The 67455-nt window shown below is 62.5% G+C and overlaps 3 protein-coding genes and 1 non-coding gene across 5 annotated transcripts; 1 reads left to right on the top strand and 3 right to left on the bottom strand.

Moving 5' to 3' along the window:
* Positions 1-15978: 15978 nt before the first annotated feature.
* TRNAC-ACA (transfer RNA cysteine (anticodon ACA)) lies at positions 15979-16050 on the bottom strand. Its single transcript has one exon. It is a non-coding gene; the product is annotated as a tRNA-Cys (tRNA).
* Positions 16051-30789: 14739 nt separating this feature from the next.
* On the bottom strand, positions 30790-35363 carry ZBTB42 (zinc finger and BTB domain containing 42). 2 transcript variants are annotated; one of them, XM_061395539.1, is made up of 2 exons: positions 34040-35363; positions 30790-33511 (listed from the first exon to the last, which is right to left on the bottom strand). In XM_061395539.1, exon 2 carries the CDS (start codon positions 33492-33494, stop codon positions 32220-32222), a length of 1275 nt encoding a protein of 424 aa, XP_061251523.1. In that variant the 5' UTR covers positions 33495-33511; positions 34040-35363; the 3' UTR covers positions 30790-32219. The 2 variants fall into 2 exon arrangements, with proteins under 2 accessions (XP_061251523.1, XP_061251524.1); XM_061395540.1 differs by having other exon boundaries at positions 30790-33333; positions 34040-35357.
* Positions 35364-38966: 3603 nt separating this feature from the next.
* On the top strand, positions 38967-59512 carry AKT1 (AKT serine/threonine kinase 1). The gene is made up of 14 exons (XM_061395537.1): positions 38967-39098; positions 41761-41900; positions 51458-51586; positions 53924-54035; positions 54113-54260; positions 54595-54726; positions 54804-54869; positions 55914-55982; positions 56123-56248; positions 56477-56605; positions 56678-56892; positions 57204-57291; positions 58088-58190; positions 58562-59512. Exons 2-14 carry the CDS (start codon positions 41855-41857, stop codon positions 58639-58641), a joined length of 1443 nt encoding a protein of 480 aa, XP_061251521.1. The 5' UTR covers positions 38967-39098; positions 41761-41854; the 3' UTR covers positions 58642-59512.
* A 3281-nt stretch (positions 59513-62793) lies between these two features.
* SIVA1 (SIVA1 apoptosis inducing factor) lies at positions 62794-67115 on the bottom strand. The gene is made up of 4 exons (XM_061395541.1): positions 66930-67115; positions 64657-64851; positions 63854-64010; positions 62794-62984 (listed from the first exon to the last, which is right to left on the bottom strand). Exons 1-4 carry the CDS (start codon positions 67045-67047, stop codon positions 62924-62926), a joined length of 531 nt encoding a protein of 176 aa, XP_061251525.1. The 5' UTR covers positions 67048-67115; the 3' UTR covers positions 62794-62923.
* Positions 67116-67455: the final 340 nt, after the last annotated feature.

Below are 67455 nucleotides of genomic sequence, written 5' to 3'. Positions count from 1 at the left end.
ACTGTACAAAGCACAAAAAATTCTCTATCTGACCTACAAATCAGCTGTAAGTGAAACGCCTGCAAGTTTTTTTCCCAAAGCACGTGAAGGAGCTGGATACAGAAATCATGGGACTCATAATTTGGTTTCAAATATGAGGAGCTCACGGAGATGACTCAGGTGACCAGGAGTACTATTGGAGGGTCTCCTGTGTGAGGTCTATTTCCTAAGCCTTATGAAGACCAGATTTCATTTTTAACTGGGGTATGGTTGCATTTCCAGCTCCTGGGAATTCAGGACAGCTGCTTGTCTCTGGTCTGTTCTGCCCGCTAGGCTGTGGGCTTCTGGAGGCCCAGGGTTTTGTGCCAGTAGGAACATGGAGACCGTGGGTGTTTACAGGGATGTCTGTGTGATCCTGGAGTGGGTTGCCATTTCCTCCTCCAGGGGATCTTCCCGACCAAAGGTTGAATCTGCATCTCCTTCACTGCAGACAGATTCTTCACTACTACACAAGTGAAAATTACGGGAACTATTCGGTTAAGGTGTGGGCGGGTACTTAGGGTACATGATACCTCAACAAAGAGGTAACATGAAGAAACAGAATTTTTTTTTTTTTTTTAGCATACTGCTACTCCTGTAAGTTTTAAACACACACACAGGAAATAAACTTAAACACTTTTTTAACCACCATGCACCCTTTATCCTGGGGGCCGCCGAGGCCGGAGGGTTAAACAGTGGGAGGCACGGCGCTGGGACCCTAGAGGTGCCCTGCGGGAGATCACCGGCTTTCTGCGCGCTGGCCCGGCCCGGCACCCACCCGAGCCCTGGTCCCCAAGCTCTCCTCCGCCCGCTCGGCCCCCAGCCCGCTTCCCACTCCACCCATCCATGGCTGCAGGTGGAAGTGGTCCGCATGGTCCCCACCCCTGCTCCATGACCGACCCCTGGAGAAGCGATGGGCAGAGGGGACCCCCCGAGGGATTCCGACAGCACCTCCGGCCACCTGACACAGGACCTGGGGCAGCAGGAGGCGCAAGCGGGTCCAGAGACGCAGGGGGAGCGGCACCCCCAGGACCTGCCTCACGCCCCTTCCCTCCCCCCACCCCGTTGAGGCCCTCACCACCTGGGGCCTGGGGATCTGGGCAGCAGCCCATCCCCAGCTCTCAGCTCCCCCAAGACACTGAGCAGCCCTCCCGTTGCAAAGTCCCGCGTGCTCCCCCGCTTCTCCTGGGACCCTCCGGTTAAGCCCCCATTCACCCCACTCCTCTCTTGCCTCCTGCCACCCCAGGGCTGCTGCTGCCTATAGGTCAGGAGGGACTGAGCATCCAGGGCACCAGGCCTCAGTGGGTGTGGCCAGGGCCCCAGCCACCCTGGCCCTTCCCGGAGAGCTGAGCTCTGCCCTTCCATGCCCCTCTGAGCACTCCCCACCCCCGCGACCCCTCGCGGCCCAGCAAGGGAGGACCCCAGGCGTCCATCTCCTAACCCTGTGAGGACCCCTTCCCCCCGAGCAGGCGCAATTCTGGTCCCACCAGGGTCGGGTGTGTTTGAGGGGCTGCATTTGCCCACAGTTCGGGACTCTGGAGGCCATGAGGGTTTCTGTGGAGAAGCCCATTGTTTTTGTTCAGTCGCTAAGTTGTGCCCAGCTCTTTGCAACCCCATGGACTGTAGCCAGGCTCCTCTGTCCTTCACTATCATCCCGAGTTTGCTCAAACTCGTGTCCACTAAGTAGGTGACGCCATTTAACCATCTCATCCTCTGGGACCCCTTCTTTTGCTTCAGTCTTTCCCAGCATTTGGAGAAGGAAATGGCAACCCACTCCAGTATCCTTCCTGGAAAATTTCAAGGACCGAGGAGCCTGGCAGGCTACTGTGCATAGGGTCGCAAAGAGTCGGACACGACTGATCGACTTAACTTTAACTAACTTCCCAGCATCAGGGTCTTTTCCAATGAGTCAGCTCTTCGCATCAGGTGGCCAAAATATTGGAGCTTCAGCATCAGCTCTTCCAGTGACTACTCAGGGTGCATTTCCTTTAGGATCGACTCCTTTGATCTCCTTGCTGTCTAAGGCACTCTCAAGCATCAATTCTTCAGCGCTCAGCTTTTTTTATGGTCCAAATCTCATATCCATATACGACTACTGGAAAAACCATAGCTTTGACTAGACAGACCTTTGTCAACAAAGTGATGTCTCTGCTTTTTAATACACGTCTAGGTTTGCCATAACTCTTCTTCCAAGGAGCAAGCATCTTTTAATTTCGTAGCTGTAGCCACCATCCACAGTGATTTGGGAGCTCAAGAAAATAAAATGAGTCACTGTTTCCACTTTTCCCTCATCTATTTGCCATGAAGTGCTGGGACCGGATGCCATGATCTCAGTTTTTTGAATGTTGAGTTTAAGCCAGCTTTTCCACTCTCTTTCACCGTCATCAAGCGGTTCTTCGGTTCCTCTTCACTTTGTGCCAGTAGAGTGGTGTCGTCTGCATATCTGAGCTTATTGATAGTTCTCTCAGCAATCCTGATTCCAGCTTGTGATTCATTCAGCCTGGCATTTCTCATGATGCACTCTGCATGTAAGTTAAATAAGCAGGGAGACAATATCCAGCCTTGTCATATTCCTTTCCCAATTTTGAAACAGTTGTTTCATGTCCGGTTCTAACTGTTGCCTCCTGACCTGCATACAGGTTTCTCAGGAGGCAGGTAAGATGGTCTGGCATTCCAGTTTCTTTAAGCATTTTCCACAGTTTGTTGGGATCCCCACAGTCAAAGGCTTTAGTGTAGTCAATGAAGTATAAGTGTTATTCGCTTGCTTTCTCCATGATCCAAAGAATGTTAGCTAATTTGACGTCTGATTCTCTGCCTCTTTGAAACTCAGATTGTACAACTGGAAGTTCCCAGTTCATGTACTACTGAACTAGCTTGAAGGATTCTGAGTGCTACCGTATTCACATGTGAAACGAGGTAGTTTGAGCATTCTTTGGCATTGCCTTTCTTTGGGTTTGGAATGGAAACTGACCTTTTCCAGTCCTGTGGCCACTGCTGAGTTCTCCAAATTTTCTGGCATATTGAGTGCAGCACTTTCACAGCATCGTCTTCTAGGGTTTGAAACAGCACAGCTGGAATTCCATTATTTCCACCAGCTTTGTTCATAGTGATGCTTCCTAAGGCCCATTTGACTTCACACTCCAGGATGTCCGGCTTTAGGTGAGTGATCATACCATCGTGGTTATCTGGATCATGAAGATCTTTTTTGTATAGTTCTGTGTATTCTTGCCAGCTTTTCTTCATCTATTCTGCTTCTGTTAGGTCCTGACCATTTCTATTCATTATTGTCCCCACCCTTGCATGAAATGTTCCCTCAGTTCAGTTCAGTTCAGTTCAGTCACTCAGTCGTGTCCAATTCTTTGTGACCCCATGAATTGCAGCACGCCAGGCCTCCCTGTCCATCACCAACTCCCGGAGTTCAGTCAAGATCATGTGCATCGAGTTGGTGATGCCATCCAGCCATCTCATCCTCTGTCATCCCCTTCTCCTCCTGCCCCCAATCCCTCCCAGCATCAGGGTCTTTTCCAATGAGTCAACTCTTCACATCAGGCGGCCAAAGTATTGGAGTTTCAGCCTCAGCATCAGTCCTTCCAATGAACACCCAGGACTGGTCTCCTTTAGGATGGACTGGTTGGATCTCCTTGCAGTCCAAGAGACTCTCAAGAGTCTTCTCCAACACCACAGTTCAAAAGCATCAATTCTTCAGCCCTCAGCTTTCTTCACAGTCCAACTCTCACATCCATACACGACCACTGGAAAAACCATAGCCTTGACTAGACGGACCTTTCTTGGCAAAATAATATCTCTGCTTTTCAATATGCTATCTAGGTTGGTCATAACTTTCCTTCCAAGGAGTAAGCGTCTTTTAATTTCATGGCTGCAGTCACCATCTGCAGTGATTTTGGAGCCCCCCAAAATAAAGTCTGACACTATTTCCACTGTTTCCCCATCTATTTCCCATGAAGAGATGGGATCAGATGTCATGATCTTCTTTTTCTGAACGTTGAGCTTTAAGCCAACTTTTTCACTCTCTACTTTCACTTTCATCAAGAGGCTTTTTAGTTCCTCTTCACTTTCTGCCATAAGTGTGGTGTTGTCTGCATATCTGAGGTTATTGATATTTCTCCCGGCAATTTTGATTCCAGCTTGTGCTTCTTCCAGCCCAGCGTTTCTCATGATGTACTCTGCATATAAGTTAAATAAGCAGGGTGACAATATACAGCCTTGACGTACTCCTTTTCCTATTTGGAACCAGTCTGTTGTTCCATGTCCAGTTTCAACTGTTGCTTCCTGACCTGCATATAGGTTTCTCAAGAGGCAGGTCAGGTGGTGTGGCATTCCCATCTCTTGAAGAATTTTCCACAGTTTATTGTAATCCACACAGTCAAAGGCTTTGGCATAGTCAATAAAGCAGAAATAGATGTTTTTTTGGAACTCTCTTGCTTTTTCGATGATTCAGCGGATGTTGGCAATTTGATCTCTGAAATGTTCCCTAGATATCTCCAATTTTCTTGAAGAGATCTCTGGTCTTTCCCATTCCATTGCTTTCCTCTACTTCTTTGCACTGTTCATTGAAGAAGGCCTTCTCATCTCTACTTGCTCTTCTCTGGAACTCTGCGTTCAGTTGGGCATATCTTTCCATTTCTCCCTTGCCTTTCACTTCTCTTCTTTCCTCAGCTATCTGTAAAGCCTCTTCAGATAACCACTGTGACTTCTTGCATTTTTTTTCCTTTGGGAAGGTTTTGATTGCTGCCTCCTGTACAATGTTCTGAACCTCCGTCCATAGTTCTTCAGGCACTCTGTCTACCAGATCTAATCCCTTGAATCTATTTTTCACTTCCACTGTATAATCATAAGGGATTTGATCTAGGTCATACCTGAATGACCTAGTGATTTTCCCTACTTTCTTCAATTTAAGCCTGAATTTTGCAATAAGGAGCTCATGATCTGAGCCACAGTCAGCTCCAGGTCTTGTTTCTACAGTTTCTGACTATATAGAGCTTCTCCATCTTCAGCTGCAAAAAATATAATCTGATTTCGGTATTGACTATCTGATGATTTCCATGTGTAGAATCGTCTTTTGTGTTATTGGAAAAGGATGTTTGCTATGACCAGCGTGTTCTCTTGACAAAGCTCTGTTAGCCTTTGCCCTGCTTCATTTTGTTCGCCAAGGCCAAACTTGCCTGTTACTCCAGGTATCTCTTGACGTCCGACTTTTGTGTTCCAGTCCCCTATGATGAAAGGGACATCTTTTTTTGGTGTTAGTTCTAGAAGGTAGGTCATCATAGAACTGTTCAACTTCAGCTTCTTTGGCATCAGTGGTTGGGGCATGGACTTGGATTACTGTAATGTTGAATGGTTTGCCTTGGAAACGAACAGAGATCATTCTGTCGTTTTTGAGATTGCATCCAAGTACTGCATTTCGAACACTTTTGTTGACCATGATGACTACTCCATTTCTTCTGAGGGATTACTGCCAGCAGTAGTAGATATAATGGTCATCTGAGTTAAATTCACCCATTCCAGTCCATTTCAGTTCGCTGATTCCTAGAATGTCGACATTCACTCTTGCCATCTCTTGTTTGACCACTTCCAATTTGCCTTGATTCATGGACCTGACATTCCAGGTTCCTATGCAATATTGCTCTTTACAGCATCGGACCTTGCTTCTATCACCAGTCACATCCACAGCTGGGTATTGTTTTTGCTTTGGCTCCATCCCTTCATTCTTTCTGGAGTTATTTCTCCACTGATCTCCAGTAGCATATTGGGCATCTACTGAACCGGGGAGTTCCTCTTTCAGTATCCTATCATTTTGCCTTTTCATAATGTTCATGGGGTTCTCAAGGCAAGAATACTGAAGTGGTTTGCCATTCCCTTCTCCAGTGGACCACATTCTGGGCTGGAAGAAGCACAAGCTGGAATCAAGATTGCCGGGAGAAATATCAATAACCTCAGATATGCAGATGACACCACCCTTATGGCAGAAAGTGAAAAGGAACTAAAGAGCCTCTTGATGAAAGTCAAAGAGGAGAGTGAAAAAGTTGGCTTAAAACTCAACATTCAGAAAACGAAGATCATGGCATCTGGCCCCATCACTTCATGGGAAATAGATGGGGAAACTGTGGAAACAGTGTCAGACTTTCTTTTTGGGGCTCCAAAATCACTGCAGGTGGTGACTGAAGCCATGAAATTAAAAGATGCTTACTCCTTGGAAGAAAAGTTATGACCAACCTAGATAGCATATTGAAAAGCAGAGACATTACTTTGCCAACTAAGGTCCATCTAGTCAAGGCTATGGTTTTTCCTGTGGTCATGTATGGATGTGAGAGTTGGACTGTGAAGAAAGCTGAGAGCAGAAGAATTGATGCTTTTGAACTGTGGTGTTGGAGAAGACTCTTGAGAGTCCCTTGGACTGCAAGGAGATCCAACCAGTCTATTCTGAAGGAGATCAGCCCTGGGATTTCTTTGGAAGGAATGATGCTAAAGCTGAAACTCAGTACTTTGGCCACCTCATACGAAGAGTTGACTCATTGGAAAAGAGTCTGATGCTGGGAGGGATTGGGGGCAGGAGGAGAAAGGGACGACAGAGGATGAGATGGCTGGATGGCATCACTGACTCGATGGACGTGAGTCTGAGTGAACTCCGGGAGTTGGAGATGGACAGGGAGGCCTGGCGTGCTGCAATTCATGGGGTCGCAAAGAGTCGGACACAAGTGAGCGACTGAACTGAACTGAACTGGTCCATGGGCTTCTCCAGGTAAGAGCTCTGGAGTGGGTTTCCATTTCCTCTTCCAGTGGACCACGTTTTGTCAGAACTCTTCACTACAACCCGCCCACCTTGGTTTTTTTTTCCGGACGCCGTGGCTCATAGCTTCAGTGAGCGCGCAAGCCCCTTGCCCGGGGCAGGGCTGTGACTGCGAAGCGGACGAAGCCCGTTAGCCGCGGACGCGGCGCCGTTGCGGCTCGCTGCCGCCAGGGGGCGCGCTGGTCGCGGGCTGGGCTGCGCCACGGAGCGCGCGGGGGGCGCGGAGCGCGCGGGTGCGGGAAGAAAGGGCGCTCTCCACGCCGACACCCGGCTCGAGGCCGGCGTTCCCGGGCGAGGAGCGAGAGGACTAGGTGGGACGCGCCGCCCAAGCGTCCTAGTGCCCGCAGCCTCCAGATCCGGAGCCCTCCTGTGGAGACACCAAGGCTCTCCGTTTACTCCGCAGAACTAGTTGAGCGAGCTGCGGCCCACCCTAGGGGCGGTGCCCACTCCGGCCCGAGCGTCCTAAGCGCCGTCCTTGGCCTCTCAAGCCCCGGTGCCCAGCTCTCCCTTGCGCAGCCCCTGCTCTGCTCGCGCTACTGCAGTGCCCTCTTGGCTGACCTCTGCTCCCCCTGCCCTGCGCTGTGTGCTGTCCACGCGGCAGCCAGAGAGGGGCCAGAACCCAGGGCCCATCCTGTCACTCAGGGGATGGAATCCACTCAAACTGGAAATCCCTGCGGCCGCCAGGCCTGTGTGCCCCCACCCCCGCCCCGTCCGCCCTCCTCTTCTCCCTCATCCGCAGACTCTCTGCGCCCCCAACGCACCAGCAATGTCTGCCTGGATCAGCCTCTGCTCACAGAATCCCGGTCAGCCAGAAGCCCCGCCCCGCCCAGCCCACCGATATGCAGATCTGGCATCCACAGTTCAGTCGCTCAGTCGTGTCCGACTCCTTGCGACCCCATGAATCGCAGCACGCCAGGCCTCCCTGTCCATCACCAACTCCTGGAGTTCACTCAGACTCACGTCCATCAAGTCAGTGATGCCATCCAGCCATCTCATCCTCTGTCGTCCCCTTCTCCTCCTGCCCCCAATCCCCCCCAACTTCAGAGTCTTTTCCAATGAGTCAACTCTTCGCATGAGGTGGCCAAAGTACTGGAGTTTCAGCTTTAGCATCAGTCCTTCCAAAGAAATCCCAGGGCTGATCTCCTTCAGAATGGACTGGTTGGATCTCCTTGCAGTCCAAGGGACTCTCAAGAGTCTTCTCCAACACCACAGTTCAAAAGCATCAATTCTTCGGTGCTCAGCCTTCTTCACAGTCCAACTCTCACATCCATACATGACCACAGGAAAAACCATAGCCTTGACTAGACGGACCTTAGTTGGCAAAGTAATGTCTCTGCTTTTCAATATGCTCTGTAGGCTGGTCCACAGTATTTACTTTATTATTTGCTGATAGGGCCACGGAATTCTGCCACCTGCCCTCATGAGCCCCATCCACAAGGGCCCTGGGGCCTTCAATAATCATCTGGAGGGCCTAGGTGAGCTTCCCCGGCAGAGTCCAGACCAAACCCCAGCGCCTACCTGCGCCTCTTTCTGATCTGTGCCTCCCCTTGACCCCAACCTGGCTGAGAGAAAGCTGCCCCACCGTGCCTTCTCAACCCACACAGCAAGTGACTGAGTCAGGGTTTCACTAACATAGGCAGAGGGTAGAAGGGAGCAGCAGAGAAGGCAATGGCACCCCACTCCAGTACTCTTTCCTGGAGAATCCCAGGGACAGAGGAGCCTGGTGGGCTGCCGTCTATGGGATTGCACAGAGTTGGACACAACTGATGCGACTTAGCAGCAGCAGCAGAGGGGAACAGACGAGCAGCAGAGTAATCCACTGGAGGGTATGGTCCAGTTTCTGAGCCTCCCAGAGTTCTCAGGAAGCACCCCTGCTGATTCTCCATCCATCCAACCATCTTGCTGTCCAGTCATCCACCCCACACAGTCATTCATCCATCTATCCATCCATCCTTCTAACCAACCATCCATGCACCCTTCTATCCATCCATCCATCCAATCATCTTCCTGTCCATGCATCAATCCCAAACATCCATCCATCTACCCACCCACCCACCCAGCCAACTCTAATCCATCCAGCCATCCAGACATCTGTCCATGCCACTCATCCATCCATCGTCCATCCATCCAGTCATCCACCTGTACTCGTTTGTTTGGTTGTTTTGAGGCGTCTCAGCTCATTCGGGTGTAATGAGCTGTCTGTCAGTCCCTGTCCTCTGTCCAATCCCCCTTTCTCTCTCACAATCATATCTCAGGCTTAGGCAGGGGCCACAACGTTCAGGCATCAAAACACCCCAGACAGTTTGAAATGTGCATCTCATAGCCAGTTTCAGCCCTCCGCTTTCCCTCGCGAATCCCACTGCTGGCCACACCTGTGACTCCCAGGCTCTGAACTGGGGCGGGGGCGGGTCTGCTCACTCGCTCCAGCACTGGCACGAGAAGATCGCTGACCTCCCTCTCCTGGGCCTCGGCCTTCTTGTTTGGGGGCAAGAAGGTGAGGTGGGGAAGCAAGGAACACTGTAGCGGAGGCCTGTTCCTGCTCCCAGGCTCTGGCCAGGTTTCATCATCCCTGCAGTCTGATGCCTCTGCAGCAGTGGAGGCCATTCGTGGCTGTCCTGGGGCAGCGGGCAGCCTCAGCTGGACCCCTCCTCTGCTGAGCCCCCAGCAGCAGTCCCTGGCTGCAGCCCTTCTCCACGGTGGCGGCCCCTAGTCACAGCCTGCCCCCCTGAGGCTCTCCTCCCCAGCCTCCCCTCCCCCTCACAGGCCTCCACCCTGCCCTGTGCCCTGGGAGGCTGGCTCCCATGCCAGCTAGTTTCCAGCTGGGTCAGCCTGAGGCAGACACAAACAAGTGCCCAGGGCAGGGAGCTCCCTGGTAGTCTAGGTCACCTTTCTGAGCTCCTGCCCAGCCTTAGTGCCCAGCCTCTGGCGGCAGCCATGCCCCTCCGTGACCACGGCCACTGGGGAGTCCTGCTCCGTGGGCCCAGCTCCTCGTGGGTTCCAGAAACATTAGCTGTTACCCTCGTCCTTCCAGCTCGAAAGACGGTGAGTGTCCTGTTTGCAAGCCTCCAGTGCCCCTGCATCTCCCCTTTGGTCCCCAAGGCGGCTCCACCTCTCCATAAATAGCGCCTTTGGTAAAGAGTCTGTATCCAAAATGTCTGGGATGAACACGGCTCGCCGACATCAGTGCTGGCTACAGGAGTGTCCCCAGGAAACAGACCTGCCGATCGGTCTCAGGACTGATGAAAGCCCGAGCCCCGTGAAGAGGCCGAAACTCCATGGCACATGGCGACCTCCGCCACTCAGGCGGTCAGCAGAGATGGGTCAGCCGGAGCCACGGTCCAGAAGCCCTCCAATGGCGTCCCCGGGGGAACTGTCCCCTGCTCCCCTGCCTCACCACTGTGACTGCCACCCCACATGTCAGGGGGACCCCTGCAGGCAAGGTCCAGGAGGAGCTAACCGGACACCAGACGAGTCGCCAGAGCTCACCTGCTCACCTGGGCAGCAATCAGTCTGTCCGTGGAAGGATGAGACCCAGGGGGTGCGGCCGCGGAGGGCGGGATGTGAGGCTGGTGGAGCCGTGTACCCCCTGGTGGGTGCACGCAGACAGAGCTGGGGTTGGAGTGACGAGGGGAAGCCCTGACAGCTTGTTGGCTGTTGGCCGAAGCAGAATCAGGCTGGGGATTCAAGACCCTCACCCAGCTCCCCACTCCGAGCCAGGCCGTAGACCCCCAAGCTCCGTGATAGGGAGGGTCTGGGTACCCCCGAGGAAGGCTGCTGCTGTGGGGCCTCACGTGTCCACCACAGACCTTTCCCCAGGCCTGTCCCAGAGGACCGGGGTCACCAACCACGTGAGCTGGGGAAGAACAGGCACGTGTCCTGGGGGTGGCCACATGCTGGCCAGCCTCCACGTGCCGCCGTGTCAGAGGGCAGGCTTTGGGAGCTCAAGTGATGGAAGAGTCTGGCCTGAGTCCGTTTCAGGGTGAGGCCAATGGGCCGCGGTCACTCCTCCGACTCCTGGGTGTGCTGAGCTCAGGCAGGCACGGCACAGGAGTGATGGGCTCCTGCTCTTGGGAAGGAGAGCGGAGAAGCCACCTTAGGGAGACTCAGGTCTTCTCTCAATACTCCAGACCCCAGCTGTCCCCTCCAGGCTTCGGCGGACTCCCTCTGGGTGTCCTACCATTCAACTTGGTCCTGGTACTGTCTGCCCAAAATGGCACAGACCCCGCAGGTTGAGGGCTCAGTTTGCAAGACGGCCCCATCCCCTGTGTACCAAGCGCAAGTCCAGCGTGTCACCCATGCTTCTGACTCCGAGGCTTCTATGTCAGGGGCCCCATGATGCTCTCTTCAGGTTCAATAATTTGTAGATTGCCTCACAAAGCTGAGGGGGATGTTTCCTTACATTTACTAATTTCCAGTAGTCATGTGAGAGTTGGACCACAAAGAAGGAGGCTGAGCTCCAAAGAACTCATGCCTTGGCATTGTGGTTCTGGAGAAGACTCTTGAGAGTCCCTTGAACTGCCAAAAGATCAAACCAGTCCATCCTAAATCAGTCCTGAATGTTCACTGGAAGGACTGATGCTGAAGCTGAAGGTCCAATATTTTGGCCACTTGATGCCAAGAGCCAACCCACTGGAAAAGGACCTGATCCTGGGAAAGATTGACGGCTGGAGGAGAAGGGGGTGACGAGATGGTTGGATGGCATCACTGACTCGATGGAAATGCGTTTGAGCAAGCTCCAGGAGTTGGAGATGGACAGGGAGGCCTGGTGTGCAGCAGTCCATGGGGTCACAAAGAGTCGGACACAACTGAGTGACTGAACTGAACTGGACCCTCCCAGCGCCTGGATGTCTCCCCAACCCAGAAACTCATGTTGTTAGAGAGTTCTCCTAGAGCTTGATCTGCAGCACCCGCCTTGGCTTCCCAGGAGCTCAGTGGGCAGGGCTGGGCACTCCAGTCCTCTACCACAGGGCCTTTCTGGTGCCCAACTCCATCCTGAGGCCATCCAGGGGCCCCAACCCAGACCACTCGAGCATAAATCCAGGTGTTATCAAAAAAGGCCTCCTTGTGAAGAAGAAAAGACACTCCCTATCATTCAGAAAATTCCAAGGATTTTAGGAGCTCTGTGTCAGGGATGGGGACAAAAACCAAATTCATTTTTTATTACATCATGGGGAGGAAGGGCCAAGCAGAACACCCAAGGGTAAGGCCTCCAACCTTGCTAAAACTATCCCCAAGGGGATTGAAATTAACGTCATCATGAAAGACTTGAAAACACAGAGGTGATGATTCTCTGGACTCAGCCCTGCCGACACCTCGATATCAGACTTCTGCCCTCCAGAACCGAGAGAGAATAAACACTGTTCCTGAGTCTGTGGTGATCGGCTACAGCAGCGACAGGAAACTAACACATTCCCTTGTCCCGTGAGTTTATTTTGCCTGTGTGTCCACAGGTTAGGTGTGAAGACCAATGGGAGGTTGTGAAAAGTTTAATCAGATTGTGATAAGACATCTACAGCTTTCCTGGACGCTGTGCGTTTGTGGCGCAAACACCACGTCCTCTGCGCCCAGTGCGCAGCTGGTCGCCCGCCTGGCGTTTCGCTTCCCCCTCAATTCTGACTAATCTGAAAAAATCAGAAGCCTTCTGCTTTCCCTTGGCAGGCCTATCAGTATACCCTGCCTCCGCCACAGCCTGGCTCCCGGGGAACTTGGTCACTTGACAGCCGGCAGCTGATACACTGCTCTGCGCCCCTGCGTTGACTGTATCATGCTTATCAGACCCAGTTATTGGGAAGCGGTAAGGGAGCCAGATGCCACGGGGAGACGTGCGCAGAGGGTGGGAGGTGAGCCTCACGCAAGTTCAGGTGGTGAGACTTCCAGGGTCCCGTGATCTGGACCGTGGCGGTCAGCCCTCGCCCCAGAGAGAAAAATGAGTTGCCGTAACTTGTGCTGCCCACTCGAAAAATGGGGCGCCGTGCTTGGTGAGTCATTTTGGAACTTTTTTTTTCGGCCGTGCCCAGTGGCATGCAGGACCTCAGTTTCCCAAGCTGTGCCCCCGCCGTGGAACTGTGGAGCCCTCCCAGACTGCCGGGTAACTCCCGTGGTGGGCCATCTTGGATTTTGGAGGCAACACGCACTACCTGACCACGGTTCCCAACACATTTACTGAGTGGCGTGAGGGCTTCCAGGCTTGAGTGGGGCCGGATCGAGAGGAGTGAGAGCTGTTGCTTGGGGCCAGGCGGGGGCCAGGCCACCCTGCCATTTGGGACCCACGACCCATTGGGGCTGGTGCTGCTGAGATGCCGGAGAAGAGAGGGTTCTGGGGGGAGCCTCTGGCAGCCCTAACAGGGGAACTGCTGGACCCCGAGGTGGCGGGTATGACATCGTGGCCTTGGTAGCGACAGGCAGCTCCTGGCTGAGCTGCTGGCCCCGGGAGATGAGACCACGGGTTAGGAGGTGACCCTGAGCCACCCTGGTGCCCTACTGATCCTCCGTCCATACAAACAGAGAGTTAAACCCACCCATGTACCCCTGTCTCTGACTGAGGACAGCAGACATGAGGCCGGGCCCCGCTGGGTCCAGGGGCCTTGAATGTCTGCCGGACGCGGAGGCCGCTGCTGCAGCTGCTCCATCCAGATGTGGGTAAGCCTCACGTGGTGACCTTGGATGGGTGAACAGAGGAGAATGGGACGAGCTGGCACGGGGTGTCAGTGGGCAGCTGGCCCCATGGTGCACAGCCCTGCTTGGGGAGGCCCCGGAGGACCACGGCCAAGCCACCCTCGGAGTGGTCACAAGGACCGCCTGGAGTGTGACCGCCTGGTTCACGAGGTGTGGCCCCCAGGGGGAGCGGGGGTGGCCCACAGGGCGGCGGCTGGGGCATGGAGAGCTGGGCAGCGGTCTTCTAAGGAGGCTCTTGAAACGGGCAGAGCGTGACGACACCTGTGTCCCGCGGAGATGTTCCCAGAAGCCTCTGCTGCCCAGGGGATGCTTTGCAATCAGGTGGACAGGAAGGCCCCGTGCGCAGAGTCCAACACTCCTCACCAGGACCCCGCGGCCCTCGCCCAGGGTGCTCCCAGCAGCAGGCACGGTGGCCACAGGCTCCGCACTGGGCCGGACCCCTAGACCCCTCCAGCCGCTGCACTGCTGGGCGCCCCTCACCCTGCCCTGCCCCCCTCCCCTGCCCGCACCTCTGTGAACAGGCCCCTCATGCCGCCTCTGTGTCTGAATCCACAGGGTAAGCTGTTTTCTGCAGCACCCCCTCTCCCCGGCTCTCCCGTGGACCAAGCCTGTCTCTCATCCGTGGGTGCCTGCTGCTCTAAGAGGCCTCTAGCCCTTGGAAATACCAGGAGGGTGGGCACTGTATCCCACGTGCGGCCACCTTCAGGGAGGATAAACCCAACCCCTGTGGATGGAGCTCTAGAATGACGAGGCGGGGAGGAGGGGTGGTCCAGGAGGGGGCACTCCCTCGGCCTGAGCATTGGCGGCTCTCCCCACCCATCCTCTCTGGGCTGGGGCAGGACAGGCCGGATGGTGGGGTATTGCGGGAGGCTGGCGGCCCTGGCTGGCAAAGCCCTCAACAGAATTTGCTTTGGAAGCACAAGAAAGGGCATCTGGGCCCCTGCTGAAGCTCTCTCTCTTGGGGGGGGTGGGCGCCTCGCCACTGAGCAGACCCCCCAACTCGTGTCTGGTACGTGTCCATCTGCCTGCTCTCCCCTCACCCTGACACTCACGGTTGTTTGAGGGATGGGCTGTTGTACGCATGTTCTGAGGCTGCTGCAGCAAAGATCTGCAGACCGGGGGTCCTAAAACCACAGGAGCTTATTCTCTCAGGCTCCGGAGGCCAGAAGTCCAGCATCCAGGTGTGGACACACCGTGCTCCCTCTGGAGGTCTGGGGGACTGGCCTCCAGCTTCCAGATGTCATCAGTCTGGCCTTCCAGGGCTCGAAGCCGCAGCCCCTCGAAGTCTGTTCCTGCAGTCACGCAGCCTTCTCCCCTGGGGGTCTGTCTCCACGCTTCCCTCTTATGAGAACACCAGCGTCCTGGACCGAGGCCCAACCCAAGGACCTCTTGGTGACTTGATGACACGGTCCCAATCGCAGGTATGGGATGAGGACACAGCATCTGGGGAGACACATCCGGCCCCTAACAGCTGTGGATGAAGGGATCCACTCTAGCTTGTTTACGCACGTGTGGATTTATAAGGAGCTGTGAGAGGGCTCGCAGATCTGGCTCAGCTTCCAGGAACAGTGCCCAGAATCCCTGCCAGGACTGGTCTGGCTACGGGCTCTGCTACCCCCACCACGCCCGAGCCGTTGTGGCAGCAGGAGGTGGACACCACCCCCGGCCCCAGAAACAAGTTGCCTCTGCCAGGACCAGTCCAGCAAAACCGCTGCCACAGCGGCCCACTGGGGTCCTGGTGCCGCTGCCCCCTCCTGGGTCAAGTTGGACATCGGCCCCTAGTGGGGAGGGGAGGCTGGGCAACGCAATCCTTCTGGATTCCAAGCTGGAGGGACAGGATTCACAATGTGGGAACCACCCAGCTGCAGAGATGCTATCCAAAAGACGCTGGGAGGCCGCGACGCCTGGCGCCCGCCGCAGTCGCGCCTCCGGCCTCCTCTCCCTTTCTGTCTTCTGCTACAGACGCTGGAAAGACTTCGTGCCCACTCCCCCAGCTCTGCTGTAGTAGGTCACGGGGGACGTGGTTCTGACAACTGAGATGTCACTGAAGACTACTGGGGAGCTTCTGGGGAGTTCATTTCTGTGATAAAAGAGGTAGACATCCCTTTCACTATCCTTTCCCCTCTTTTTCTAGCCTGGAACATGGATGTGATGTCTGGAGCTGTGGCAACCCTCTGTGAGCACGACGGAAGCCAAACATGATTGCAGAGATGCTGGTCTGACATGACTGGGCTGCTGAGCAGACGTGCCTGCCTCCAGGACTCTTGTTATGGGAGAAAAATAAACCCCTGTTGGTCCAAACCACTGCACTTTTCATAATTACTGCTACTTGAAACCAAGTGAAAGAGAAGTGAAGTCGCTCAGTCATGTCCGACTCATTGTGACCCCATGGACTGTAGCCTACCAGCCTTCTCCGTCCATGGGATTTTCCAGGCAAGAGTACTGGAGTGGGCTGCCATTTCCTTGTCCAGGGGATCTTCCCCACCCAGGGATCGAACCCAGGTCTCCTGCATTGTAGGCAGACGCTTTACCGTCTGAGCCACCAGGGAACTTGAAACCGAGAGTGCTTCTAACGGATACACCAGCCATGCATTCATCCAACTGTCCATTCATGTATCTGAAAATCAGTAAGGCAAAGCTCACTCAAATGGAGCTAAGAGGCCAGAAGGAGGCGCTCTTACACACCTACCGCTCAGTACAGGTACCACAGCAACACGATTCAGACAGGAAGACGGTCCCTACATCCCCAGCAGGAAGTGACATTGTTTTATTATCAGGAGGAGGAAGAAAGATTTTTTCCTTGCCTGGCAACAGCTCACTCAATAAGAGACAGTCACAATTTGGCCAATGAAAACCCACTATAGTCTGATCTCCTAGTTTCATCAACAGACTTTGTGTTTATAACAGCCCCTCCCAACTTCCTTTCTCCTCTATAAAAGAGTTTCCTCTCTTTGGCTTTGCCACAATTTCATATGGTTTGCCATAGTTGCAAGTCTAGAATTTCAATCCTTTACGGCTCCAGAATAAACTTGCTTTGCTGGTAAAAATAACTATTTCATTATTTTTGGTTAACAGGTCCAACTGTCCATCCATCTCCCTAGTGTCAACTACAAACGGGCACTTGCCAAGAGCATTTGCCAGTGACTTAACAACAAGGGCATTTGCCATCTGGAAGTGGCAGCCCACTCCAGTACTCTCGCCTGGAAAATCCCATGGACGGAGGAGCCTGGTAGGCTACAGTCCATGGAGTCGCAGAGTCAGACACGACTGAACGACTTCAGTTTCTGTGGAGATTGAACCCTGTGCGGCTGCACATCCCCACCCCCTCGAGGAGAATTCAGGGTGGAGAGAGGCACTCTGTGCTCCAGGGAAACTGGTGGAACAGGTCTTTAGATAGTTAGATATTTTCAGTAACTGATTCCATGATCCCAATCCTTGCACTTCTTCTTATCTAGAAAATCACTAAATCCCTTCATGGTGACATCAGCTCCTCGTGACTAGCAGAAAACCTTTGTAAAGTAAGCACTTGATTGCGCTGAACTCCCCCTTTGCTGAAGTCTTATACACTGACCTTCCTCCCACTGCCTCTTTGGAGCAGTCTCTCAGAGCTATCTCCCGGAGAGGTGCTGTCTCCTGGACTGCAGTCTACATTTTGCCCCAAAAAAACTTAACTCGCAACTCTCACCTTCTGTCTTTCTGGTCAACACTGACTTTTACAGGGAAAGTGTGCACGGATTTACAGTGGTTTTAAGGAAATGAGGGACGTTTTAAATTTATTTGCAGACTTGGAATAAAGAAGAGGAGGCACGGAAACCAATTGGAAGACAGAAGTGGGGATGGATATGGAGTTATTCCAGTCCTCTGTAGCAAGTTGTTTACTGTTAGAAGTAGGATTAGGGAAATGCACAGTTTTGAAGGCTTCCTAGATTTGTACAAAACCAAGCTGTCCAGTGGGGATACCACTTACACTATAGTCCTCTAAAGTAGTGGAGCTTTTCTCCTAGAATTCACTTATCTTAGGCTTTGGAGATGGGTCGGAATCCCCTCCATCCCCCTGCTGCCCCCAACGTCCCTCTGCGCCCTGGAGAGACACCCACCCGTGGAGCCCCCTGCTGTCTGACCCCTTCACCCTCTTCTACCCAACCTCCTTGGTGAGCTCAGGGGTGAGCCTGGTTTCGGACAAAACCAAGATGTCTCCCCAAAGCCCAGTCCAGTCAGGCAACGGAAGGGTTTCTAATTAGAGAGACTTGAACCTGGAAGACACGCTGACTGCCTTGCTGAGGGTCAGTTCCGAGCCGCCCTGGCCTTGTGCCCCAGGGCTGAGCAAGGACCATCAGGACTGAAACTGTTTACCTTAGGCGGACTCAAACCCAGCCAAAACCCAGTCTGGGACTCTAACCCACCGACTCATTGGACATGAGTTTGAGCAGGCTCTGGGAGATGGTGAAAGACAGGGAAGCCTGGCGTGCTGCAGTCTGTGGGGTCGCAAAGAATCGGACATGACTAAACAACAGCGACCCACGTGGCTGGGACTCAAACCCAGCCAAAACCCACAGTGTCTGGTTTTGAGACCTAATGAACCTCAGGTGTTTGATGTTTAATCACAGAAAGAATTCAGTGTGAGACAAAGTGATAAGAAGTGGATTTCTTCAGTGAGAAACACACTCCGCAGAACGTGGGCCATCGTAGAAGGCGAGTCTAGCAGCCACCAAGTGTGGCCTGGTTAGCTTTTACGCGCTGGGTAGTTTCACAGGTTAATGAGTGCGAGGATTATTCCAACTACTTTGGGGAAGGGGTGGAGACTTCCAGGAGTTGGGCCACCAACCGCTTTTTGGTCTTTTGATGGTGCCTTGGAAAGGGATCTTCCCTGTAGCTCAGACAGTAAAGATTCTGCTCGCCATGCAGGAGACCTGGGTTTGATCCCTGAGTCAGGAAGCTCCCCTGGAGAGGGGAATGGCAACCCACTCCAGCATCCTTGCCTGAAGAATCCCACGGACAGAGGATCCTGGCTGACTACAGTTCGTGGGGCCTCCAAGAGTCAGATGCGGGTCAGCGACTAGCACTACGATGGAACTGTCACGGCGCCTCTGGGGGTGTCAGCTGTACGTGCTCAGTCGCGTCCGACTCTCTGCAACCCATGGACTGTAGCCCGCCAGGCTCCTCTGTTCATGGGATTCTCCAGGCCAGAATACTGGAGTGGGTTGCCATTCCCTCCTCCAGAGGATCTTCCCGACTCAGGGATCAAACCCAGGCCTCCCGCATTGCAGGCAGATTCTTTACCCTCTGAGCCACCAGGGAAGCCTGGTGTGTCATTCAGCGTGCTGAGCGAGGATGAATGTCCAGTCAAAGTTGACTCGTCTGCCATCGTGGGCCCGTTTGACTCTAACAGGTTTATGCTGTACCCTTGGGCTGCATCAGTCTTTCAGGGGTTGTGGCCTCCTGTTTCGAGGACCCTACGGCCGCTCCTCATTGGCAGGGTTGGAGCTGCGCAGGGGAAACAGGAGGGCCCCACAGGGAGTGTGAAACCTGAAGAAAGCAGGTTGGGCGCCCTCCGTGGGCAGGTTTCCCCGTTTCCTTCAGTCACCCGGGACCCGGGCGAGGCCCTGCCCCTCTCGGCCTCGCGTCTCTGCCCGCTTTCCCGCAGGGTGGCCGCGGCGCGCCGGCCGATGTCATCTCCCACGTCTCCTCGGTCTCGCCTCCAACGTGAAGCGATCCCGCACGCACTGATGGGCACGGGGGCAGGGCCGGCCGCCGCCCAGCCCGCAGGCGCCGCACTCCAGCGAACCGCCGAGCCTTCGCTCCCGCAGCCGCGCACACCGAGCGTGCAGGACGTGCTGGGCGCGGCGGGGGCCCCGCGCGCAGGCCGCACACCGCGGCGCCGGGCAGCGTCCGCCAGCAACGCGTCACCCGGCGCCCAGCGAGCGGGGCCGGAACCCGAAGCCGCGCGGCTCGCGTTTCCGGGGGGCGGGGGGAGGTGACTTCCCGGAGCGACCGGCGCGTAGTCCCACGTGACGTGCGAGCGCGCGCGAGGCGGAGCGGGGGCGCGCATGCGCGACCCGCGCCCGGCGCTTCCGGCGGAGCTGCGGGCGGGAGCTGAGCGCAGTGGATTCGCGGTGGCCGCCAGGCCCACTTCCCGCGCCGGCTGTGCTGCGCTGTCCTTTTGGGCGAGCGGCCGCCCGGCTTTCGGCTTCTGTCGCCGCCCGTCTGGCTGCAGAGCCTCCTGGGGAGGGGGCGCGAGAAGTTGTCTCCTGTCAGCCTCCGCGGGCGGCACAGGAGGACGGGCAGGGCGTTGGTCACAGAGGCCCGGGCCCGGCGCCCGCCCCGTGAGCCGCTGCAGGGACCACCTTCCCCGCCAGGGACAGCCCCTGCCGGCGCGCCTGGGCCCTGGGCTGGGCCGTGGCGCCGGGCCTCAGAGAGGAAGGGCTCGGACGATGCTGGGAGATGAGACCCGGGATGGCGGAGATGGGCGAGGGCGCCCGGACCAGGGCCCCGGCTGTGGAGGTGGACAGAGCCCCGGTGTGCTCTGCACGCAGCTCCAGAATCCGCTGTGGGCCGCGGGGGGCAGGCGTGACTTCCAGGCGGCGGCTTGATCAGCAGGCTCCCCGAAGCTCTCCTGTAGTGGGGGCGGACGGTGTGTGTTGGCGGGGAAGTCCGGGTTTCACTTTGTGTTCCTGGAAGGCACTCAGGAGATGTGTGGGTGTCACCTGTGTGACCGGAAGGGAGCTGGCGACAGGCAGCATCGCGTTAGGAGGCCCCAGCAAGACCCTCCACCTCGGGGGCAAGGAGGAAAGGCCCTAGGGAGGTGGCACTGGGGCCTGGGGGCCGAGGAGAGGGGCGGAGAGAAGCCAGTGAGGTAGAAAGAAAACTAGGAGATGCTGAGGAGCAGGCTTTCAGAGGGTGGTCAGCTGAGAAGTCAGAGCAGGGCGACAGGGCTTGGCGACCTGCAATGTTGGTGGCCTGTTGAGAGAGAAACTTATTGGAGAGGATTGCAGAATAAAGAGAACTCTTCCCCTTGAACTAGAGGAGCTGATGCTCGAGTTGGCATGTAGATGGACAAGCGAAAGAACCCCCCGCCAAAGGAACCCAGAAAAAAAGGGAGCAGCTCTCCCAGCCAGAGATCAAAACACGTCTCAAGGCCTACTGAGTCCAGCGCAGAACTGGGCGGCAGGGACTTGGGGGAGCAGTGGAAGGGAACAGGCCTGGACGCACGTGGGACTTCGGGGCCCACTCTCCAGTCAGCGAAGGTGCAGGCGGACACTTTAATAGTGTTGCTCATCGGAGTAATGAGAATGTCAGGTCCTCAGTGTGACCACGTACCAGTTAAAACGAAAGCATCGAACAAAGATACGAAAGAAGTGAAACTAAGTGTGCTAGAAAGAACCGGGTGAACCGTCAGCACTGGAGTGGAGATACCCCTGGGGAAGTGGGCGGGGCTGGGAGTGAGCGCCCGGGGGAGGGGACCGCGCCCCTGCAACAGGAGAAACGTAACGGACGGGGGGAAACCTCCTGTAAGTCCCAGAGGCTGCTGCCATGCCCGGCTGCCAAGGTGGCGGGGAAGCAGGTGCGGGGGGCGAGGGGAGGGGCCGCCCCCAGGAGGCATTTTGACCCCTGACTGGATCCCGGGCGCTTTCCCCCACTGCGGATGTACACCAAATACCTCCTGTGCAGAAGGACGCTCGATCAAGGTTAACTAGCCAAGGCGCTGCTTATAACAGCAAAAGTGGTAACCAGCCAGGTGTCCCTCTAGGGGACCAAATACGTGTCAGGACAGTCACACCAGGGAACACTGCAGCCCTCAACAACGGGGTCAGGAAATTTTCTATGTGCTGACGGGAGAGGGTCTCCACGGTCCGTTTTTTTTTAAGTGAAAAAAAAAAGCAACATGCAGAACATCGTGTATGGTATGCCACATTTTGGGGTGATGATGGGGGAGAGAATATTTGCCTGTATTTATAAAAGGAAACATTAGAGAATACACTAGAAGTGAATCATGGCGGAGGTAAAGACAGGGTGTGGATGTGAGAGTTGTACCATAAAGAAAGCTGAGCATCAAGTAATTGATGCTTTCAAACTGCGGTGTTGGAGAAGACTCTTGAGAGTCCCTTGGACCACAAGGAGATCAAACCAGTCAATCCTAAAGGAAATCAGTCCTGAATATTCATTGGAAGGACTGATGCTGAAGCTCCAGTACTTTGGCCACCTAATGTGAAAGTGAAACTTGCTCAGTCGTGTCTGACTTTGTGACCCCATGGATTATACAGCCCATAGAATTCTCCAGGCCAGAATACTGGAGTGGGTAGTTGTTTCCTTCTCCAGGGGATCTTCCCAACCCAGAGATCAGAACCCAGGTCTCCTGCATTGCAGGCGGATTCTTTACCAGCTGAGCCACCAGGGAAGCCCACGAATACTGGAGTGAGTAGCCGATCCCTTCTCCAGCAGATCTTCCTTACCCAGGAATCGAACCGGGGTCTCCTGCATTGCAGACGGATTCTTTACCAGCTGAACTGAGCTGACTTACTGGAAAAGATAGTGATGCTAGGAAGGATTGAGGGCAGGAGGAGAAGGGGGTGACAGAGGATGAGATGGTTGGATGGCATCAGCGACTCAATGGACATGAGTTTGAGCAAACTGGGAGATAGCGAAGGACAGGGAAGCCTGATGTGCTGCAGTCCATGGGGTCACAAAGAGTCAGACACGGCTTAGCAACCGAACAGCAACAAAGATGGGGTACAGAGCGGGCAGGGAATTTACATCCGGGGAGCACTCCAATGTGTGTCTTTTAATGATAAAGAATGAAACACAGTAGTTCGGGGGAAAAGGAAATAGAAGGTACACAGAACTAACCAGTCATGAAAAGTGGAAGGAGGTGTGGGATAAAGAAGTTTACGTTTTAATTAATGTTTGATCTGGGAACAAATGATTGGTAAGGTGATTAAAAATTTAAAAAGGTCCTCCACTTCCCACATGTGCAAAGTCACTTCAGTCGTGTCTAACTCTTTCTACCCGGTGGACTGTAGCCCACCAAGCTCCTCTGTCCATGGGATTCTCCAGGCAAGAATACTGGAGTGGGTTGCTGTTTTCTTCCCCAGGGGATCTTCCTGACCCAGGGATGGAACCCATATCTCTCACGTCTCTTGCATTGGCAGGCGGGCTCTTTACCACTAGGGCCCCCTGGGAGGACCCCCTGACTTCCCACACCAGACACCAACTTTCAGCCACGTGAGTGATCCAAACTCCCAAGTTAGCTATTTGAGTATCCTTCCAGAGATTTTATACACGCCCCGGCGATGCCCCCGTGCACAGAAGGTGCCCTGTAGTTACTCGGAGAGGGTGGCCCAGCGCCTCTCCGCACTTCCTAGGTTCACCTCTCGGTGCGGAGATCACCCTGACCCACACGGGGCACCTCCACTCCGCAGCTGTGACGTATTCTGTCCACTGTGCAGGCCATGGTGTCACTAACTGGGTCCCTGCCCCTGGACATCGAAGCCTTTTACAGCAGCTTGCTGCACGAACGAGGTTCTGAGGAAGACTCGCACGTCAGTCACCTGGCACTCGTGTGCACTTATCTGTAGGGCAGACTCCTAGAACGCCTGGGTCCAGCCAGGCTGTCAGCTTTGCCAGGCTGATGCAGAATGTACCTGTGTACTGCGTTTTTTCTTTTTTCCCCCCCTAAACATCTGTTTCATGAAGTCTCAGATACAGCGGTGCAGTGAACTCCCTGCCCCATCATGGGTCTCAGTGACCCGTCCTTCCACCGTTCTCTTCGTGTCCAGACCCCCAACTGCCCTTGTTTTCCCACAACTGTCTTGCAGTCTTAACAGCACGTGCGCGGAAAGACACACACAAAAAATTGTAAATCTTGACAAATGGCTGCACCTGCATGGCACACCCCTACATGAAGCTGGAAATGCCTGTCACCGCACGTGCCCGGTGTCCTGCCCGGCCTGCCCTCCTCTGCCCAGCTGCCCTCCTGCGGCTTCCCCCGGACAGCTCTGCCTGCCCTGGAGCTCCTGGCAGGCATCGCGCACCCCATCCGCCTCCTCCCCTGGGAATGCTGACGTCCACCCACGGCGCGCCTTGCTCGCCGGTTCCCTTTGGGTCTGTTTCACCGTGTGGTGTGAGTGTGCAGCGGTCACATTCACGGACGTTCAGGCCATATCTAGTTTCCACGTAATATGGGAAAGCCACTGTGAACATTTTTTTAAGGCTTTTAAAATTTTTAATACTTTGGCTGTGCCTCGAGGGATGTGGACTCTAGGTTGCCGAACTAGGGATTGAAGCCACGCGCTCTGCAGTGGAAGTGCCGAGTCCCATCCCCTGGCCTGCCAGGGAAGCCCCAGTGTGAACATCTGAGTCAGGCGCCTTTGTACACTCGTGCGTCAGCTCTCCTGGGCCACGCTCTGGAGCGGCATCGCTTCCTCCAATGGTGGGCGCATGTTGACCTTGGTAAGAAGCTCAGTCCGTCTTCTGTGCAGTGTGGGGGTGCTCTGGTTGCTCCACGTCTCCACCCACACTCGGTGGTGTCGGTCACCGACTTTCAGGACAGGGTGTGGTGACGGCTCACTGTGGTTTTGTGAGTTTCACGCTCTTGCACGAGCTTCTCAGCCATTTATGTGTGTGTCTTCCCTTGGGACGTATCTGGTGTCCCTGCAGCCACAAACACACACGTCTGGCTGGTTGCAGTGTTTGTTGTTCAAAGCTAGGCTCCTGCCCAGGCTCTGCTTCACTCCCTCTCCGGTGCCTTCCGACTGTTACTCTAAACACACCTTTTTTTTTTTTTTTTGGCCCAGAATTTCTCACTACTTTCCATGGGGGTAGGGGACGGCATATTAAGAAGTAGACACATCACTTTGCCAACAAAGATCTGTCTAGTCCAAACTGTGGTTTTTCCAGTAGTCATGTATGGATGTGAGAGTTGGGCTACAAAGAAAGCTGAGTGCCGAAGAATTGCTGCTTTTGAGCTGCAGTGTTGGAGAAGACTCTTGAGAGTCCCTTGGACTGCAAGGAGATCCAACCAATCAATTCTAAAGGAAATCAGTCCTGAATATTCATCGGAAGGACCAATGCTGAAGCTGAAACTCTAATGCTTTGGCCACCTGATGTGAAGAACTGAGTCATTGGTAAAGACCCTGATGCCGGGAAAGATTGAAGGCAGGAGGAGAAGGGGACCACAGAGGATGAGATGGTTGGATGGCATCGCCGACTCAATGGACATGAGTTGAGTAAGCTCCAGGCGTTGGTGATGGACAGGGAGGCCTGGGGTGCTGCAGTCCACAGGGTCAGAGTCAGACACGACTGAGCACTGGACTGAGGGGCAGTCTAGTCATGCTGCCCCAGTGCTGCAGACTGTGAGGTTCGCTGGCATCTCTCTCTGTTATGAAACGGGAGGCGGTCAGGTAGATGCTCACGAGTCCTGGAGCCATCAGCCCTGCCTTTTTGAAGGACTCCACAGTGAAGGGAACACTTACAGCTGCCCAGGTTCCAGTTTTACCCTGGGCTTTGATCAAAAAAAAGGGCCAGTGGCTCAAGGCCTGGGCAGGGGCAGTGAACAGAGAGGGGGGCAGGGGCAGGCGTGGTGAGGAGGTGACACGTTTGGTGGGTTCATACCTGCAAGGCTGAATTATTACTGCAGCCGGATCAGGCCAGGGGTGAGGGAAGGAGTCCGGGAGCAGATGCCCTTACTGGTGGTGATGGAGGCGGGGGTGGGGCTGAGGGGGCAGGGAAGAGGCCTGGGAGCCCAGGGCGGGGTGCTGGCTGCATTTCCTGCACAAGGTTGAGTCTTGGGGGCCTTGGCACCTGGAGGGGGAGATGGAGGGGGGAGGTGGGCCGAGAGCCCAGAGGCGTGAGGAAGGGAGGGGCTTTACCTGGACGCCTGCGCCCCGAGCGGGCTGGGGTCTTGTGAGGAGTGATGGGGAAACAGGCGCCTCCATTCCCGGCCGGCTGGTGGGGGCTGACAGGAGAAAAGGTCCGTCTGCGCCCCCTGCGAGGAAATGGAACCCGTGCGGGCACCTGGGGCGGGGGAGTTTAAGGGCTGTGGCCCCTGGGGAGGGTGTGGGCAGAACAGGGTTTGGCCTGTGGGCTCCTGGGGAGGGCAGCGTGCCCAGAGCTGTGGCTCTGAGTGCCTTGCAGCCCGCGGCCTGCGGGCTGAAGGGCAAAACGGAAACACCAACAAACTTCACCTCCAAGAAGACTGCGGTGGCTCGTCTGGATCCAGACAGGGCCAGGCTGGGGTCTGAGCCTCCCTGCTCCTAGGCCAGGGTCCGCCAGCCTCCATGCCCCTCTGAAACACCAAAGGTACGGGCTGGACTGTGCCCCCAAATTCAGATCGTGCAGACCCTGACCCCAGAGCTCAAGCGTCACTGCTTCTGGAGACGGCGTCTCTGAAGAGGTGATGAGCGTGAACTGGGGTCCCAGGGTGGGCCCTCGTCCAGTCTGACTGGAGACCCTCTAAGAGGAGGTGAGGACAGAGACAGGCGCAGAGGGGCCCCCACGTGAGGACACGGCATCTGCACCCCACGGAGACAGGCCTCATGGGGAGCCGGCCCTGTGCTCCTGGATCCGGGGTCCCAGGCTCCAGGGGTGAGTGGCGATGCCCGTGGTCCAGGCCCCCCGCAGTGCTGTGTGAGGGCAGTGCCAGCCAACCAGCAGTACCAGTACAGACAGACGCCAGGCTGCGGTTCACGATTCACAGTGAGAAATACAGGGAATCCCAGGCAGTCCAGGGGCTAGGACTGCGGTCTCACTGCCCGGAGCCCGAGTTCAGTCCCTGGTCAGGGAACTGAGATCTCACAAGCCACATGGCAGGCACAACCAAAAAAACACACATACATACTTGGTCTTCGTTCCTGTCTCTGGCACAGAGCCCCCGAAACCCTCAGCGTTTCCTGCGTGAAGAAACCCATCAAGCTGTCACCTGTTTCCTGTGAAGGAGGTGACTGGAGGCCCCTGAGGGTGGGGACAGCTGCCAGGAGGACCACCAGGCGTGGCAGCCCCGCCCCCTGACCTCTCGGGGGCGGGGAGCCAGCAACGGACTTGATCACCCACGGTCAGTGACCTAATCAATGCACCCAGGCACAAAGCCTCCAGGAAGCCCCCACAGGACGGGGTTCGGGGCGTCCCGGCTGGTCAGCCCATGGAGGTTCAGGGCGAGTGGTTCAACCAGAGGGGGCTTGGAAGCTCATACCTGCTCCTACAGCTCGCCCCAGGAACCCTCTGGCTGATCCTGAATTATATCCTTTTTCTTTATAAGCCAAGGATGTAATAAACTGTTTTCCTGGGGTCAGGGGAGCCTCTGCTCCATAACCCAAGTGTTAGCGGTACAGGTGACAACCCGGGCTTGGGACTAGCATCAGAATTGGGGGCAGGACTGTCTTGTGGGACTGAGCCCTTAAACGTGGGTCTGAGCTTTGTCAGAATGGGATTGAGTTGTACCACCCAGCTGGTACTGGAGCACTGCTTGTTGGAGGGGTGGGAACACCTTCCCCCCAAGACACACACGCACGCACACGCACGTGCACACACACGCACACCCGCACAACGCACGTTCATGCACGCGTGCGCATGGGCACACGCGCTCACACTGGAATTGGCTCCAGAACCTAGTTTTTGAGGCCCCACCTGTCTGCTGAAGAAGGCAAGGAAATGGGCTTTCTCTGCACACAGATTTCTGTCCCAACTGGTGAAAATGAACCCATTTGAATCCCAGCTCAGGGAGGCGAGCTCTGGTTGCCCCAGAGCCAGACTTCTCTACGGGGCTACCTGCTGGCCCAGCTGGAGCTGGGGCCGGGCAGCCTGGACATCGAGTCAGAGCAGTGGGTTTCCTCTCTGAACTGTCCCCGCCGGGTCCTGGCCCTCCAACCAGCCATCCCTGGACTCCTCCGCGGCTGCTGGGGTTTGCCCACCACCTCCCACCCTCCACAGCCCCCCAGGGCTGGGTAGGGGCGGCTGCAGGAGGGAGGAGGCAGGCCGGGGGCATGGTGGCCCAGGAGGCCTGGGACCCGAAAGTGACGCTCCTCCAAGTGCCGGCAGGCCCCACACCCCCCGCCACGGCCAGCACCCTGGGGACGCGCTCCCCTGCTCTGGGGAGCCCCGGGGCCAAGCCCTGCGCCTTCCTCCCTGTTGGCATCGTCAGCTGCAGTGCCGCTGGCATGCCCGCTGGCCGTGCCCAGGCTCCCCTCAGCAGCTGTCTGCCACGGTGCCTGTTCCCCCGTGAGGGCTCAGAGGCAGGAGAGGATGGGACCTGGGGGCAGGTGCTGGGAGGCCAGGTGGCCGGGCCGGGTGCGGAGGGTGCAGACATCTGTTCTTCTGAGCAGGTGGGGGGAGGTGATGGGCCGGGGGCAGCACAGGAGGGGCACAGATAGCCATGCCGCTGGGGGGTTGCACCGTCTCCGCCCCTCCTCGGCTTGTGGCTGCTCAGCACCAGGCCCTCAGCTTGGAAACTGGGCTCGATGGGCGGTCCTGTGGGGCCCTGCCTTAAGGGTGGGTGGAGGTGACCTTGGATGCGGAGCAGGGGGCGTGGAGGGGAGGCACTGTGACGATGCCAGTGACGGTGGCCGGGCGGGCTCGGGGCTGTGGAAAAGCGTGAGCAGTGTCGGGCCAGGGGACCCGGCAGAGGCTGGACAACCCACCCACCCAGGCTGGGATGGAGCCGGTGGGCCAGAAGCCTGTGCATCTGTCCTGAGGATCTGAAGGTGGACCTTACTCACCAGCGGGAACGAGTGCTGGGAGCGGCGAGGCCCGGGGCAGGGAGATAGCTGAGCCCGGGGGGGGGGGGGGGGCGGGCGCAGAGGAAGCTGGGGAGGCTGGCTGGACCTGTCCTAGGCGCTCCCTGTCTCAAAGCTGGCAGCTTCCCTGGGGCACCCTGGGCACCACACATCTGCACCCACTCACACATGGCCCCTCACACTGCCACCTCTGCAGGGCGGCCTGCGGCCTGGGGCACCTGTGCCATGCGCTCCTGGAGGGTCCTGAGTGCCCACCCCGCTGGTGGTCGTGCGGACGTCTCTTGGCCCAGAGTCCTGCCCTTGACACTGCCTCTAGTGCCACTGCGCCAAGGGGGAGGGGCTGCGCCCAGCACCAGCAGGGCAGCATCAGCTGAGGTTTGTAGGAGCGCCTGGGTCTGCCACCCACTGGCTCTGCGACTGCAGGCCAGCCAGGCCCCTCCCTTCATGTGCTTTAGGCTAGATGCTCCCCCCAGGCATGGGGGCAGCAGCTTCAATGATGGGCACGGGGGCAGAGTGTGAGCTCAGCTGGGCAGAGCCGGGCTGGCAGGAGGGGTCCCGGAAGCCCATCCTGGTCAGCATCCCCCTCCAGGTACCTTCTGACTGCCCTCTTGCCCTGCCCGGGTTGGCACAGCAACAGCCTCCTCTGGGTTCTGAGAAGGCCTGGGCTGAGTCACAGGCCCAGCTGGGAACAGGGCAGGGCCTCCCTGCAGGACAGTGGCTCCAGTCCAGGAGGAAGGCTCCTTGAGAAGCAGGCTGGGCTGGGCAGGGGAGGTGCAGGTGCCACCTCCCAGAAGCAAGGACACGTGCACTCAGGGTCCGGGCTGGGAAGGCCTCGAAGGCCTAGGACCCAGTCCTCCCGGCACCAGTTCACCCGGCCAGCCTCTGGGGTCCTCTCAGCAAGCGAGGCCCCCGGACCCACCCCCTCCAGGGTCCGTCTCAGCTCTTCCTGCTGGGTGTTACGGCCAGGGACACACATCAGGCTGTGTGCCCCAGGCCCGGCAATGGGGCTCAGGGAAGCCAGTTTCAGGCCCCTGTGTGGGGAGGGGGCTGGAATGCCCATGCAGACTGCCCATCAGCCCTGCCATCAGCTGGAGCTGGCTCAGGGGTCCTAGAAACCCCAGCGGTCAAGCCTGTCCAGCCTGACTCGCCCGACCCGGTCCCACTCAGCCGTCCCGAGATCAAGCTGGGTGCCACAGGGTGGAGGTGGGGGTGGCGGGCGCGAGACCCCCGCCCAGCCCTGCTCGCCTCGTGAGGGTCGGTCCCGCCCAGGGGGAGGCAGGGGTGTACAAACAGGGTGTGGAGGGAGGGGAGAGGCACAGGGTGAGCGGGGGCAGATGGGGACCGCCTCTGGAGCAGGGGCCGAGACCCAGACCCAGAGGGCTGAGGGCCTCAGGAGGCAGCCTGCACCAGGTGAGGCCACGAGCCGCCTCACCAGGTCCCAGCCTGCAGCCTGCTCCCCAGGATTCGGGGTGGGGGCGAGGTCACAATCTGGGGAAAGAGGGTCCATCACCGGTACACAGCATGCTGCAGCCCCCTGCGCCCAGGAGACACGGCAGGTGGCACCCAGGACAGGGCTCCCAGAGTGCCCACTGCACACCCGGGTCCTCCCGAAGACCAGCGGCACTTCCGACTCCCACTCGCACTGGTGTCCCCAGGAACAACCACGGCCATCTCCACCTGGGGTGGGCTTTATTACCACTGAGACGACGACGTGCACGGGGAGGAGACCGTCACAGCAGGCGGGCACATGCCGGAAGTCCTCCCGCTGAGCGCCAACGACTGTCCTCTGGGCACACGGAGGACCCCCCCCCCACCCAGGGGCAGCGGCGCCCGAGGGGCGGGAGGCTGGGCCATCTAGGAGGGCCCCACACAGCAGGCACCCCCAGTAAGGTCTCTCTACCCACGCCTCCGTGACACAATCCCACACGGTTAGTGTCTTAAATACATGTGTGTGTGTGTATGTATATATATATATATATTTTTTTTTATCTGAACTGTGTCAGTTGTTAAACATAAAACTGACCACTTCTCTGTACATCAACTTCACAGTAACTGTTTGCAGAAGACAATGAATCCAGTGTTGATAACTCAGGACAGGCTGGCTTCCTGCCCCAGGAAAATAAATTTCTTCCCCAGTGGAAACCCCGTGGGGAAAACCAAGGCTGAGGCTTCATCTCCCCACTGCCCGCTGGGGGTGGGGGCTCGGATGCTGGTCCGGCTCGGGCCCCGCCTTTGCTGGACACAGATGCCCACACAGGCAGACTCTCTGTCTCACACCGCACACACACTCACACACACACACACTCACACATGGAAATCCGATCATGGAGCACATTACCCATGCGTGCGGTCCCACCAGCCCTTCGAGAGGTGCAGGGCCGGGAGCCAGGACAATCAGAAGCAGGGTCCCCTTTCCCCGGTTCTCTCTCTGGTCCGCAGGCCAGCTTGCCCACACACCAGGAGGGCTGAGGGCCTGCTGGGGGATGGCCCCCGCCTGCCCACCTGCTGCAAAAGCCAACAGTCTTCTCACTCCAGATCAGGCAAACGAATAAATACGACATCAAGTGTTGTCAGGAGCCGAGCAATAATTTAAAACTTGAACTCGGACCTCAGCACCACTTCCGGTCACAGCAGAAAGAGCCCACGCTCTGGGGAAACCAGGAGTCTGGGCGGCTCTGCCGCCTTCAAGACCCCCAGAACCTGGGGCGGCCCCACCTCTGCCCACCCACTGGGACCCAGCAGCGAGACCCGCCCAGGGAGCAGGCAGACGAGGCGGAGTGCCTCCACCAAGCACAAAATCAGCAGCCTTCTGTGTTTTAGGAGCATCAGCCTCTGCAAGCGGTGTGTGGGGTCCTGTGGCCGCTGCCTGGAGGCCACATGCCTTCCCCCCACCCTGCCCCGAGCAATGCCTGCTTTCACCCAGACCCCCCCCACTCCCCGTAGGGAAAGAAAACTCTGCCCACCCGGCTCTGATCCAAACTGCAGCCTTTGGTCCCCCTACAGCACTCTGGCAATGACCAGTAGCTCCAGGGAGACCACGATCAGGTGGAGAGATGACTTTCAGGGTCAGGCCTACCACTGACCAGGAATACTCCAGGCGGGGGGCTGCATTCCCAGCCCCCCTCGGCACCCCCCTGGGGAGGCCAGGAGGCACACTGGTCCCTGTGCTCAGGCAGGGGAGTGGTACAGCCCAGCAACCACACACCAACATCTGGCAACCTCCAGAAGCTCCTGTATCTAGAGAAATGTTTCCAAACCCCACTCTCCGCCCTGCGTTGCGGTGTGGGCAGGACCAGAGCTCTGGAGGACCTGCCTCCCTCCCCAGCGCCCGCAACTCTGCAGCCCTCTGCCCCCAGCTGGTTCTGCTGCTGCCATCCGGGTTCCTGCTGGGGCCGCACCCCTGGGACACCAGCTGTGCCCTGAGGGCCCTGCTGGCGCTCACTGTGCCCAGGGGCGCCCCGCAGGGGTTCCCACTGCCACCCGTCAGGAGTGGTCTGTTCCGTCCGAGCTCCCGTTGGGACTCACACTGACAGCATCTGTGAATGGGCATCCTTCACCAAGCGCAGTGCCAGGCTCACAGGGTGCCCCCAAGCCTGCCCGTGGGGTGGTCAGGAAAGCCTGGGAGGAGGGTCAGCTGGCCTCCTCTCGCTGGGGAGGCTGGGCCCTTTGGGCCCTTCGGACCCTTCGGACACTCCTTGGGACAGGCTGCAGAGAGGAGCTCACAGACTGGACGGAGTTCAGTGTCTGGTCAGGGCCCGTCCAGGGACAAGAGTGAGCTGGCACGGAGGGCCAAGTCTGGAGGAGGGCTGTCCAAGTCTGGGGCCATTTTCCCAGGGCAGCAGGGTTCCTTCTGCTGGGCCGGCCCAGCCCTGGGGGCTTCTCCTGCTGAGCTCCGGGCGTCATGTCCCTCGGCCCCTCCGCGGCCCTCACACCCCCTCGGCCCCTCCGGCGGCCCTCACGCCCCCTCGACCCCTCCGTCGGCCCCTCCGCGGCCCTCACACCAGCAGGGACTTGACCAGGCCACAGTGGAACTTGCGGACGTGGCGGTAGAGGTCCCCCGACTGCGTGAAGCGGCGCTCGCACCAGCGGCAAGCGTGCGGCTTCTCGCGTGTGTGCACCACGGCGTGGCGGCTCAGGTTGTGCGAATACTGGAAGCTCTTGCCGCACTGCACACACGTGTAGGGCTTCTCGCCCGAGTGCGTGCGCTCGTGTCTCTTCAGCGTGTACGTGCAAGAGAAGGTCTTCCTGCAGAGTGGGCACGTGGGTGCCGCCCCGTCGGGTGAGAGCCGCGCGCGGCCGCCGTCCCGCTCGCGGAAGTGGGCGCTGAGGTGCGGCTGCAGCACATGGGCGCCGGGGAACAGCTTGCCGCACAGCGGGCAGAGGCAGAGGCGCCCGCTCGGCCGCAACGCGGCCTCCAGCTCCCCCCGCTCCGCCTCGGGCCCCGGCGCCCCGCTGCCCACCCCGCGGACCGGCAGCGGCCCCAAGCCCCCGACCAGGGGCTCCGCCGCGGGAACACCGGGGGGCCGCAGGGGGCTGTGGGCGCTCCGAGGGCTGCTGCTGCCGTCCTCCCGCTCGAACTCCGAGTCTGGCTCCTCCTTCACCACCGGCTGGGCCCCGGGCTGCTTCTGGCGGCAGGGGGTGGTCTGAAGGGCGCAGGGTGGGCGGACGGGCGGCCGCCTCGGGCCGGGCTTCAGCGACAGGTCCAGGGCCCCGTCTGATTCTCCAGGCGTCTGCCAGGGGAGAGGTCCCGGTGCGGGCGGAGGGCGGGTGGCCTTTGGCCCAGCGGGAGGGAGCCTGGCCTTCAGAGAGGCTGGACAGGGCGCGGGGGCCCAGGCAGACAGAGGGCCCGGAGGCCGAACCGGTGGCTCTGCCCCAGGGGCGGGCGTCTCCGGGGGCAGCGCGCGCTCCTTCTCGCGGAGCCTGTTCTTGCAGACCTTGACGATGTCGTACATGTGCAGGTAGCTGGCGGCGGCCAGGACGTCCTCGACCGGCAGGCTGCGCAGGTCCAAGCGGCCCTCATACATGAAGTCCAGCAGACGGCCGAAGGCAGGAGCCGTAACGATGTCGCCGTTGAGCCGCACCGTGTCGCGGCTGCCCGAGGGCTGGTCCCTGTAGAAGAGATGGAAGTAGACGCTGCACGCGGCCAGCACAGCGCGGTGGGCCGGGAAGCGCGCGTCGCCCACGAGCACGGTGCAGTCGCACAGGAAGCCCAGCTCGCGCTGCTGCCTCAGGCGGCCCAGCAGCCGCCCGCCGTGCTCCGGGAACTCCATGCCGCCGCGGTCATCACCTGGGCACAAACGGGACGCCCGTGAGCGCGCCTGGAGACGCCGCGGCCGCCACTCGCCCCCCAGGCGCCCGACCAGCCCTTCCCGAGTGCGGGCAGCGCGGGGAGAGGGGCGCGGGGCGCCGCGCGCGACTGCCCGCCCGGAGCAGCCCTGGGCACCTGCCCCGAGCAGGAAAAACTCGATCGAAAGTAAACAGGAGCTGCTCCGCCGCGGGGGCGGGTCCCGGGGCGCCAGCGGAGGGGGCCGGAGCCGCGCGAACCTGCGCGCGTCTGCGCCCGGGGCGCCCCTCCCCGCGCGGGCGCCCCTGAACTTCACTCTGGGGCGGCCGCCGGCCGCGTCCCCCGACGCCCGAGTCGCCGCGCCGCCGCCGCCGCCCCTGGTCCGCGCCTCCGCGCCGCCTCCAGCTGCCGCTCGGCCCGCCAGATGCTGCCGCCGCCGCCGCCGCGGGGCCCCATTTAAGGCAGCGCGACCGCGGGGAGCGGGCCGGCAGGCGGGGCGGGCAATGCCCGGCGCCCGCCCCCCGCGCTCACCTCCGCCACCCCGAGCTCCTCTCCGGCCGCTTCCCGCGCCGCGCGCCCTCCCCGGTGCCGCCCCGGCGCGTGCGGAGCTGCGGGCAGCGCGCCCCGGCGGGGAGGGCGCGGGGACGGGGAGGGCGCCGGGCGGGGCGCGCTCCAACTTGGCTGGCCCGGCAGCACTCGCCGCTTGCCCCGCCCCGGAGAGAGCGAAACTCGGGGCGGGGGCTGGAGGGGGCGGGCCGAGGCGACTTCCCGGAGCGGCGGAACCGCTGAGGTCACCCACGCCGCCCCTTCCCTGTCCGCCCCGCCCGGCCGGGCCCCGCGCGCCGCCATCTGGGGCGCTGGGGTGGGAGGGGACGCGGGACGCGGCGGGGGAGGGGGCTCTCTCGCGATACTTGCCGCTTCATCCTCGGGGTCCCCCCCATGGGGTCCCAACTGCGCCCGTCTGTTAAGAGACCCCTTCCGAGGACCAGCTCCTCTCCCAGCCGGCGCCAGCGCCAGTCTCCCGAAGGCGCAGCCGGGACGCGCCGCCACCTCGGGGGGTGCCCGCCCTGGGATGGAGGAGGGGGCGGGGGGAGTCGTATATATTCAGAAGATGACACCCCCTTTCGTTGAAAGCCTCGTATTGAATTTAATTTAGCTGGGCCCCTTTTCCAGACGCTTGGGCGGGTTCTCAGCCTTGGTATTCCAAAACTGGGCACTCTCATCCTCTCAGCAGACCCAGCGCAGCCTCTGATGGGAGCCAGGTGCACGGAGCTCTGAGCCTTGGGGACCGGGCCGGTCCCAGAAGGCATGATGGGGTGAGGGGACTATCGCGGTGATGGAGAGAGAGGGAACTGCACCCAAAGCCCAGAGCCCGGCCGGGGGCTGGGAGGGGGGAGCGGGGAGTGCTCAGGGAGAGGTGACGCCTTGAAGGAGTTGAGCTGGCCTTTCAGGCGCAAGGCCACGTGAAGGTGTGAGGGACACCTAGGTCCTGGGTTAAGGAAGGAGCCTGAGAAAAACAGAGCAATGAGCTTGGAGAGGCTGGGCCCCCCGGGGCGGGGGTGACTGTTGGCTGGCAGTCTTTTCCCAGCTGCCTTTACAGAGCAGGATGGAGGCGCTGTGGACCGCTGCTCAGCTATCCCAGCCGCCCTGTTGGTTTAGTGAGGCACTCTGATTATCACACTGGTTTTGGTTCCGAAGGCGCCAGGGCCACACAGCAGGCAGTCAGTTGTTGAACCAGGATCCAAGTCCGGCAGCGTCTCCTGCATTCTCACCTGCACAGCCCAGAACCCCGGGAGATAGAGGGTGGGCAGGGGTGGGGTTCAGCGCAGTAGAAAGGAGGCCTTGACTAGAAGCAGGGGTGGTGTCGGGGGTGCTGGATTACAAAGGCAGGACCCCCGCCAGCCAGCCCCCCAGCCATGCTCTTGGGAGGCCAGGACCCCTGGGCGGGGGGGTTCCTGGCTGTGAGATGAGGGTAGGGGTGGGGCTCCAGGGGTCCTATTTAAACTCTGGTGGGCTGGGGGCCTGAAGAGTGACCAGAGGCCCTGGGGCCCACCACAGTTAGGACTTAAAGTCCGGGGGAAGGAAAGACACATTCTTATACTAAAATCTATTACTTGTTTATCTGAAATTCAGATTTCACCAGGCAGCTTGCATTTTTATTTCCTAAATTCAGCGGTCTTTGGCTTGGTACCCTGGACTTGCACTGTGCTCAGAGCCAGCAAGACTGCCCTGGCTCCCAAGGCCCAGGCACTCTGGGGACCCCTTCCTGAGGAGGTCAGCCCCTTCCTTCACTTCCACGCCCCGCCCCCACCCCAGCTTGGGCAGCTGATTTCAAGTCAGGTCAGAGTGAACCCAGAGGGGACTGCCTCTCGGAGTCTTGCTCAGAGCCCTGCCTCTACCCCCTTCCAACCTTGGGCATGACCCTTAACCTCTCCAGACCTTAATATTCTCATCTGCAAACGGGGGAGATTAACTGGAGGGCCCAGCACACGGCAAGACCCTGGGGCCTTTCGTGAGTCCTCAGGTTCCACACAAGTCTCCCCAAGAGCCTTTCCTGGCTCCTCCCCAGTCCTGTCTCTGCTCCAGCAGCACCCCCTGGGAGTGGGCCTTCTTGATCACTCCCACTCAGGTGTCCCCAGTCCCACGATCTCCTCTTGGGGCCTTCGCCTTCTCCAAGGAGCTCCCGTGTCACGTGACCCTGCCACCCCGCGCTCTCCACCGGATCCTTGCTGCTGAGACTTGGCCTGGCACAAGGCAGGGGGTTTAGTCGTGTCTCTTGAGTGAAAGCAGGGTGGAGGTGTCTGTCCAATGCCCACAGGTGCCCCATCCTGATCCTGAGTGCTCTGACGTGCCCACCTGCCCAGCCCAGGCACACAGCTCCCCAGCCAGGCCGGGGGAGAAGGCCCTGGGGTGGGCAGAGTGTCCTGGCCTGCCCTGCCTGGCTGGTGGGACAAAGGGCTCCTTGGGGCCCAGATGGAGGTCGTAGGGCACGGAGGGGGTCCACGTAGCAGCAGGCGATGCGGCCAGTGAGAGGCTGGGGGTGTGCTGGGTAGGAGTGGCTAAGGGAGGAGGGACATCACTCAGGGGAGGGGACAGGGGGAGAGGCCCCTGCGTTTTCCTGGTCCGAAGGTCTCCAGTCTTCCTGGAGTCACATCCTCCTTCGGGCCCGGGAGGGGCCACACCAGGCCACCTGAGAGGGCACCGGCAGCCAGCAGGCCCGGCCTGTGTGTCCCCGCTGTGGCTGGCGAGGCCTGAGGCACAGGGATGGCAGGAGGCTGTCGCAACGGTGGGGGCCGAACGTCACTGGACACGGCCAGCCAGGCGGCCATCTGGCCCGGGAGCTGCCTTGAGGCCCCGCCCTGCAGCTGCTGCGGAAACCAGGCAGCCCAGGCCTCGGGCCCCCGAGTCCTGCCCGAGGGCCGGCAGCTGCAGAGGTGACAGGGCATCAGGACCCTGAGCTCTAGGAGGGGCAGGTGGCCACCCTCCCCGGAGGCCGGTGCAGCAGTTTTTGTGGCCAACATCTGCCTCGGGGGCTCCTGAGCGGCCCCAGCCTCAGCCAGGGCAGCAACATTCAGCTTGGGGGGCAGTGGGCAGGAGGTGTTCTAGAGGAGAGGGGCTCTGCTTACCCTCCGGAGGCCAGAGGAGGGCGCTGGGCCTGCCCGCAGAGGCTCCAGCCGTAGGGCCAGCTCCCAGCTATGCTGCAGGGCATGGCTGTGGGGCTCACCGCGTGGACACAGACCAGGCCGAGGAGGCTTGACCACCACAGAGACACTCCTGGCCAAGACACTGTCTGTCTTCTGATGGCGAGGGCGGCTGCGAGTCACCAGAGGACCCAGGAGAGGGCGCCCTCCCGGGCCCCCAGTGCCTGCCTCAAGGCCACCAGGGCTTCCCTGCCTTCTCCTTGGCATTGCCAGCCCAGGATGGGGGGGCGGGTGCAGAGGAAAGCCCTCCTGGGAGAATGGTGGGTGGGGGTGGGGGGGATGGTCCCAGAGAGGGCCCAAGGGGAGGGTTTGGGGGGGGTGAGTGCTTGTCAGGCGCCCCAGCAGCCCAGACCGGTCAGGCCTCCCCCCTGGCCCCTGCAGACAGGGGCCTGGGGGTGGACATTCAGCGCTGGGGCAGCTCGCTGGGGTGGGAGGGTGGGGGTGTCGAGGGCAGAGGCTCAGAGGTTTGCATCCTCTCCCGAAGGAGCAAGTGTCCCTGGTCCTTCTCTTTCAGACCCAAGAGGAAGGGACAGCTGCGGACGCTGCCCTGGCTGCTCAGCTGCTTCTACCTCTGACCCAGATGAAGTGTCTATACCCCACCCCTCCCAACCAGGCTAAAACTCTGACTCTGGAGGAAGAACAAAAATGTCCTCCTCCCCCAAATACACACCAACGCCAGGAAGGTAGCCCAAGTCTTTCTTTCTCGAAGGGATTGCCGTCAACTTGGAGGCCTGGGGGGTGGGGGGAGGGGCAGCTGTTGGAAAAGGTTGTGCTCAGCGGGCCCAGGGAGGGGTCGGGTGGGGGCTTGTCTGCAGCGCCATGCTGGCCCCTTCGCTGGCCCCTGGCGCCCCATGAGTGCCTGGGACCCCCGGGGACATCAGGGAGGACCCCGGGCTGCCTCCAGCTGTCACGGCCCTTTCCTGGAGCCTGTCCTCCTGCACCCCCTCTGGGGGTCTGTACCGACTCCGGGGGGGGTCCCTCCAGGCCAGGCTTGCTGAATGGCGCCCCTCCCCTGGGCCTTGGTCCCCACGTGAGGTCCCTGTTTGCTTTTGTAGTTGTCAGATGTGTGTGTGTTCCTTCTGGGGAGGGGAGCTTCTGGAAGACCCCCACCAGGAATGAGGGCCCAGCCCAGGGCCAGACCCAAGCAAGCCCTCAGCCCACGGACAGATGACTGCCCACCTTCCAGCCAGTCTCCTGCACGGCACCCCACCCGCAAGGGGCCTGCGCTAGGCAAAGGGCCTTGGACTGGGTCTGTTAGGCCCACCGTGGCCCCTGGAGCCAACAGCTCCCCAGCTTGGGGCATATTCTAAAAGTCAGACTAACCCACACTCCAGCCCTGCTCCCGCCGGAGGGAGTCAGAAGCAGGCGGCTCAGCCCACGCAGGCCCTGTTAACAGGGTCGGGGCCGGACTGGTCCGAGAAGTGCGGGCTGGCCGGACAAGACGGGGAAACCGAGGCCAGGGAGGCCGCGGCCCGGAGACAGGCCCCGGGGAGGGGCGGGAGCGGCCGGGCTCCGCCGGCGGCCGGCCCGGCCCCAGGGCCTCTCGCCGCGCGCTCCCGCTCCCCGCGGAGGGGCGCCCCGGGCGGCGGAGGCGGATGTGGGCGGGCGGCGGGGGGGGGCGGGCGCGGGGCGGGGAGAGGGCGGGCCGGCGGGGCCGAGCGCGGCGGGCGGGCGGCCGGCCCAGCGCAGCCGCGCAGCCAGCGCATCCCGAGGAGCGAGCCGGCGGCCGCGCACGAGCTCCGGGCCCGGCGGCGCGCGAGGCCCGCCCGAGCAGCGCCCGCCGCGGCCTCCAGCCCGGCCCCGGCCGGCCGGCCCGCGGGGATGCGGAGCAGCGGGCGCCGGAGGCCGCGGCCCGGCTAGGCCCGCGCTCTCGCCGGACGCGGCGCCCGGTGAGTCCCCGCCCGCCCGCCGCCCGCCGCCCGCCGCCCGCCGCCGGGGCCCGGATTTCCTCCCCGCGGCCGGGCCGCTTTGTTCGCGGCCGCCGGGCCGGGGCGCGGGCCGCGCGCGGCCAGAATGGAGGCGCGGGAGCAGGAAGTGGCCGAGCGCGGCCTGGGCGGGGAGGGCGCGGGCCGAGCGGGCGGCGGGGCGGCGGGCCTCCGGCCCCGGCCTCCCGCATGACCTTGGGGAAGCGGCCCCGGCGGGCGAGGCCCGGGCCGGGGCGGAGGGGTGCGGCCCGCGCCGGGGGCCGGGGCCGGGGGTCCGTGGCGGCAGAGGGCTCCCCGGGCTCCGGCCAGCGGGATCCCGGCGCTCACTGGGTGCTCGGGGGCCCGGGGAAAAGACTTGACCCGGCTCTCGTTCAAGTTTGTGGGTGGGCCCTTGGAAAGGACTTCATTTTCCCATGGACAAAAAGTTGTCCGTGGTGGCTGGGTGCCCAGGCCCTCCCACAAAGGACTACAGCCTTCCTGGGCCCTGAGACGGTTCCGGAGCTGGGTGGGTTCGCGAGTGCTGCCCACCCATCCCAGAGGCTGGGGCTCCTGCCACAGGCCGGGGGGGTCCCGGGGCAGCTGGTGAACTTGGTGGGTGGGATTGGGGTGGACAGAGCTGGGGTTGTGGGCTTGTGTTCTGTGGCCAGAGAAGCCCCCCGACGTTCACCCCTGGCCCCCTGCCACCTTGCTCAGGCCACTCCTAGGTGCCCCGGGCCTCTGGTTCACGTGAAGAGTGGGGTGCATTGGTGGGGCTTGTTCCCTGCCCCGCAGCTGAACGTCTAGTTCATAAGCGGGTGTTTTGGAGGCCAAGGGAGGGGCCTTTCGAAGCAGAGAGTATTATTTTTGGAAGGTCGTGACTTGAACAGCCATAGCAGTACTTCACCTTCGTGGTGAAGGCGCTTGCAGGACCGAAGCCGGGGAAGCAGAGGTCCCCTCGAGCCGCCCGCCCTGTGGGAGGCAGCCCAGGCCCGGCTCCGCGTGCACCTTTCTGTGGACAGGCACACCGTCCTGTGTGTGTGTGCAGATATATTTTTACACGCGGGCTCTCGACAGCTGTTTGGCCCTGTCAGCAGCAGACCCGCTCGGCCCGTGGGGGTGGGGGCCCCCCCTGTGCACAGGTCTTTGAGTCCAGCCCTCTGCCTCCAGGCCACGCCCACTCGCGTGCCACTAGAGCCCCCTGTGCGCGCCAGGCTGGCTGAGTCCCGGCCCTGGTGGTCTCTTCTCCAGTCTCACTTGCCACGCCTGCCCGTGGGCCTGCCGAGGGGGGTCAAAGAGCGGCTTCCTTTATATCAGACGCAAACCAGAGAGTGGGTCCTCCTACCCTTCTAGGTTTAGCCCAAGATGGACAGTGCACAGCGGCTTTCTCCAGGAGCCCAGTAGGGTGGGCTGTGGGAGATGCATATAGGAAGAGTGTATATGTACGTATATCCCATGTTGGAGATACCTAGGGGTGTCTGCCCAGCTTGAGGGCCCAGAGAGGTCTTTCCAGGCCTACCCTCCTGGGTGCCCGACTAGAAGGGGAGAGGACTGCTTGTGGGGAGGATGCTGTTTCCCAGGATGCTCAGAACCAGTGATGTGGGCGCTGGGTTTTGAGGGGTGCCTAGGAGTTCGTCCAACAGGGGAGCAGAGGGGTGGGCCACACAGGATCAATGGCCAAAGTGTCTGCTCACGAGGAGGCTGCTGGTGGGCCTCCGAAGGGCGGGTGCCGGGCCTCTGTGTTTGTACAGTCCCCCCATTCCTGATTTGTTGCCTTCTGAATGCTGTAATTATGGGTCTATAACCACCCTGGACTGGGTGCTTCTCACAGACAGGACTCGTCTGAACCTCTCTTTGTCCCCAGTGCCCAGTGCTGAGCCTGGCAAAACCAGAGATGCCTGGTCCATGTTGGCCGAATGAATGAACTGGATTCAGGCCGGTGGGGGCGCTGAGGTTTAGGAGGGGCCTGGGGTTTCTCTGGGGTGGGTGTGTGAGGGGTTTCATGTCACCCTGGAGGGCTCCGGCTTGTCTGCAGCAGCCGCCTGCACTGGCCCTGCCTTCTCCACGCTGGAATTCCTCTAACCCACACTGGGACGGAGAGGAGGAGGCCTGGGTCCTTCTCGGGAACGCCCGCCTTGGGGCAGGAGCACCATGGACAGGGCGACCTGGGTGCCCTCGCCAGGGGACTGGGGAGGCCAGGAGGTGTGGGCCGAAGCAGTCAGGGGGACTGCCTGGAAGAGAGGGCCTCTGCTGGGTTGGCAGGTTAGGGAGGCTGGGGTATACCATGGGGAGCCTTTTGGGGACAGGGGTCATTTGTACAAAGGTCAGGGGAGATGGGAATGGTCAGAGAGGGGGACAGTGAGCTCTGAGGGCTTCAGGGTCAGGGAGGGGTGGTGGCAGGGGGGCTTACAGCCTGGTGGGAGGGCAGGCCTGGCCCCGGGAGCCATGTGAGTGACTTGGGATCTGGAGCCAGGGTGGGAAGGCCGTGTGGGGGGCGGCGGCAGCTCTGAAGGCTAAGGGGGACAGGTCATGTGGGAAGGCGTGCCTGGGCCAAGGCCCCAGGCACCAAGGGCCTCTTGGGCTCCCCTGAGGCTCTGAGGAGTGTTCCCCAGGCCCAGCACAGCCTCACGCTTCCCTTTGCTTCTTCCAGAGGCTGTCGGCGGCCCGCTGGGCGTGGGGCGGACCCTGCTGAGAGGCACGAGAGTGAGGTCTGGGCCGTGTTGGCCCGCGGGAGCCCCAGCAGCATGAACGACGTGGCCATCGTGAAGGAGGGCTGGCTGCACAAGCGAGGTCAGTGCCCGCGGGCCGGCCCGTGAGGACCCCGAGTTGGGCCCATGGCTCCTCGGGCTGGGGGTGGGCTGGGCTGAGCGAGGTCAGTGCCCGCGGGCCGGCCCGTGAGGACCCAAGTTGGGCCCATGGCTCCTCGGGCTGGGGGTGGCTGTGGCTGCTGGACCAGCAGGGCCTCCCTGGACTCTGGGAGCAGCCCAGCGGTGCGTCCGGGGCCTGACGTCCCTGCGGCCTGGGGGACACAGGCCCCGCAGGGCCTCCTGGGTGGGAACGTGCACCCCAGGCCGGCATGCAGCCCGTGGAGCTGCCGCCTGGCCGAGGCTGTGGGCGGGGAGAACTACCCGTTTTCCTGGAAGGCAGCGAGGACTGGGGCCCATCCAAGGCCTGGCACGCTGGCGGCCCAGGGCACTGCCCGAGGGCTCCTGAGGGCAGGGCAGGGCTGGCAGGCCTGGCCCGGGGCCAGTCTCAGCTGGGCTGTGGGCAGGAGGGGGCTCCGCACTGCCCGGGGCCCGGCGTGCGGCAGGGTCACGCTGGTGCTGCCAGGCCCTGGCCCCTGCCCAGCCTGCCTCTTGCTCGCCCATGTGCCTAGGGAGGGGCTCTCAGGGAGCCGGTGGGATGGAAGCTTGGGCCCGGGCCCCTTGCCTTGTGGCCCTGCTGCCTCCTGTCCCGTAGAGGCTGGACAGGCCCCGGGAGCAGGACAGGCCGGAGGTCGAGGTGTCCGAGGCGTTCAGGCAGGGCGTGCTCTCCTGCTCCAGGCCGGGGGCTGGTTAGTCACCACCTGCTCCCCCAACTTCCCCTTCCTGGAGACCAGCTCCCTCCCAGAGCTCTGGCCGCCCTACACTAGCTAGCCACTAGCCCCCACTCCTCACGCATGCCCTCCGGGGACCGTGTCCCCTCTCCAACTCAGGATCCCACAGGCCACTGGGAGGGGGACCTGAGGCACAGGCGGGCAGCCGGGGAGCTGCAGTGGAAGTGCGTGTTGCGGAATGCACAGGAGCTGCCCCGCGGAGCAGGTTGGGAAGCACAGGAGAGACGGAGATGAGACCCTGGGCGAATCAGGAGTCACGGATGCGGTCAGCGTGAGCTTTCAGAGCTCGCTCCGGCAGCGGTCGGGGGCACAGTGCTCGGCCTCTGGACGGAGGTGGGGCTGCTGCAGGGGCCTGTGGTCCGTGGCCGGCCCCCCCAGGGCTTCCTGCTGCGGCCAGCCTTCTGGGTCCCCTCCCCCAGCGTTGACCCTTTCCTGGTCCCCACCCCCCCACCCCCGCCAGGTCCCGCCCTGTCTCCTCACCTCGTCGCCCTCCTCGGGGTCAGGCCTGAGCCCGGGTCCCTGTGGCCTTCTCTGCACCTGGTGGAAGCACAGACACACCCTGGGGTCCAGGGCCTCTGATCCTTGGCAAGCGTTCGTCGACTGACTGACCAGGGACTGACCTGGGAGGTGCCCAGGGTTTCAGGGCTGCCGGGGCCCCTGGCCCAGCTCCTGGGGTGTCCACTGGCCAGCCCGGTTCGGGTAGAAGCGCCCCTCTGATGCCTGGGTGCGTCTTAGAGGGCCACTCAGGGTGTGTGCCTTCTGGAGGGGCAGGGGGCGTCCAGGCAGCGCCCCGTCGCTGTGTCCGTCTCCACGGGCAAGCGTGTTGCGTCCTCAGGCCTTTGTGTGTCCGTCTGAACGGTTGGAGCAGTGGAGGGCGGGCCTGGAGGGGTGGCCCCCAGCACCTGGGCGGAGTGCAGCCAGCCTCAGGCCTGACAGAGGTCCTGCGTCCGCCCTGCCTCTGGCTCACGTGCTCACCGGGCTGTGTGCAGTGTGGCCCAGGACGGGCCGGGCCTCGCCCAGGGGGCGCCCCGGGTCCACGCCCACGGCCCCCCCCGTGCCCCTGGGGGACCCCGGTGTCACTACCGTCTTGTTCGCTACATCCGTGCGTCTTCCACAAATTTGTTCTCCCTTCAAGTGTGGGCTCTTCCTGTGTGCTGCGCTTTGGGGTGAAAGGGTAAAAGGGGCAGAGGTCACAGCCAGGGTCGGGGGATCCAGGGTGACCCTGATTCGGGGCTGGAGGGCTGTGGCGTGCCGTTTCTTGGGCTGCAGGGGGAACTTGTGTTTCCGTCCTGGGGGTCCGGCGGCTGTACGCGTCCAGCCCCTTGGAGTGGGCGGGAGGGGGCGGTGTGAGCTGCTCCTGTGTGCTCCCCACCTGCCCTGCCCCCACCTCTCAGGACCGGCCGGAGGAGGACGCCAAGGCCCCCCATGGGGTGGCTCTGGGTGGAGTGGGGACCCGGGCCGGGAGTGGGCAGGGGGCTCCACCTTCCCCTCCCCACCCCCACCGCCAGGGGTCTGATTCTGAGTGGGGGGGGCTCTGACTCTCCTCCAGCTCCTCACGGACCCCCAAGTGCCCCCACGGTGCCTCTTGTTATGGAGGTCAGGGGGCTGCTGTGGGCCGGTGGGCAAAGGGCAAAGACACTTCAGGAGCCGAGCAGGTGTGGGCCTGAGAGCTGAAGGGCGGGCACCCAGGATCTGTGTAGGACAGACCTCCGGGCCCGGCTCCTTCCCCCGCCCTTCAGGGGCTGCATCACTGACACGCGTGCTCTGGCCCAGAGCAGCCAAGCGGGCAGAGGAGAGCCCGCCTGGTGGCCAGCATCCGTCACCGCCCCACGGCACCCCGGCGCGGCCTCCGGGCCTCCGCGTCCCCAGGCGTCCCGGGAGCAGCCGGGGACAAGCTGCTAGAGGCTCGGAAGGACGAGGGTTGGACCAAGTGGGGCTGCAGGGACCGGGGGCAGAGCTCCTGCGAGACAGCTGCACGTCCCGAGTACGAGTGGATGTCCCAGAAGCGGGCGGACTCCCTGAGTAAAGCAGGATGCCGCGAGTGGCGGGCAGACAACCCAGCCGTGGGTGGACACCCGGAGGGGCGGGCAGTCGCCCCTCAGCTCCACCGCAGGTGCTGGGGACGGCGGGCTCGGTGCGGCTCACAAAGGCAGCTTCGCAGAGGTCTTGTCTTGGATGTGTGCCGTCTGATTTCTGAAGGTGGACAGTTCGAAAAACCAGCCCTCCTCCAGGAGGCAGGGCTGTCTGGACTTGGCCTGCAGTCCAGCAGGAGCCCCCACGCCGTGGGGCTGAGAGGCGGGCGGAGAGCCGGCCTGGGGGCACGGGGTTCCCTGCCCAGGAGCCTTCCTGGGTCTGGCCCCCACTCCCCCAGTGAGGCCCGCCTGGCGGGGCCCTGCGTTCCTCGGGCTCGGGGCGGGGGGCGGGGTCTGGTCCTGGGGGCGCCTCAGGCCTGCCTCTATCCCGACCCTAGCCGGTGGCTGGCCCGGACCTTTCCCTGGTCCAGGCTCTTGCCAGCTCACTGAGCTGCTCCCGGCCCTCCTGGTGGGGAGTGGGCTTCTGGGCCGTGCTGGCGCCTCCCCCGCCCCCACCACAGTCCCGGCCGGTTCCTGCTTCTGGCCGCCGCCCTGGGCTTCACCTACCCCCTCTGCTGGCTCTAGGCCCGGGAGATGGTGGTCCCGCGCGCTGACAGCCTGCCCCCCACCGCAGGCCTGAGCTCCTCACAGGGCGGGGCCGTGGGGGTGAAGCCCTGCTCCTCTCGAGGAGGCTGAGGTTCTGCTGGCCAGAACACGGGGCTCGTGGGACCCCCAGGGGCGGGGGCCGCTCCCTGTGCTGTGTGCCCCGGCCCGGAAAGCCAGCTGAGCTGGGTCCCCGGGCTCCAGTGTCCGGCCCGGCAAGGCGTGCCAGCTTCCCTCCGCGTCAAGTCACGGGGGCCGTGGCTTTGGTCCTGGCGGTCCCCTTGCGCCGCTCTGAGCGGACGGCCAACCCCAAGGGTGGGGGCCGGCGCTTGGGGGCAGGCCGTGCCTGGAGGGGCGCCTCCAGCCTGCGGGCGGTGGCGACCTGGGGCCGTGGCGTGTGGCTGAGGCTGAGGCCCGCAGGCCGGTGTGGGGCCGAGCTTCCTGTTTTGTGAGCAGGCTGAATTTTCCCTTCAAAACAAACAACAAAAGAGGAAGCTCCGGCGTCCTTGCGCTGGGGGTGAGGGGTCATCCCCGCCCCCGCCCCGGGTCCCCAGACTCAGACGCTGCCCCTGTCTGCTTCCTGGCCCCACGCTGGCAGGCGGGGAGGGCCCTGGCCCCTGGGAGCACAGCGAGCGCCCCTACAGGGTCGGGGAGCGCGTCCCGCCCGGCGCGGTCCTCGGGGGCAGCCTGGGCCGGGTCGCGTCAGGCCAGTTCCTAGAAGTGTGGTGGGGGTGTGGGCGTCCCCCCCGGCCAGGCTCGTGGCCCGCAGCTGCCCCGGGGGCCTCGCGTGACTGCTCCCACGGGGTGGGTGCCCTTGGTGTCTGCCCGTGCGCCCCCCGGGGGGGTCCCTGGCCCAGACCTGGCCCCCTTTGGCCGCTTGGGAGAGGGCCCCGACTCGGGCCCGCGTGTGCCCCACGCAGCACACCCTCCCTGCTTTCTCGCCTGTGTCACACGGCTCCCTAACCGTCAGAAATAAGACTCCTGTCTCAGGAATGTTGGAATCGATGGGGGGCTGGTTACATGTGCCGTTGCTCCTGCCAACCCTGGGGCTGGGGGCTGGGGGCACTGGGTGTGCGCCTAGGACCGATCCCCCTGAACCCTGGGCTTTGCCCTCTGGGCCTGGCTGGGCCTGCCTGCCCCGAGGCCTCAGCGGGATCCACAGGGTCGGGGGCCCCACACCAGGCTGACCTCAGAGGAGCCCTCTGGCCGCAAGGATGTGCTGCTCTGCCCCAGGCTGGGGTGCAGGGTGCGTGGCAAACCTGAGTGGGGGGCTCTGAGGAGCTTGGACGGGACAGGGCCAGGGTGGGTGTGGCTGGGAGTGTGAGGAGGCAGGGCCAGGCGCCTGCCGGTCACAGGGGGGCCCGCGGGAGAGGGGCCGCTGCGACGGGCTCCACACTGGGGAGCAGTCGGCGGCGGGCAGCTGGGTGGTGGGGGGCCCCAACAGTCCCGAGGTCGCTGACTCCTTTGCTGTGCGGGTGGTGTTCTCTCCTGGGGGGACGTCGGTGCTCAGAGCCTCTTGGCCGTGGGGAGGCCGGCCTCACTTAGATGCCCGCTCTGAGCATTTGGGCCTGCGGGTGGGGGCTGTGGGCACAGGGCAGGCCCCGCTGCCCCCCGGGAGCCGGCGCCGCCCATCTGCTCACTTGCCTCCCCGTGCGCATCTCCTCTGCCCTGCCCCGTGGAGCCTGGCGCCTTCCTGGGTTTGGTTGGGTCCATCCTGGGCTCTTGGCGCGGGGTGAGAGGTATGTCCCCGGGGGAACGTTGCGGAAACCCAGCACGTGCGTGCACGTGACTTTGGGCAGCCCTGCCCGAGGGCCAGGGCCTGTGACCCAGAGGCCAGCAGCTGAGGGAGGAAGCTGTGGACTGAGAGGCCTGTGGGCCGCCCCTCCACCTCCCATCCCGAAAGCGCAGGCCCCCAGACGCCCCTGCAGCAGCGAGGCTGGGCGCCCACGCAGGCCCAGGGTGGCGGATGAGGCCTGGCGGGTGGCCGTAGGGAGAACTCTTCGGGTCCATGGTGGCCCCTGGGCAATGGGGCTGCGGCCGTTTGGCGGGTGAGGTTTCTGAGTGAGCGGTGATGTGGGTGAGGGTCATCCAGCCACTGGAGGACAGGGAGATGAGAGGCGGGGCCGTGGGTTGGGCAGGAGGCCCCATGTCCCAGGCAGAGGCCCCGGGATGGAGCCAGGGGGGCAGCTCCAAGGTGAGGGCGGGGTGGGGGGGCTCCCTGGGGCCCAGTGCCAGCCGGATGCGTGCAGGCCGGGGTCGGGACAGAGCCAGGGGGGCAGCTCTGAGGCGAGGGCGCGGGGAGGGGGTTCCCTGGGGCCCAGTGCCGGCCGGATGCGCGCAGGCCGGGGTCAGGGCGGCTGTTTTCTCTAGCCGGTACAGTGGGTGATGTCTGGTGCCCAAGGCGGAGGCGGGGTTTTCAGAGAGGGTGGCCAGGCTGGTGGACGTCCAGGCTGGGTGGGCGTGCAGGCAGGGCAGTGGTGGGTCGTGGGTGGCAAGAGGCCTGGAGGCCCGGTGCTGCCCTGGGGCAGCGGGAAGCGGGAGGGCAGCCCCCGGGGCCTTCTGCTCTGCCTCGGTAGGGGGGGCCCAGCATGCCCCCCGACTGCACCCCTGTCTGCCACCCTGCCTCCCTGCATTCCTCTGCAATCTGTGTGCCTTGGGCCCTGCCCACTCGATGTCAGAACCAGAGACCTCACGGCTTCCCAGTCTGTCCAGAAGCGGGCCCGGCCTGGCAGCAGGGCCTTGACTCTGGCCCCCAGCCGCCTCTCTGGGACCTCGAGAGCCCCTGCCTCGGGCCTCGGATTCCCCAGGGAGCGGCTAGTCATGACACTCCCCCTTCTGTGCCCGCGGGCCGCCGGGGACGGCTCAGGGCCCGTGTGGGGGCGCACCCCTCCCCCCCATCACCTCCGCTGGGCCAGGACTGGACGCCCATCCTCTCTGCTCCTCCGAACTGCCCGTTGTGCCCCCAGGAGGACCTTGTGAATGCTGCGTCCCCAGGAGCAAGGAGCCGGCGGTGTGGTTTGCGCGCAGACCCGGGCTCCGCTGGGGTGGGCTGTGCCCCCTCCCTGGCACCCGCTCTCAGCGTGTGCTGACCGTCCGTGGCTGGGTGTCCTGCTGGTGGGATGGGGCCTGCGGACGTGGGGACGCGGCCGGCTGTGGGCCTGGCTGGCTGGGGCGCGCGGTGGCTGTCAGTGGCCGATGGCTGTGGGGTGGGGGCGCCGCACAGGAAGCGCCGTCAGCTGGCGCCCGCTCCCCGGGCCTGCTGGGGCTTGCTCTGCTCTGGAGAAGCAGCGTAGTGCTGCCTGGCCCCCTGCCAGCCGCTGCCTGCCACCCACCACTGCCGTGGCAGTGCGTTCATCCAGCGGTTTCCCCGAGAGCTGGGGACTCTGGACCGGCTCAGGGGCCCGTGCAGGGGGCTCGGGGTGGGGCTCGGAGGGGCCAGACCCCCGGCGGGGGAGGGTGTGCCCGTGGCAGGCCCGGGTTCTGGGAGCCTGCGTGCTGCTTCCCCGGGGCCCACAGCTCGGGTCTCGGCCTCTGGGTCTCCTGCCCGGGTGCCCTGACCCACAATGCGCTGGGACCTGTGCTGGGACTCACACTGGGAGATGTGCTGGGGGATGTGGGGGGCTGGCCGTCAGCCTGCGTTTGTCCTGTCTCCTAGCTGGTCCCCGGCCCGGCTGTGGGAGGCCAGAGATGCTGGAGAGGAACCCGCCCCCCCGACCCTTCCCTGGGAGTCCTGTAGCCGCTTCCTGGGGATGAGCTGGCGCGGTGGGAGGGCCCTGCTGGCAGACCGTACTTGGGGATGCTGAGGGGAACCTGGGGGGCAGGAGAGGAGGGGTCCCCGCCTTGGGCTTCCCTGTCTGTCCCCAGCACAGGCTGGGGGTGTCTGTCCTGCCGTTCCCCCGTCGTCGGCCCCCGATGTTACGGCCAAGTGGACAGCATGGTGTGGCCAGGCCCTGGGCCGGCGGCCCTCCCCACGCCCTGCCTGTGCCAAGCTCATTCACATGCAGGCCACAGCCCAGGTCGCAGCTGGCGGCCCCCGAGTGACCGCCTGGCTGGACGTCTGCAGGCGGGAGTGTCCCAGAGACTGAAGAACGGGGTCTGTGTGTCTCCGAGCCTCAGCCCTGGCCTCCTCCTGCCGTCCCCCCACTGCAGCAGGGTTCCTGCTCCTCCTCCGGGGGTCTGTGTGCCGGCTGCCGGGGGCCCGAGGCGGGTACGGCAAGAGGCCACCTCCTCCGGCCGTCGTGTCCACTGTGGGCTGCCTGGCCCCCCTTTAGTGCCCTGGGTGCGGGCTGGCGGGGAGCCCAGCAGGCCTGCGGCCGGCCCGGGACCCCTCCTCACGGGTCTGTCCATATTGAGTGCCTGCCCCTCGGCTTCTTTCGGCCCGTGCTCCCTGCCACCCCCACCTGCCCGGGTCGGGTCCCAGACCCCGCGTGGCTCTGGCAGTGGGCTCGTTGGGGGAGAGTGGGTGGGGTCTGAGGCCTGGGCTGGGGCATGGGGGGGTATTGCTGGCGGCCTGCGTGGGGCACGGCGCTGGGGGCCCACGCTGGGCGCTGTGGGGGTGGCAGCATTTGGTGAATGAAGATGGATCTGGGGGCTGCTTGGATGCGGCGTGCATCGCTCTCCCAGCGCACTTAGCGTCCCGGGGAGCGGCAGCTGGCGGGACGGGAGGCTCTCCATCAGGGGCCGACAGCTCCAGACTGGCGCGCAGGCGGGTGGGGTGAGTGGCGGGCGGGCGGGTGGGTGGGGTGAGTGCCGGGCGGGCGGCCCCCAGCCAGCTCTGCCCCCCACCCCCGCCCTCCTCCCCCAGCGCTGGTACAGGCTGGCGAGGGGCCCCCAGTCCCGGGACAGGAAGCACCGTGCTGGCCACCTCCCCTGGGGTTTGGGTCTCAGGACTGGGTGGGGACCCTGCTAAATGCTGCCGGAGTGGGGGCAGGTCACTGGCTGCCTCCTGGGCCCTCCTGGGTGGGTCAGTAGTGTCTGGGCCTGGTGGAGACCCCTGCCTGCGATCCTTGGCGGATAGCAGGGAGTTCCTGGACGCCCCTCGCATCCCCCAGAGGCCCTGGATGGGAGTGGGCTGGGGCGGAGGAGCGGGTGAGGGGAGGGGGTCTGGTCCCCGCTTGGCCTGCAGGTGGCCGTGTCCAGGAAAGCCTGGCCCCCTCCCCTCCACTGCCCGGTGGCCCTCTGCGGAAGCGGGTGCCTAATTAGTAAGTTCTCTTCTGTCGTTCAAACTCCTTGCTCGGCAAAATGGAAATGAAACGTTTTTCCTGGGTGTCAGTATGAAAAATGGCAGTCGCTGGGACGTCACGGAGGACATCTGCTCTGGTCTCTGGCGCGTGTACGGCTGATGCTGCAGAACTTGGGGGGAAACTTTCCCGGGGACCTGGGTGACCTATGGGTGGGACGCAGGGCCTTCCAGGCCTGGCTTCACAATAGCGTGCTGGGCTCCCCTGGACGGCAGGAGGGTCATCATGTGGGCAGGGGCTTCTGCTCCGAGTGCCCACCCTGGGGACCTGCTGAGGGTGGGCTTGCGTCTGCCAGGCGAGCCTGGGCGTCTCACTCTCGAGTGTGGTGCTGGCTGCTCGGCGCTGGACGCCAGGTTCCTGGAGGGCCCTTAGGACTGGGCCAACCTCCATCAGGTCCAGGCGCCCACCTGACCCCCTTTCCAACACAGGCTGGGGTGGGCTGTCCATCAGAGATGGGTGCTATCCCACAGCAAGCCCCGCCTGCCCGCCCGGCCTCCACCCCAGGGGAATCGGGGTCTGTGCCTGACCTGGCCTGTCCCTCGACCTGGGGATGAGGGTGTGTGGGCCCGGCGCGCCGCCCAGCGGCCCAGCCTCACGCCCACCTGCCCTCCACCCTGGGATCGGGGTCCGTGCCTGGCCTGGCCTGACCCTCGACCTGGGGATGAGGGTGTGTGGGCCCGGCGCACCGCCCAGCGGCCCAGCCTCACGCCCGCCTGCCCTCCACTCTGGGGGATCGGGGTCCGTGCCTAGCCTGGCCTGATCCTCGACCTGGGGATGAGGGTGTGTGGGCCCGGTGTGCGGCGCAGCGGCCCAGCCTCACGCCCGCTGCGTCCGCAGGCGAGTACATCAAGACGTGGCGGCCGCGTTACTTTCTCCTGAAGAACGACGGCACATTCATCGGCTACAAGGAGCGGCCGCAGGACCTGGAGCAGCGTGAGTCGCCCCTCAACAACTTCTCCGTGGCCCGTAAGTGCGTGGCAGCCAGGGGCGGGGGTCCCTGCACATCTGCAGTCCCTCGTGGGCCCCCCGGCCTCTGCGTCGGGCCGGCAGCCCTCGGGGACTGTTAGTCGCTGGTTTTGGCTGCGCGGGTCTCTGAGCCGAGGCCCGGGGCTATTGGGGGTGGAATGCTCCCCCCGGAGGCGCTGACGGGCCCCCAGGGCTTCTCCCCAAGGCCTGGGCCCGAGGCAGGCCGGAGCGCCCGGCTTTGGGGACCTCTGTCTTCCCAGCACAGGTTCTCAGAGGCCCCGGCCCTGTGGGGGCGCGTGTGCCCACCTCGGCAGGGTGCAGGCTGGGTGGGTGCCGCAGTGCAACCCGGGGTGTCTCAGGAGGCTCAACGGATGGGCGTGTTTTTTCTAAAGCAAGTGCTGCCATGGCCTCATGCACCTGTAGGGGGACGGCAGGTGCGACTCTACCCGAGGCGGGGGGGGGGGGACCCAGGCGTGAGGACGGGCGGCCTGGCAGGGCCTCCAGCCCGGGTGCCGTGCCCAGGGCTGGCCCAGGACGCGGGCCTGGGGGTGGGTGAGTGATGGCTTGTTGACTGGCAGGCCCCGGGGCCCGCCCACCTGCTGCTGGGTCACAGAACACAGGCCCAGTCCCACCCCGGCTCCTCGTAAGCCCCCCACCCTCCCTGCCGCGAGCCCTGGGAGCCCGGGGCCTGCCAGCTCCGCAACCCTGCATCGAATGGGGGTTGTGGTGCAGGGTCGGGGGGTAGCACATGGCTCATCCCCCAGCCTCTGTGCCCGCAGATCCCGGGTGGGGCCTGCCTGCTCCCTGGGCTCTCCGTGCTGCGAGGAGGCCCAGCCGGCACACCCTACCCCAGGGCTTCCAACGTGGGGCGCAGAGGACCTGGCCCTGACGAGGCCCTGGCTGGGGGCCCCCTGGGGTGCTTTACCAGGGCCTGGCTCCCGTGAGCCCTGAGCCCTCCTCCCAGGCTCCTCAGGTGTCAGCAAAGCAGCAGGTAGAACAGAGGCGGGCGGGCCACGGAGGCAGATCCCCCTCCCGGCAGCCCCGTGGCCGCATGTCTGGGCTCCCCACGGGTCCCCCTGGGCCGGGCTGGGGGCTTTGGGCCTGGGAAGGATGCTCAGCTGGGCAGCTGCCACCTCGTGGGGGAGGACGTCCCTCAGGAGTGTTGCCCAAACCCAGCACGGGAGTGTGGGGGCCGTCGGGATACACGGGAGGCGGGCACCACCCAGGGGGCCTCCGGCAGCAGGTGAGGCGGGGCGTGAGGCAGGCCACAGGCGTGCAGGAGGAGCTCCGGAGCAGAGCCGAGAGGGGGGCCGGGCGGCTCCGCAGGGGCCTCTGGAGCAGGGGCTGTTCACTGGGGAGGGATTCCCGGGGTGGGGGCAAGAAGTCAGGCCCTGGCTGGGGGTTGACCGCCTGGGTCCTGGGGACTCCTGGTGGTCTCGATGGGCGGAGTGAGTTGGAGGAGGGGTGTGCAGACCCAGAAGGCTGCCACACAGATTTTCTTCTCTCCCCTGCCCCGGGTAGACGCGGGCCTCCAGCACCGCGCCCCCCAACCCCGCCCGGGAGCCCCCTGCCCTGGTCCCTAGCCTGGCAGACCGTTCCTTGTTTTGCGCTCGGCTGAGCCTGGCGGGGCCCCTCGCGGTTGCCAGGGCCTAGATGCTGGAATGTCGGAGGCCCCTGCGCTGGCCCCAGGCCCCTCCTGCCTCACACAGGCCGAGCTGGAACCCAGCCCTGCTCCAGGCCCCGACACACCCCCAGCTCCTTTGCTGCAGGTGTGCATGTTTGGGGCATGCGTGCTCCAGACGTGCGTGCGTTCCCAGGCCTGCCAGCCTGTCTCTGCTCCTGCGTGCACCCGGGGTCACGGGCAGCAGTGTGGGGAGGGTCAGCCCAGGTGGCCTCTGGAGCGGACAGGCGGCCTCTCCAGAGGGTGAGTCATTATCAGCCTCTGTCCCAGGTCTGGCCCTGCACTCAGACAGGGAGCCCGCTGGTCCTCGTGTGGCTGGGGGGTGGGACATTCCTGCTCGGGAAGCTGGGGAGCTGCTCTCCCAGAGGCCTCCTCCCCGCCAGCCCCTCCTCAGGCTCCCCAGACCCCCCACCCTCCTACTGGTTGAGGACCGTGTCCTGGGCAGCTGGAGACCTCAGAGACCAAAGAATAGACCATGGAGATGGATTCGCCCAGTCGCAGACACCCCCTCAGGGGCACTGCCTAGCTTTCAGCAGGGTCCCAGCTGGAAGGGGCGCTCTGGCCCCCTTTTACAGGGCGGGAGACTGAGGCTTGGAGAGGTCTGGCCTGCGGTGGGTGGGCTGGGACGCTGTGCAGAAGGTGCTGCCTGCCCCTAGAATGCCAGCTGATGAAGACGGAGCGGCCGCGGCCCAACACCTTCATCATCCGCTGCCTGCAGTGGACCACGGTCATCGAGCGCACGTTCCACGTGGAGACGCCCGAGGAGCGGTAGGGAGCGCAGGCGCGCGGCCGGGGAGGTCCTGGGCCCTGGGCAGAGCCGCGGGTCTCACCTGAGCGTCCTGCAGGGAGGAGTGGACCACCGCCATCCAGACGGTGGCCGACGGGCTCAAGAGGCAGGAGGAGGAGACGATGGACTTCCGGTCGGGCTCACCTGGCGAGAACTCGGGGGCCGAGGAGATGGAGGTGTCGCTGGCCAAGCCCAAGCACCGCGTGGTAAGTCCCAGCCCTGCCCGGGACCCTGCAGTCACGGCCCCCCCACATCCCACCTCCCAGCCCCTGCATGGAAGCAGGGGAGAAATGCTGGGTGCAGGAAGGCCTGGGTACTGTTATCTCGTCCCCCAAACCCCAGCGTTCCCAGTCAGGGCACACAGCCCTGCAATCTCCCTTGAGCCCTGGACCCACAAGGACCATCTCTCCTGCCTGCTGCCCTGGCCTCACTGTGCTTGGCCCCGAGGCTGCCCGCAGAGACCCCAGCCCCCCTCCGCTGCTGGGCTGCCAGCAGTCACCGTGCTGCCCCCTGATCCTGGCGCCTGCATGCTGCCCTCAGACCATGAATGAGTTTGAGTACCTGAAGCTGCTGGGCAAAGGCACCTTCGGGAAGGTGATCCTGGTGAAGGAGAAGGCCACAGGCCGCTACTACGCCATGAAGATCCTAAAGAAGGAGGTCATCGTGGCCAAGGTAGGGGCTGGGGCTGGGGCTGGGGGCGGGGGGCCGGGTGGGGCCAGGCAGGCGGCTCAGCAGGGCCTGTCTTCCAGGACGAGGTGGCCCACACGCTCACAGAGAACCGCGTTCTCCAGAACTCCCGGCACCCGTTCCTGACGGTGAGTGCCCCCCATGCCCCTGGGGTGGAGGCGTGGATGCGCAGCGCCGGGACCCCAGCCTGTCCTCCCTGCCAACTCGGCAGGCTCAGACCTTGGCCGATGGTGGGCGGGCTTGCAGGAGGGGCGGACGGCGGTGCCAGGTGCGGGGCGTGGGGGTACACAGAGTGAGCAGGGGCTCCCGGCCTCCCTCTGTCCTGCTGAGACCCCGGGAGGCTGCACTCCCCACGCCCACCCCTCTGCTTCCCCTGGGAGGCTCACGGCACTCCCTGTCCTGGGGGAACTCGGCCCAGGAGGGATGTATGGAAAACCCCTGAGCCCTGAGCCCTCTGCGCCCTCGGGAGCAGCAAGGTGTTGGCTGGATTCAGCCGCCAGGCCTGGCTGGCCGCGCTCCAGAAGGTCAGCAGTCAGGCACCGGGCCAGCCTCCGGAGTCTTGTCCCCAGGACCACTGTGCTCAGCATGGTGTCTACTCTCCAGGGGACACCTGGTCTAACGCTGGGAGAGAGCCGAGGAGCAGTCAGGCTTCTGGTGCTTTTGTCCCTAAGATTCTCATGAGAAGCGTGAGGCGTTAAGAGCAGACACTGTGTTTGTCCGCCCAGACTTAGCATGAGCGTGGCTTTGCCTCTTCCGCTTCATTTTGCGCCTTCCCCTTTGTCTGGCCAGAGGATTGTGAGAAGGCCAGGCTTTGTCACGCCCTCCACTGGGTACCGGCCACCTCAAGTCCTGCAGAGATCCAGACTTGCTCTCCCTGGGGATGCTTGCCTCCCTCTGGCTCTCCCTGGGGATGGGGGATGGAGCAGGGCGTGGGGGAGGGTCTCTTGTCTGTATCTTCAGGAGCCAGCGGGCCATCCCATCAGAAGCCTTTCTTTTGAAGTGAGGCTGCCTGTGGCTTGAAGCGTGAGAGCAGTGATCACGTCTCCACGTGGTCACTGGACCTGCAGCTGCTGGTCCTCGGGCGTGGCCTTTGGGACAGCGGGGGTCCCCCACTCCACAGGGCAGACCCCTGCCCAGCCCAGGGCCAGGTTCCAGCTCTGCTTTCCTCGCAGGCCCTGAAGTACTCCTTCCAGACACACGACCGCCTGTGCTTCGTCATGGAGTACGCCAACGGGGGCGAGGTAGGGCCCTACCCCAGATTGGCCCTCTCTGAGACCCGGGTGTTCGGGGGGCCACCCTCCCCACTCCGCGCCGGGTTAGGGTCTCTGCCCCGCGGCCCTGGCCCGGGTGGCTGGCCCAGCTCAGGCTTCTCGTCCCGCAGCTTTTCTTCCACCTGTCCCGGGAGCGGGTGTTTCCCGAGGACCGGGCCCGCTTCTACGGCGCCGAGATCGTGTCGGCCCTGGATTACCTGCACTCGGAGAAGAACGTGGTGTACAGGGACCTCAAGGTGGGCGGGGCCGGGAAAGAAGCTGGGGGCGGGGCTGGGGTGGGGGGAGGCGAGCGGGGGTGGGGCCGGGACTTGAGGAGGAGGGGCGGGGCGGGGCGGGAGCCGGAGGGGAGTCAGGGCAGGGCTGGGGACGCGGGAGGGGGAGGGGAGGGGCGAGGGGAGGCGGGCCTGGGGCGCCGGGGGCCAGGTGGCTGGGAGGTGGGCTGAGCTGGAGGCCAACTCCTGCAGCTGGAGAACCTCATGCTGGACAAGGACGGGCACATCAAGATCACCGACTTCGGACTGTGCAAGGAGGGCATCAAGGACGGCGCCACCATGAAGACCTTCTGCGGGACCCCCGAGTACCTGGCCCCCGAGGTGCGCACCGCCCCCCCCCCCCCCGGTCCTCATGTCCCCTGTGCTCTCTGAGCCCGTGCCCTGCACCCCCAGGTGCTGGAGGACAACGACTACGGCCGGGCAGTGGACTGGTGGGGGCTGGGCGTGGTCATGTACGAGATGATGTGCGGCCGCCTGCCCTTCTACAACCAGGACCACGAGAAGCTCTTTGAGCTCATTCTCATGGAGGAGATCCGCTTCCCCCGCACACTCAGCCCGGAGGCCAAGTCCCTGCTCTCGGGGCTGCTCAAGAAGGACCCCAAGCAGCGGTGAGCCCTGCCCCGAGCCGCCCTCCAGCTGCCTGTCCCCCGACACCCCCAGGCACTGCTCAGCAGGCTTTGCTGGTGGCTGTGTGTGATGTACTTGGCCTGGGCTGGCCCAGGCAGGGCGGCCCCTCATACCTGGCCAGGAAGAGCCTGCCCGGCTCATGGTTCTGCCCACCTAGAGCCCGCACGTGCGGGACTTTGCCGTGGAAGGGGCTGCTCTTGTTCTCTGCTGCCTGGCAGCCGGCCTCAGCCTGATCCCGGGCCCCGGGCCCGGCAGGCACGACCGGTCACCGTGGCTACCGTTCCCCCCCCAGGCTTGGTGGGGGCTCTGAGGACGCCAAGGAGATCATGCAGCACCGATTCTTCGCCAGCATCGTGTGGCAGGACGTGTACGAGAAGAAGGTGCGTGGCGCCGTGCCCCAGCCAGCACACCCGCTCACCTGCACCTGCTCACACCTGACTCACATCTCACACCCTTCACACGTGCTCACACCCCAACACACAGGAGGAGGCTTTCGAGGGTTGAGGCAGCATGCTTCCTGCACACGTGGTTCTCTGCTTTTTGCCCTCTGTGGGACCCACGAGCTCCAGGCCCTGGCCCGTGCTGGCAACGTGGCTCACAGACCCAGGGAGCTGGTCCCTAGGCTCGCTAGCTGTCTCTCCTCAAGCCTGCTTCCGCCCTGTTGCCAGCACACCCCTTCTCTGCAGGCTGCACACAGCCAGCTGGACCTCTGTCCCTGAGACGGGGCTCCCTGACTCTGCCCCTCTCCAGCCAGCATCCTGCCCCAGGGCCTGCTTGCCTCCTGGCCCTGCCTTCTGAGGGCTCTGGTGCCAACCCTGACCCAAGCAAGACCCAGCCTGCTAGTTGCTGCTAGTTCCCAGGCAGTCCTGACCCCAGTGCAGGGTGGAGCACACGGGGGTCTTTGCTTCCTCCCGTGAGCCTGGCCCTTTAAAGTTGCCCTCGAATCCTCTGTCATGGCGGGTCCTCTGCAGCCTGACGCTGCCTGGCCGCTGATGCCCAGGGCCGAGAGTGAGGTGGGTAGCCCTGCAGGTGGGTCCCTGAAGGGCGAGGGCCCCCAGGGCACCCAGGCAGGGGAAGGCCTGGCCACAGGCTTGTCTCCTGGGTGGGGAGCTGTGTCTGGGTCCAGGTGTGCCAGGGAGCAGGAGCAAGGCTGTAACCCACCCCTACCTCCTGCAGCTCAGCCCGCCCTTCAAGCCTCAGGTCACATCTGAGACAGACACCAGGTATTTTGATGAGGAGTTCACGGCCCAGATGATCACCATTACGCCACCTGACCAAGGTGAGGGTGCCCTTCCCACCGACCCCTCCTCTTGAGACAATAGAATTCTGTTCAGCATTTTACTGGGTGGCCCCCTCTCCTGTTAGGGGAGAAGGCAGTGGCACCCCACTCCAGTACTCTTGCCTGGAAAATCCCATGGACAGAGGAGCCTGGTAGGCTGCAGTCCATCGGGTCGCTAAGTCACACACGACTGAGCGACTTAACTTTTCACTTTCCCTCTGCAGGGTGGGCACCAGGGCCGCAGTCTCCTGGTCCCGGGATCGTGGGGGCGGGGGTCACTGAGGCTTGTTGTGGAGTCTTGGGGGTGAGCCCTCGGGGCCTGCCTGGGTTTCCCCGGTGCCCGGGAGCTGAGCTGCCCCTCCTGTCCACAGACGACAGCATGGAGGGGGTGGACAGCGAACGGAGGCCCCACTTCCCCCAGTTCTCCTACTCGGCCAGCGGCACGGCCTGAGGGGCCCGCTGGGCCGAACTCAGTACACCGCCACGGGCAGCCACGTGCTCTGGACGACGCTTCCGAGGACTGGGAGGAAGCCTCGCACGGAGGATCTGTATTTAATGTTTTTTATTTCTGGATGCGTTTGAGTGGAACCACGCCATCCTCCAACACGGATGGGGAGGCACCCCATGCCGTGGGCAGGGCCGCCCGCACTGGGGGCAGAGTGCCCCTGGCTGGCCCGCTCGGGAGGAAGACGTCCTGCGGTTTCTCTTAATTTATTCATCCAGTTCTCCAGACGCTGCCTCGGCCTTTGGAATGATTAGATTCCTGTAGGAAAACGAGGACTTCTGCAGCCGCGTGCACGCGGGTCCCCATGGGCCCTGCCCGTGGCCCCTCCATCCATCCGTCCGGTCAGCTGTCCCTGGCTGCCCCTGTTTCCCCCAACCCCGCAGCCCTGGAAGCCGTCTGGCTGTGGGGTGCTGGCCCAGCCCCCTCTCGCTGGGGGAGGGGCTGAGCGGAGGCTGCAGGAGGGTGGCCCCCACGATCAGGCCGGGCTGGGGCTCTGGCAAGATAGAGGGGCCGGGTGCCACCTATCGCTGTCTGTGCGTACTGGGGTTTCTGATCTCAGGAGAAAGCCCTCCCTGCGCCCCTTTCCCACTGGGACCGTCTCTCCGATGGCTCCCCCCGGTAGCACTTGTCCTTCTAGAAGCTTCACTCCCGCTGTCGCCCCGGCCCTGCCCGGCGCCCTCTGCAGGGGCCGTCGCTGCGCCCTGTGCGCCTCCTGGCCAGACGCTGCGCTGCACCAAGGCGTTTTTTTATACTCAACTTTAGTATTTTTACTATTATGAGACTTTCCCTCCAAATTCTTCAATAAAAATTGCTTTTCAACTCTGTGGCTCGTTTTGCTGGGTGGCGGATGGAAGAGCATGTGGCTGACCCCCTGGCAGGGTGCACTTGGCCTTCCTGCGCCCAAGGTGGCCTGCCTGGAGGCCTTGGGACAACCTGAGAGGGAAGGTGTCCCTCACCTGCCTCTGGCAGGATTTGCCAGGGACTCGGAGGAAATGCCTTGGCTGCCCCTGTGCCCATGGCTTCACCCCAGCCCCACACCTCAAGCAGGCCATCCAGGCTGCACAGCTGTCTGCCCAGCAGCACCGTCCATGCAGCAGGCCTGACCACCAGGACGGACCGGGACCCTGCAGGGTCCACTGCTGGCTAGGACAGACAGTCCAGCCACCACCAGGCCCTGGGACCTGAGAGGACCAGAGGGCAGCCTGCCTGGGGTCACACAGCGAGCCTGGAACAGCTGGGCGGGGCGGGGGGGCCAGGGTGTCTAAGACGAGCCTCGGGCGCCACCTGGTGGGTGCAGAGAGAAGTTGCTGCGCAGCACCGGGGCACAAGCAGGGAGGGCTGGGGCCTCGCTCTCCCCTCCAGTGCTCTGCCCTGAAGGTGGGGGCTGGACAGTCACAGGGCCTGGCGCCTGCGCGGGGGGATGGGGCCATCTCTTCTCCAGGCTCCGGGGCAGGTGGCCCTGACAAGGCATTCCTTGGAGTGGGGCGGCTGCCCGCTTGTGCTGGACGGGGTGCCTGAGCAGTGTGGGGTGCTGGAGGTCAGTCCAGGCCTGGGGGTGCCTCTGGAGCCGCCCAGTTCTCTGGGTGGTCCCTTGGGCCCGTTCTGATGGACTCTCGGCTCTCTCTAGTATGCAGCAGCTCTCTTGGAAACCAAACTACGCCAAATGTTACCTGCTAAGCATGCTCTGGACCAAGTTCAGAAACAAACATGCCTCAGACTGGAAGCCTGTGCGCTGGTGGAACGCACCATGGCACAGCCCGTGGAACACAGTACGAGGCTCCTCAGAACAGAGCTGGAACCACCATGGGACGCGGCAGTCCCGCTCCTGCAAATATGTATGTGCCCCAGAGAGGGGAAAGCAGGGTCTTGGGGAGGTGTGCATTTTAACACCATAAAAAAGGGAGCAGTACCCGATGATCCCCAGACTTCAAGCAAATGATAGCCCAACGTGGCCTATGTTGTGTGGAAACCCGGGGGGTGCCTTTGAAGCTGAAGCTGGGGCGTGGTGGGGGCAGCTGGCCAGAGAGAGGGGCTTGAGCCGTTCCTTCCCACAGGACCCCCTTGGGAGATGGGGTGATGGCCCCAGGGACATTCCTTGGCCTGGGACAGGCTTCAAGGTCACGGGCACGGACACAAGCGTGACCTTAATCTCTGTCCCATCCGGGAGGGTTGGGCCAAGAGGGGATGAGCCAGGGGCGAAGACCCCAGAACATCCAGACCTTCCTGGAGGCGGGGCTGTGGAGGCACCTCCCTGGCAGGGTGGCCTGGTGAATCGTGGCCCCGGGGCAGTGAGGCCCAGCGGGGCAGCCTGGCCTGCAAGGGAGGCTGTAATGCCCGCCCACGTCCCACCCTGTCCTTCACTAGGCTGGCCCCCCGAGGGACAGGGAGACGGGAACAGAAGGCCTTTAGCATCTGGAGTGCCCACGGGTCAGGCCAGCTCCCAGCGAGGGGCCAGCCAGGCTGGGGTGTTGGGGTGGCATAGGGTCAGGGCCTTCCCCGAAGTAGATGCCAGCCCAGGAATGTCTGCTCAAAGATGGCTCATCATTCAACAGACACTCAGCCCACCCTTTCACTCTGAGTTTGCCTCTCTATACTTGAACAGGACTTCTTGTCAACGAGGGGGCTGTCTGCTCTCGCTGTTGTCTGGGCTGTCTGAGGGTCTTCACCCCTCGGGGGTGCCTGGCCCACCTCCAGCAGCAGGTCTAGTCGTGGCTGAGCCTGAACACCCTGTGCTGCTCTCCTGCACGCCTTGCTGCTTCTTTATGCCGTCTTTCCTTTCTCTGCCTCACTGTGGATTAATGACTGTTCTTTAACACCCCATTTTCTTTTATGGCTTATTCCTATTTCATCAGCTTTCCCGCTGCTGTTACTTTTCAGTTCCAGGACACGGGATCCCATGAGGAATTCAGAACAAGTGCTCTCTGCAGGGAGGACGTAGCTGTGGCCTGGCTGCGCTCGGACCTGTCTGTAACTGACTCACCAGCCTGCCTCTGAGACCCAGCAATGCACACAGTCCTCCGATCACACACCTCCACGTCCCGGCTCCGTGCTGCGCTCACAGCTTGTTCCCATCACGTTCAAAATCCCCAACACACATTACTTTTGCTTTCAACAACTGTCTTTTTAACATTTTAAATACCCTCAATTGGTAAAACACGTCAAGTTTACCGCTTCGGCCGGTCCGGTGGCATTCAGTGCATCCACGTGGTCGCACCACCACCACCTCCAGAAACCTTCACCTTCACAGACTGAACCTGTTCTCCTTCCACGCACGGCCCACCTCCGCCCCGCCCCTGGCCCCACCCCTCCGCTGCCCGCCCTGTTGCAGCTGGCCTACTTCCCTCAGCACGACATCCTCTGGGTCCGTCTGTCCTGCAGTCTGTCAGGGTTTCCTTCCTTCAAGGCCAGGCCCGATTCCACTGTAGGGATGGGCCGTGTTGGCTTAGCTTGTCCCCCAGATGGACACGGCTCTCTGGCCTCTTGTGAACGGCATTGCTGTGAGCACAGGCGCACAGGCTTGCTTTCCTGCAGGGTGTTTGCCAGAGGTGGGCGCGCCGGGTCACTGCGGCGCTGCCCCGATGCTGCCCTGCCTGCTGTCCACAGCCGCACACGGGCTCCCGGGGCTGCATGTCCCCGCGGGCGCCCTGACGGGGGCAAGGCCGCTCCTCCTGACAGCGACCTGTGTCCCCAGTGATGAGCAACGCTGAGCCTCTCTTCCCGTGCTCGCCAGGGTCATGGTCTGCAGGTGGACGCGGGGCTGGAGGTGACCCCCGAGGAGAACGGCCGACCGCTGACCAGGGGCTTGAGCTGCAATCCCAGGGCTGAGCCAGGCAGCCTCTGAGTGTTCGCAGCTCAGAAGACCCGGGACTCACTTGTGACCCCCTTTCTTAGACCTAAGGCCTCCTTGCAGCCCTCTGTCTCCCTGCTCCGGGGTCCCAAGCTCTGCCCATGGGAGGAAACTGTCCAGCACCCTACAGATTGCTGTCACTGACCCTCCAGCTGCTGGCGCCCCACTCCCCGCCCCAGAGGGCCTAAGGTGCTGCCTCGTGGAGCCGGCAGGTCACAGGCCCCAGGAGCGCCGCCAAGTGAGCCCTCTCGTCCAAACATAGAGGATTTATTGTCTTCAGTCGTCAGGAGCACAAAATACAAAAGAGAAAAGGCACCCTCCCTCAGTTCCTCAGTCACTGTGGCGGGGCGGTGGAGGCGGGGCGGTGGTCGACTCGTGGGCTCAGGCCTCGAACGCGGCACAGCTGGAGCACAGCACTTTCTCGTGAAGGTCGCCCCCGTAGCTGAGAGACAGGCGGGGAGAGGGGCTGCGTTAGGGCTGAGTCCCCGTGAGCTGCGTACCCGCCCAGCCCAGACAGAGGCAGTCACGAGGGGGTCCTGCACCCGGGTGGCCGAGCCCCCACAGCCAGGCCCTCGGAGATGGACACTCTCGAGGGAGGCGGCTCGGGGGCCCAGGGTGAGGCCAGAGTGCGGAGCCTGCTGACAAGGGGCGCCCCAAGGAGACCCCCTCAGCCCCCAGACACCAGGCCTCAGTGGAAGTCCACCTGTGGGGGGTGATGGTGAACGTCTGGGGCATTCACTGGAGTGGCCCTGCCAGCCAGAGCGCAGCTCAGGCCTCAAGGTGGCCTGCCGCCCCGGGCAGCCCCCAGCTGTGTGGCAGGACTGACTGACCCCTGAGGGCTCCAGCCGGGCAGGGAAGAGGCAACGTAGCCAAGGGCAGGAGACCGCCCTGGGGAAGGAGCTGACGGGCCAGGAGGCAGCAGCTGCCCCAGGCGGGCACCACAGCGTCAGCACTCAGGAGCCCAGGCCCGGCTCTCAGCAGCAGCCCCGCCCACAGTCCCGCCAGAGCTGGGGGCCGAGGGGGCCCACCAGGTGCAGGCAGGACGCCCGTGGCAGGGCCACGGTGCAGCTCGGAGGCCAGAGCCCGGCCTCCAGGGGGACCTGGAGCAAGTCATGTGTTCATCACACAGGGCAGGGTGCCCGGCCCATCATGGCCACGAGACCAGGCAGGTGAGCAGTGGGCTCTGCGGGTGTTTGGGGAACGGGCGGCAGGACGAGGAGGGTCCACACTCACTCCGCCAGGGGGAGGCCCGGCCCCAGGGCCCGCACTCACTCCACGAGGGGGAGGCCCCGCCCCAGGGCCCGCACTCACTCCACGAGGGCGCACAGGGCGCAGGCCACGGCTCCGCAGCTGCAGCAGGTGCGCACGCAGCGCGCACACAGGGCCCGCTCGCACTGGCCGCACGCCGCCTTCCCGTCCACGGCGCGCACGCACGACGAGCAGGCTCTCGACGCCACCCCAGCCGGGTCTGTGCGGAAGAAACACCGGTCAGTCCAACGGTGACCGGGAGCCCTGGCGTGGGGGCCGCCCCTCGCCCCCCGGACAGCGGGCCGCCCTCCTCCAGCGCCTGACCCACCGCCAGTCAATCTGTGCGGAAGCACTGCGTTTGGACCCGTTCACCAGGGCTCCCAGCCAGCTGAGGCCCACCTGGAACTGTCACCACCCAGAGGTCAGGAGCCCGGGCTAGCTCTTCCCCTGACCACCTGCAGCAGGACTCGCCAGGCCTTCAACCCCTGGTGTGTCTCACAGCTGGGTCTCAAAGTGTGGTCCCCGTGTCCTGGCTTAACACGGGGGTTCCTGGGCCCCCGGGGTGGGAGTTTTAGCTGTGACGCGCGTGACAGCCTGAGGCTACAGCACACCGCAGAGGGCTGCGGGTAGGAGCTACGGGTGGGAAGCAGGCAGGACACCCACGAGGGCCACCCGGAGGCACGTCTCTCCTTTCTGATGGAACAGTTAGAGCAGTTCACAGCTCCCACACATCAGAGTGGGGACAGTCTCCTGCAGTGGGAGCCTCCAGGCGCTCACCCCGCTTGCGGCGTCAGACTCTGGCCCCGCTCCCCCGCATCCTGTCTGCAGCAGAGACCTGGGAAGCACCTGCCGGCGGCCTTACTCACCAGCCTCGGAGGCCTGCGCTTGACTCCGGGTCAGCCGGCCGTCGGGCCCGATCAGCATCTGCCCTCGCGCGGCCCGAGGGGCTTCTGTGGGGCCGGGCCTCGGGGACTCTGGCGTGTGGACGATGGCGCAGCCTTCCTCCCATGCAGGGTCCATGCAGGCCTGGGCCCCACGGAAGAGAAGCTGCATGGTCTTCTCTGGGGAGGACAAGCATCGCCCGTTTACACCCCTGTGGTGTGGAAGCCCCTGCGGGGCCGCCTGTCTCCGGAGCTGTTTGTGCTGAGCCCTCTGCTGAGCAGTCTTCCAGCCACCCGGGACCAAGCTGCCCCTGGCGCGGCTGCCCTCCTGCCCGGGCTCAGCGGGCACCTCCTCCAGCCCGGTTCTGCACCCTGCAGCCCCACCTGGGCTCCCTGTCCCATCACTCTGCTCATTTTTCACGTGTGGCCTCACCTCCTCCCCAGAACCCACAAGTAGGCCTCCTCTGACAGAGGAAGCTCTGTGCTTCTGCTGCTAAGTCGCTTCAGTTGTGTCTGACTCTGTGCGACCCCACAGACAGCAGCCCATCAGGCTCCTCCATCCCTGGGATTCTCCAGGCAAGAATACTGGAGTGGGTTGCCATTTCCTTCTCCATTTCCTTCTGCACTGTGGATCGCCAACTAAAGCACAGCAAGAGACTCAGAGCTGAGCCTGCAAGCCCAGGCCTGCAGCCTTTCGGCTGCTGCAGAGCTGCTGACAAAAGGCACAGCCATAGCTGGCTCCTGACAAGGTACCCCAGAAGTTTCCAGACCTCTGTGGGACCCGGACAGCTTCCCACCCCTGAGCAGCAACTTTCGGAAGGTCAAATGCTAGGTGCCAGCCCAGCAATGCTCTGTGGTTGTCTGCCCTGTCTCAACAGAGCCAGGGTGGAGACCTTAGAAGCTGCTGGCGCTGGGTGATATTGACAGAAACACACAGCTGATAACTCAACTGCAGTGAAGACAGCCTGCCACACCCAGCTCCTCCTCCTCTAGTCTCCCCATTCATAACAGGATGGGACTGGGGCGGGGGGCAGGTCATGTGGCAAGACTAACACTTGTCTTCAAGGGCCTGTGGCCAGTTCAACATAAAGAGGCCAGAGTTAAACACTTGGAAATCATTACACATGAGTGCACACCGGCCTCACGGTGTCCTGCCCTTCTCAGAGAATGTCCAGGGAGCCTAGCACTCCCTCCCTGATGGGCCCTGCATGGGACAAGCTCTGCAAATGCTACAGGACATCGTGGTCGAGAGCTAGACTGACTTGTGTGTGTTTGTTAGTCACTCAGTCGTGTCTGACTCTTTGCGACCCCATGGACTGTAGCCCACCAGGCTCCTCTGTCCATGGGATTCTCCAGGCAAGAATACTGGAGTGGGTTCCCATACTCTCCCTCCTGGGGATCTTCCCAATCCAGGGATCAAACCCAGGTCTCCCTCATTGCAGGAGGATTCTTTACTGTCTGAGCCACCAGGGACCGCCTTTCTTCTGTTTGCAGTGTTTTCATTTCTGGAATGTCCTCAGAGAGTAACAACCGCAGTTTGGCCCAAGTACCCTAGGCTTCACTCATTTACATCACCTGCTCATCTCTCCAGAGTGATGATCAGTATTATCCATGCACTCACAAATGTGCATGAGGGAGTCAGAGGAGAAGGCGTAGGCCAGGGCCCTCACATTTCTCCAACTGGACAGTCCAGCCGCGCTGAGCCGGACAGCACACTTCAGCTCCCCGTTTTTTGCACAGGCTGTTCCCTCTGCCAGGAATTTCCTTCTTTTCCCTCTCTGCCTGTCTAACCCCGCAGGATCTGGCTTTGACTCTGTTCCTACAGGAGACCTGACAGTCTGCAGGTGGTCCTTCGGTGACCCGTGCCTGCCCCTCTGGAGAGTCCTCCTTCGACTGGCCCCCTCAGCAGCGGCACCGCCTGACAAGGAGGGCCTCTCGGGTTTGAAGGGGTGCCTCTGCCGGCTTTCCCACCGGGACGAGGCCCGGGAGGCGGGACCCGGAGGCCTATCGCTGGGCTGGTCAGATCAGAGCGGGCTCCGGTGAGTCCAGTATTCCTGCAGGACGGAGCCCCGACTCAGCCCCACGCAGAAGCCGTCCGTTTCGGGAGGTGCGGAAGGGGCAGGTCGTGGACGCGGGAGCATTCACGCCGTCCTTCTCGCGGCTCCTAAGCCCGGTCAGGCGGCGCGGAACACGGGCCCCGGCTCCAGGGGGTGCGGCCGGTGGGGACCCCCCGACCAGCCCCGCTTAGCCGCACTCACCGAAAATCTCTCGTGTGAGGCGCTCGGCGCACACGCCGCGACTCAGCTCTCTCTGGCCGACACGCACTTTGAGCTGCAGCGGGGCCGCATCCGCGAAGGGGTAGCCCCGCTTGGGCATGGCCGCGGCCCGGAGCGGCTCAGCTCGGCCGCCGCGCCTCTCTTGCCCGTGACGTCACAGCCGCGCGCCAACCCGGCGCGGAGCGCGACGCGGGATAGGCCCAGGGCGAGGGCGGGGGCGGGGCTCTTGCTCTGGGAGGCGGGACTCAGAGGCGCGGGAAAGTCCGGAGAGAGGTCAAGGGTCAGAGCGGGCGCGCCACGGGCAGGGAAATAGGAAGGCGGTGTGGTGCGAAAGCGCCGCGGGATAGGCTGGGGACTACGTGGGGGCGGGACTCGTGAGACACGCGGCCCGTGATAGGCCAGAGGCGACATGGGGGCGGGACTCGTCTGAGGGGGCGAGACTCGTATGAGGCGGCGCGAGAAAGGCGAGTGTTTTGGCTGTCATTTTGGTCCCCAAACAACTCTTTTC

The sequence above is a fragment of the Bos javanicus genome, chromosome 21, assembly GCF_032452875.1.
Source record: "Bos javanicus breed banteng chromosome 21, ARS-OSU_banteng_1.0, whole genome shotgun sequence".
NCBI classification, from domain to species: Eukaryota; Metazoa; Chordata; class Mammalia; order Artiodactyla; family Bovidae; genus Bos; species Bos javanicus.
Note: the sequence above shows the minus strand (reverse complement) of the source record. Positions and strands in the feature narration are given on the sequence as shown.

Excerpts from the sequence above, each read along its gene's own strand:
- AKT1 (XM_061395537.1), top strand. The coding sequence starts at position 41,855 with ATGAACGACGTGGCCATCGTGAAGGAGGGCTGGCTGCACAAGCGAG. Across the intron at positions 54,727-54,803 it reads AGGAGGTCATCGTGGCCAAG|GACGAGGTGGCCCACACGCT; the intron begins GTAGGGGCTGGG and ends CCTGTCTTCCAG. Across the intron at positions 56,893-57,203 it reads AAGAAGGACCCCAAGCAGCG|GCTTGGTGGGGGCTCTGAGG; the intron begins GTGAGCCCTGCC and ends TTCCCCCCCCAG.
- ZBTB42 (XM_061395539.1), bottom strand. The coding sequence starts at position 33,494 with ATGGAGTTCCCGGAGCACGGCGGGCGGCTGCTGGGCCGCCTGAGGCAG.
- SIVA1 (XM_061395541.1), bottom strand. The coding sequence starts at position 67,047 with ATGCCCAAGCGGGGCTACCCCTTCGCGGATGCGGCCCCGCTGCAGCTC. Across the intron at positions 64,852-66,929 it reads CCTCACACGAGAGATTTTCG|AGAAGACCATGCAGCTTCTC; the intron begins GTGAGTGCGGCT and ends TGTCCTCCCCAG. Across the intron at positions 64,011-64,656 it reads AGCGCAGGCCTCCGAGGCTG|ACCCGGCTGGGGTGGCGTCG; the intron begins GTGAGTAAGGCC and ends TCTTCCGCACAG.